At 39.1% G+C, this 72,089-nt stretch overlaps 2 protein-coding genes and 4 long non-coding RNA genes across 6 annotated transcripts in view; 4 read left to right on the plus strand and 2 right to left on the minus strand.

Annotated features, from left to right (window-relative positions):
• Positions 1-657: 657 nt before the first annotated feature.
• LOC135624326 (uncharacterized) lies at positions 658-1,742 on the plus strand. Its single transcript, XR_010491646.1, has 3 exons — positions 658-738; positions 863-1,054; positions 1,273-1,742. It is a non-coding gene; the product is annotated as an uncharacterized LOC135624326 (long non-coding RNA).
• A 30,873-nt stretch (positions 1,743-32,615) lies between these two features.
• LOC135624174 (uncharacterized) lies at positions 32,616-33,711 on the plus strand. The gene is made up of 3 exons (XR_010491603.1): positions 32,616-32,752; positions 32,971-33,159; positions 33,275-33,711. It is a non-coding gene; the product is annotated as an uncharacterized LOC135624174 (long non-coding RNA).
• Positions 33,712-42,171: 8,460 nt separating this feature from the next.
• LOC135624178 (uncharacterized) lies at positions 42,172-43,271 on the plus strand. Its single transcript, XR_010491604.1, has 3 exons — positions 42,172-42,308; positions 42,531-42,719; positions 42,835-43,271. It is a non-coding gene; the product is annotated as an uncharacterized LOC135624178 (long non-coding RNA).
• Positions 43,272-48,146: 4,875 nt separating this feature from the next.
• Positions 48,147-49,171, plus strand: LOC135624331 (uncharacterized). Its single transcript, XR_010491647.1, has 3 exons — positions 48,147-48,213; positions 48,414-48,605; positions 48,721-49,171. It is a non-coding gene; the product is annotated as an uncharacterized LOC135624331 (long non-coding RNA).
• Positions 49,172-50,445: 1,274 nt separating this feature from the next.
• On the minus strand, positions 50,446-51,087 carry LOC135625673 (jacalin-related lectin 19-like). The gene is made up of 2 exons (XM_065130761.1): positions 50,905-51,087; positions 50,446-50,697 (listed from the first exon to the last, which is right to left on the minus strand). Exons 1-2 carry the CDS (start codon positions 51,085-51,087, stop codon positions 50,446-50,448), a joined length of 435 nt encoding a protein of 144 aa, XP_064986833.1.
• A 13,174-nt stretch (positions 51,088-64,261) lies between these two features.
• The window catches only part of LOC135625674 (agglutinin-like), an 8,920-nt gene continuing 1,092 nt past the window's right edge, over positions 64,262-72,089 (minus strand). The window contains exons 3-4 of the mRNA XM_065130762.1: positions 64,721-64,909; positions 64,262-64,513 (exon numbers count right to left, since the gene is read on the minus strand). Coding sequence (XP_064986834.1) covers positions 64,262-64,513; positions 64,721-64,909 — 441 coding nt within the window. The remainder of the gene's footprint in view (positions 64,514-64,720; positions 64,910-72,089) is intronic.

Genomic DNA, 72,089 nt, shown 5'->3' on the forward strand with positions numbered 1-72,089 from the left:
TTGTGAGTGGATATTTTTTTAGGGACAAGATAATTAACATTTTATTATGATTAGAAAAAGACCTTAGGTCCTAGTATTTATGGAATGATAGAATGGAAGACGACAATACATTTTCTAACATTCAAATATTTAAGAAGCCCATGTTATGTTGTGGAGATTTGTGTGAGCGTAGGCAAATCAAAAGTTCTTTCTAAGAACATGTTAATTGACATTTTATTCAGATTAAAAAATGACCGTACGTCATACTTGTATAATGATAGTAGGATGACCGTACATTTCATTGCATTAATTAAAACAAGTGTATATATTTAAGAATGTTATTTTGTTGAGACTTGTGTGTGGGTGATCCAATCAAAGTCTTTTTTTAGGGACATGTTAATTAGAAAAAGATCTGAAGTCCTTAACTCGTTCTTGTGGAATGATAATATTACATTTTTTTGCATTAATTAAAATACATACGTATATTTAAGAATTCTACATTGTGGAGACTTAGTGGGTGCTCGCGTGACCCAAGGATTAATGGACATCTTTATTTTAGGGACATGCTAATTGCTATTTCATGCAGATTAAGAAAAGACCTGAAGTCAAGAAATTATAATACGGAGGAATCTCAGCTATAGGTATGTGTTGTACTGCAGCTATCGTTATAAATACTCCCATCGCTTTCCACCGAGGAGGGCGTGCAATCGTAACTCATCTTCTTGGAAAGGAGTGCTTCCATATCGGTGTCTGCAAATGGTGAGAAGCTCGATTCGCCTTCATGCTTGAGTTCTTTCGACTGCATATATTATACACAGCAGCAATATCATACGATAATGTCAATTATATTTGGTGGTGCTGACGCATTCATGCACGCAAGCAGGGTAAAGTTGTCAAGGAGGGGCCGTGGGGTGCGAACGCAGGGAATGCGTTCGATACAGGTCGTGTTGACCGCTTTACCAAGGTCAAGATTTACCAAGGAGATGTAATATACGGTTTGGAAATAACCTTCGTCGTGGATGGTAAAACCCAACCTCCCATGCTTATTGGAAGCAAAAAGCGTGCATCCCAAGAGGTATACATTTTTTATTAACATCTATGAACTCGCATGTACATGTACATATTTTCTTGTGTTTCAATGCATGTTAGAACAAAAGCACATCACTCTTATAGGAAAACCATCTTATATCTAAATGCTATTTTCTGAGAACAGATAAAGCATTAGAAGAGTTCCAAATTCTTATTCTTTTTCCTCCGGTTCTCATTTCTAACTGAGCCAATGATCGCTTGTAGATTACCCTCGACGAGGACGAACACTTCATTTCCATCTCGGGATACTTCAAACCAATGTTGGGAAACGACATTTTCATAACACAACTTACTCTTACCACCGATGAAAACAGAAACGTAAGTGCTGGCAAAGAGACGGGCAATCCTTTCTCCCTTGCTTTAGAGGAGGGAGGTCGCATTGTGGGCTTCTGTGGATTTGTTGGTCAACCGACTGTCGCCGTGGGAGCCATTGCAGTGTACTGCTCCTTGGCTGATTCCTAGATATGGATGCACTAGTCCGTAAAGGGCTGCTGCTGCTACACATATGCTATACTAAATAAGGAGCAGTAGTTGTCGTCATCATCGTTATCCTTATTGTTGTTGTCCCCATCGTCATCCTGATTGTTGTTGCTGTCATCATTATCGTCGTTGATGTTCTTGTCCTCAAAGTATTCTTAAATAAATTATAAACCACTTATGGGTCTGCTATGATATGTTTGGACTAAAATCATCAAGAGTATTGCTATCTGATTCATCAAGTGAAATGGGAACAAGAAAGAGCAATAAAAAGAAGAAAGAAAGTGCAGGTAACTAGAAGGAACATATAAAACTATGTACTCAAATTGTATATAAACCGTTAAGTAAGATCTTGTTTGTCCAAATTGGGTGCTGATTTGGCCTACCGAGGTCTCTTCTTCAAAGAAGAAAGAATCTACCAATATCTCTTCTTCAAGTTAGTCCCAAGTTAAACTTTACCGACACCGAGTGGTTCCAAAACTTTTTGATCGATTTGGCGGTGTTGTTGCTCTCTATGGGTTGATTAATCCTTGTGCGTTGTTGTAGCGCTCCTTCCGCGTTCGGTCTTGTGTGTTTTTTAGTGCTCTATACGTCAATTCGGCCTAGTGCCGTGTTGTAACGCCCTCCATCCTTTTTTGGTTTAGGCCTTCCACTACTGAAAGTTTTCACTCGCTCAGATGGTGTTGAACTCCTGATGATATCTTGCAATGTTCGTTGAAGAATGCGAAAGGCTTAGCATCATCATGATGTTAACCTTATTACACACGTGCTATAGCATGTGCTTTAGAGGTTTAGCCTACTTTCTCTCCACCCACCTTGGCTGTAAAGTCAGAGACACCGACCTCAAATAAGCGTTGGAAGAAAATGGTTTTCTTTATTTCTTCAAAGAACAGGTAATCGATCAACTTAGGTTGGTCTACAAGGAAGATTTCCAACATAGATTCGAGGTTGCATTGTTCAAAAAAGGAAAAATTCTATCGAATTGTTCTTGCTCTATTCAAGTCAACCACCATCCTTCACATTAGCAAGCAATGACTCATTAAGGTGGGTCTCAGCCCTGTGCCTTTGGGTAAGGTGTCAGAATCCTTCCTCTCTTGTTCTTAAGCTACCGAGGTTAACATGAATCTCCAAGACACGATGCCGCCAGCAGTGGATGAGGCTCCTCTCGTCTCAACTAGCAGGCCCCTTGGAACCCCTTGTCGTCCCACCACCACCCTCGGTGACAATCGCAATCCCCATACAAGGGGATGCTATTTTGTGGATACTTGTGAGTTGACTCGTGAGTCAAGGTTTTTTTTGTGGGGGGGGGGGAGGACACATTAATTGCCATTATGTTCGGATCAAAAAAACCTTAAGTCCCACTTGTGGAATGATAGTATGAAGGGTGGCCATACATTTTCTTGCATTAATTAAAATTCATAAGTATATTCAATGTCTTTTTTTAGGGACATGATAATTATTATTTTATTACTTAAAAAAAAGACCTTCGGTTCTACTAGTGGGATGAAAGTATGGAGGATGATCATACATTTTCTTAAATTAATTAAAATGCATACATATATTTAAGAATGCTAGTTTGTGGAGACCTGTGAGTGGGTACACGAACCAAAAAATTTATTTTCGGGACATATTAATCGATATTTTATTCAGAGCAAAAAGGACCTTAAGTCCTACTTGTGTAATAACAGTATGGAGGATGCCCATATTGTTTCTTGTATTAATTAAAATTAATACATATATTTATGAATGCTATTTTGTGAAGACTTGTCTGTGGTTATGCGAATCAGTCTTTTTATTTAGGGACAAGTAAGTTAACATTTTATTCGTATTAAAAAATGACCTTAAGTCCTACTTGTGGAATCATAGTATAGAGGATGGCCATACTAAAATACATGCATATATTTAATAATGTTACTTTGTGGAGAAGTTAGTGGGTGCGCGCGTGACCGATTGATATTGGGCATTTTTTTTTTTAGGGACATGCTAATTTATATTATATTCACATTAAGAAAAGACCTACGTTCTACTTATAAAGTTATAATACGGACGATGTTCATCATCAATCCCAGGAATAGATAGGTGTGTGTTGTATCGCAGCGATCGAGGTGTACTCGACAAGCCAACTTGTCTGTGAGTCTCCAAGCTATCATTATAAATACTCCCATTCCTTCCTCACGGGAGGTGGGCGTGCAATCCTAACATCTCTTCGTGCTTCCATGTCGGTGTCTGCAAATGGTGAGAAGACCCATTCGAAAGAACTAAACATGAAAGCGAATTGAGCTTCTCACCATTTGCAGACACCGATATGGAAGCAGCAAGATATATATTCTTCTTTACTAAGGTCAAGATTTACCCAGGAGATGCAATCTACGGGTTGGAAATAAGCTTCGTGGTAAAACCCAACCCGCCCCTGATTATTAGAGACAAAAAGCGCACATCCATAGAGGTATATATTTTATTGACATATTTGAACTCCGATATACATGTACAAATTTTCTTGAGTTTCTATGCCTGTTAGAATAAACACACATCAACTCTTCTAGGAAAACCATCTTATCACTAATTAATATTTTCTGATCAAGAACAGATAAAGCATTGGAAGAATTTCGAATTCTTATTCTTTTTCCTCTGGGTTTCATTTCTAACTGAGACAATGATCGTCTGTAGATTACCCTTATATTTTTTTTGAAGTAGCTGAACTTAATTAACTATATCAGAAGATTAACACTCCTAGCATTGGAATGTATCAAAAAGTGCAGACCAGAGGGTCAATCCCTTCTTCAAAAAAATAATGACAGACTCTCTAACATACCTGATCAATCAATTGACAATCTCATTTTCCCAAACAGTTCAACAAGACATTTCTAATGGACCTCAAAAGATTATATACGTCAAAACAGTTCAACAGTGCTAAAATATGAAGAACAACATTTCTAATGGACACGAGACAGAATAGTTGTGCAACAAGACATTGATGAGTATTTGTGAATCTGATTCCATATGTACTTGTTGGAATCCCCCCGAGAGAACACCAAAACTGTTATGGCTTCACAGTACAACACCTCCCCTTCTCCAAAATCTGTATTCGATAAAAATTGGATTAACCATCCTCATTTCATAAAATAAAACCAGCACCCCCACTATGGTCTCCTCCACTGAACTATCACGATTTGGTTGAACTCCTAAAGAGGATGGGACCATCAATTCTTCTACATATTGCTATCAGATAATTTAACCCTGACATAAGCCAAGACTGATCCCACAATAATGTGAAAAAATTGTTTGAAATAGACAGCTTAGAGTTATTATACAGTACCTAATTATGCGCCCTTCAGATCCACCATAACCCAGGAGCAATAACGACGACCACCCGTAAGCCCAGTTCACCCCCCCAATTGTAATCCCTCAACAATCCATTCACCTGTACACCATATAGGAGCAGAAAGATCAAGGTACAGTTTTCGATCCAACAGCTACCATAAGGATATAAAAGAATTGGCAAAAGAAAAAACAATGCTCAAGACCAAAAACGACGCCATCATTCCGCTTGGCCAACAAAGCCGCTCAGGTTAAAGAGGAGAAAAGCATAGGAAGATTTCATGGATACAATCCCATTTAAATCAGGTCTCCAAGACCAAAAATCATCGCATGACGTAGGAAAAAGATCTACTTAGCAAATTCTCGATACTAAATCCTCCCCAAAAACCAACCTAGCTTATCAACATACAAAGTTCCATCCCAAATAAAATTTGTAATCACAAGAGAAGATTTAAATACAGAAATATTAATCAAATAGGCAAACATTTTAACGGGGCACATAAAATCCAAGGATCATCCATAAGACGAATAGAAGAACAATTACCAACAAATTTCATAAAGACACCACGAAGATACACATGTAAAAATAATTTCCAACACCAATTAGTATTAGCACGGGAATTAATGTTCCACAGGTCCACCAAACCATGTTTAGCCCTAACCACCATAAACTTAAAGGCTGTCACAATCATTCAAGTATAGGAAAATACACTTACCCTACAAGGTCAAATTCATCAAAGAAAAGTCCTTAATTCCTTAAATCCCCATCTTGCTTAGGAAGAATCACCTTGTCCCAAGCAATCAAATGAAAACCCTTAGACCTATAAGAGTTAGATCGTAGAAAATTCCTCACAGTTTGAGTGACCCAATTCAAAACTGCACTAGGCATCCACGTAACACTCAAAGAATGAAGCAGGATAGAGTTGACTCCTATGGGCAAAATGATGTTGCTGACATGATGGAGCCACATGGTCGACTTGATGAAGTCACATGGCCAAAACACCGATTCCTCATGGCCAGCACCTTAGTTCCACATGGTCGACACGATGGAGCCACGTGGCTGACCCCCCAACGCGACCTCAATGCCACGTGGCTAGACCCTGGGCCTCACGAAAGCCAACATGTTGGCATTGAATGACCTCCACATGGCAAGCGTGTTGACACCCTGCAATTCCACATTTCCTGGATAACTGGTTGCCCCCACCATCCAATCTACACATGTTCGGAAACTACCCAATCCTAGACTTGCTGTGGGTCCGCGGCATTACACCCGAGATCGACGCCACATGTCTACATGAATAGTGTAACATCCAAGAGTAACAGTTTAGAGCAACCACTATAAAGAGGGCTCCACAGATATGTCACGACAAGGTAACAAATAATTTATTTGACTTGTTCGACTTATTCACTAACTTACGCATCAGAGGAGCACTGTCGTGCGAGCCCCAATATAGTTTTGTAGGATTTGGATGACCGATAAAGAACTACTTGGGACTAGCTCGAGAAAGAGACTAGGTTAGATTCGAATCGGCTTCCACGTTGGACAATGTGACCAAACAAGAACAGAGTTAATCAATGTGATGTGACCTGCCGATGACAATAAGGATCTATGCCAGTGTCCTAAGTGATCCATAACAGGTTCAACCAACAATTTATGCTCATATTTAACAATACGCCAAGGAGAAATCAGAGTGCCCAAATGCCTTTATAGGATCTCTTAAAGCAAAAAGGTGAGATATCACCCCTAAAACATTTATCATTTAGAAGAAAGGATAAGATCAACGAAATAAGAATATAAAAATGCAAAGAAATAGGGTCTCCCTACCAAATGCCTCAATTACCCCTAAATAATTGAGAGGGATGCCCATTCAACAAGCAAGCAAAGAACAAGGTAGATATACATGTTTTGATCTAAGAAATAAACTTGTCAGGATACTTGGCAAGCTTCATGGTAAGCCTTCTCTCTATCAATTTTAATCTTCATATATGGATTATGACCCTTTGAATTATAAAGTGACCATGCCACCTCCTAGGCCACTAGAATATTATCATTAATATATCAACCAACTTAAATGCAAATTTCTCTCAAAAAATAAGGTAATCAAGATGTGGTTTAATCCTATTGGTCAACACTTTGGCGAGAATCCGATAGTTAACATTAAAAAGAGAAATTGACCTAAAATCCTTAATTTCATGGGAGTTTTTAGATTTTAGGATAAAAACCAAAAAGGTCTTGACCCAATCATTGGGAAGAATAGTGGTTTAAATAGGTGCTCGGGTGAGGCGAGGTGAGGCTCGAGTGACTCAAGTTTCAACTAGACGATGCGCTCAGTGAAGCGTCGCCTGGGCGCTCGTCTGACCCCAAGTGTCGGACTCCTTGGGTGAGGCCCATTTTAAACGAAGCAACCGAACTAGACATTTAAGTCTGGTTCAATTGAACAATAACTAGTTAGTTTGATTGAACCAACTAACTACTTTCTATTACTGTACCCTCAAAACCCACCCCTTGCACTCTTGTGCGACCCCGAGCCATAAACCCTAGTGCAGCTTCTGCCTCCACCATCAACACTTCCTCTACTACTACCTCCATCGTCGACACAGGACCAAGGCTTTCTCTGTCGCCAACGGACGGGTTCGATGACCTAGCCTTTGTGCACAGTTACTTCCGCCGTCTCTGGTCCCATGTGCAACTCCTTCCACCATCGAGGGAGAGTACCATAATTTCCTCCACCACCGATGGACACCTTTGAAGCTTCCTCCGCCCACGACATCGCTATCCACAACGTCCTCTGTTGCCGCTAGTATGTCCACAACTTCCTCCGCAACCGCTGCTATCATTTGAAGCTTCCTCCGCCACTACTGCTATCATCTGCAACTTCCTCCATCACCATCATCGTCCGAAAGTTCCTCCATCACCATTGCCCTCTCCTTCCCCCACTTTTCACTATTGGTGACTCTTTTCTCTCTCTCTAACTACCGTTAACAGTTTTTTTTTTTCTCTCTAACTATTGTTAATACTAAATAATATATTGTTAACAGTAGATTGTTAACAAATGTATAAAGCAATCTTTATTTAGATTGATAATATACCATTTAGATTTTAACACTACTAATCTAAATATATTTAAAACTATTATTAGGGATTCAGGATTAATGGCAAATGTATAAAGCAATTTAGAAGATTCTTCAAATAATTCAAGAAAGGATCATGCTTAGAAATATAATTATCTAAAGGATCCTAAAGATTATAATGTAGTTACTTGCATCTTTTGTGATAAGACTACTAGAGGTGATGATTTTCATACAAAGTAGCATCAAGTAAAGAATTTCAAGAATGCATCAATCTGCAAGAAGTGTCTATCTCATGTAAAAAAAGAGTTATTGACATATATGACTGGAAAAAGATACAAAGGAATAAATCTTAAGAGATTTTACCCGAAGAAAATGTTGAACATATTAGAGATGATGATCAAGATTATTTTGAAAGTGCCAATACAAGTGGAAAAAGAGTATATAACAAAAAAGAAAAAAAATCATAGTTAAGAAGGGTAAAAAGGAACCGATAGACTTATATATGTATCAAGAATCACAGAAGCAACAAGGACAAGCAGGAGCAAAATTAAAAAAAATAAATATAAGTATATTTGTGAAAAGGAAATAAGGGGGGATGAATAATTCAACACATTGCTCACTTCTTCTATCAGGCTGGCCTTCCTCTTAGTACTTATCATTTATATAGTTTTAAGGAGATGATTAAAGCTATTGGAATATATAGTGAGGGATTAAAACCTCCAAGTTATCATGAGTTATGAGTTTCATTATTGAAAAGAGAGTTGAATTATATAAATCACTTGTTAAATAACCACAAAGAATCATAGGTAAAGCATGATTGCTCTATTATATCAGATGCTTAGACCGACAGGAGATATAGGAGTATAATTAATTTTATGATCTATTATTCTTTAGCAACCATGTTTATAAAGTCAAAAAATACATCATCTTTCATGAAATTTGGAGAAAAGATATATGAGTAGCTTGATAAGTTTGTGAAAAAAATTAATGAATGAAATATCGTTTAAGTAATAACCGATAATGGAAGCAACTGTATATAGCTGGTTAGATTTATCTTTTGAATTATTTAATTTTTTAATTACTCTATGTCTCCAATTTAAATGAAAGAACTATGTGACTCCTAAGTCTTATTAATTATATTATTCTTCGTCGTAGGTGATAGGGTATATTATAGATCATCCTATGGGGACCTAACCCTCGCCAGAATAGCCTGAGCACAAGAGCTTGAGAGGGAGACAATGCCACGACAGATGCGCCACCGATTATTCGAGCGACAACGATCATCCCCGCACCATATAGCACCTCGCCAACTAGTCCCACCGAAACAAGGACTGTTCCGAGAAACCAGGGGCGGCGCCATGCGGCGTCGTCCCACGTATCCCAAACAACGACCCCCAGGAATTACGATAAAAACCCCTCGCCAACATCTGACGGGGGGTATGAGAATATTAGCATACCACTGACTCGAGCTTTGGAGGGGCCCAAGTCTAGATCATACCCTATCCCGACCCAGGCCTGTGTGCAGGAATCCAGGTTCAGCAAAGGCGGACGAGTTCGAGAAGAGGCGCGTCCTCACCAAGTTCAACCTCGACCCGACCGACTGAGACCTTCGCCCTCAGGATGATCCTGGACATCGCCAGTCGGACCAAGCCGTGTCAACCACGCGGTCACGGCTCAAGGTTCGCGGAATAAACATTTTGGCGGTAGAAGGAGGGCCGATGTCATAGGAACGTTTTGCAAACGACGAAGAAGCTCGCCTCGCCGAAGAACCACCGGCGATCTACAACTCCCACGGGCCCGGAGGGCGGCCGTCAGCCACTCAGAGGGATGTGGGCGTCGTAACCTAGGTGTTATCTCTCTGAGGCGTTCCTCGGTCTCCCAAAGCAAGTGCAAACCTTGGTCGGAATGATGCAGACAATCCCTACCTGCTTTCACCTCGCAGCCACCCAATATCCCTCCAACCAACCCGATGGCACAAAATCCGACCCACAACGAAAGCGAGGAGCGGGTTGAGGTGAGAGGTATGAGAATGCTGCCGAACCGAAGCGCGCCTACATCCCACCAAGTACCCCCGCCATATCCCGAGCCTGATACCCTGTCATCAGACTCAATGGATGACTCGTTTAGAGTCCAACTATCTACAATAAACTATCGCCTAGACAAGTTCCAGCGAGAGTTCCTCAAGTCCCGAGGCGAAATCGGAGAAAGCAACGTGAGAAGATCCCCTTTCGCTCACGAAATCCGATAAGCCCGTGTCGCTCAACTTTCGACTCCCGACACTAGAGACCTACGATGATAGTTCCGACCCAATGGAACACGTCGCCACGTTCTGAGCCCAGATGGCTCTCTATGGCACCTCTGATGCCCTGATGTGCCGGGCATTTCCCACTCCCTTAAGTAGGCGACATGGTTTAGTCGACTACAGCCATCCTTAGTCTCGACCTTCGACCAGCTCGCAAGAGAATTCGAACAAAACTTCTTTGCTAGCATCCGACCCAAATCCTCCATGACCACGCTCGCGTTGTCCCAGGGCGATGGTGAATCACTCTCTCAGTTCATCGCCCAATTCACCAACGAGAACCGAAGAGTCCCAGACGCTCACCCCTCCTTGGTCATATAGGCATTTCTAATTGGTCTACAACCCTCAAGATTCTTTTGGTCTCCAATTGAGAGGCCCCACACGGTGGTCACCGAGATGCTCCAGCGCGCCAACCAGTACATTGCGGTCGAGATTTTGCTGGCCGGAAAGCGAGAAGACAACAAAAGCCCGCGAATGGAGCAAGACCGAGGAACGATCTCGGGCCCACCTATGGTGAAACTTCTAAGGAGAACTGATCGGCCCGAGATGCCACACTCGAGGCCCCCTCTTCCACCCTTAAACACTTCTCGCACTGAAATCTTTCTCTAGATAAGGGAGAAGGGACTCCTGCGAGAACCTAACCCAGTGAAAATTGATCACAAATATCGATCTAAATATTACAGGTTTCACCAAGACTACGGTCATGACACAGAAGAGTGTCGCAACCTCCGGAACCAAATTGAGGAGCTGATCATGAGAGGACATCTCGGGCGCTACCTCAGAAAGCCAAGAGAAGCGTCTCCACACCAGAGCGGCACGATCGAGAAGCAGATCGACGTCATTATTGGCAGGCGGGCCTCTGGAGGTAGTAGCACCACAGCGCGGAAGGCCTATTCACACAGCACGGTAGAAAAACAATTGAGATCGGAGCCCGGGCCCCAGATCACCTTCGGAGCAAAAGAAGCTGAGTTCCCGAACCACGATGATGCCTTGGTGGTCTCAATTCGTATCACCAATGCACGGGTAAAGAGAAGAGAGTAATGGTCGACATCGGATGCTCCGCCGATGTGCCATACTTCAAATTTTTCAAAAGGCTCGACCTCACGGAAGGAGATATATCCCCACTGGCATCATCGCTCATGAGATTCACAGGGGATTCCGTCTCCCCACTCAGGACTACCTTGCTCCCCGTTACCATCGGAGATGAACCAAGGACCAAGACGATAATGACCGCCTTCATAGTGGTCAATTTGCCTTCTGCCTACAATGTCATCCTTTGCCGACCAACTCTCACCAGGCTGAAGGCAATCATCTCCACCTACCGCCGTGCCCTGAAGTTCCCGACCTCCTCGTGGGTCGGGGTGGTCCGAAGTGACCAGAAAGAATCCTGACAATGTTATCGGACAGCGGGATTCTTTTGAGGCCGAAAAGGCTACGATATGCCCAACCTGCCTCGGGCCCCCGCAATAACTTCAATGTGCCACACACCCGGAGCCAATGGAGCAACTAATCGAGGTACCCTTAAGAGAAGGCTGACCCAACAAGGTCGTTCAAGTTGGGATGACATTGCCATAGGCGGACCAAATACAGCTTGTCAATTTCTTGAAGGAAAACATCGACGTATTCGCGTGGTGCCTAGAAGACATACCCAGGATCGACCCGAAAGTCATGCAGCACCACACCTTAACATTCGCCCTGAGGCCCGTCCTATGAAGCAAAGACCGAGAAATGGTGAAGGCATGGCAAATTGGAGTAGCAAAGGACAAAATGGTGAAGCAAATTTTCTCAGCCTTTGCTTCATAATGACCAAGGCCGATCGTTATCATAAAAGTTAGTTTAGATTTACTAACGAAATCTTTATTTAAGGTCATATCTAACCTACTACACTTTTAGTATGTTTTCAGAGAGATTTTCATTAAGTAAAAATTTTCTATACTTACCGGATTTCTTGACCTTCATGCATCACAGCTAATAGAAACTGAGACACAAGAATCATCACTTGTGCCAGCCTCTAAGAAGGCTAAAACGACAGAAATGGAGCCCTCTAAGGCGATTATATTGTCTGGCACCACAACGTTGGGAACACCCGCCCAAGCATCGACGAATGCCCGTGCACCTGCATACTTACCATGCAGAGAACATACTCATATCACTTTGGACATTAACCCTCTATATCTGAAAAGATTGCAGGAATGCCATGAAATTGGATTTCGACCTCATGTTGGAGCAAAACACTTGAAACTTCTCCTTTTGGAGATTGATATTGGCGACTTTCGTCGTTGTCTTACTGAAGTGCTAGCTTTAGCATTACAAGTCAGATAACACTCAAGCGACTTTGAAGAAGTCAGATATTGCAATTGAGACTGAAGAAATTGTTCCCTACACTGTTGATATGTGCATGTCAGCTTTATAATCAAAGTTGAGAAGTACGTATAAATCATACGTTAAATATGTGTCACGATACAGTGCAGCACCTTGTTATACCAAGGATATTGAGCTGCCACTAACGTTCGCTTTAGCTATTTAAGAGTTTGGATCTTTTGAAACCCACAGCATGATAACAAATTTCATCGTCGTACCTACGTATCCCAAAGGTATAAAGAACAAAGGTCGAAATGAATCTACCTTTCGTATGACCGAGTATCAATCGTATGTGCCCACTATTAAAAAACTTGCAATACAGTGTAAATCAACAGATCCTCGTCAAAAGAGCGGTAAAGCCTTGTGGACCTATAAACTAAAGAATGAGCATCTCACCTCAGACTTAGCCTGTGTTTTCCGTAGCTTCATTCTTCTTTGGGTCCGTGACATAGTGCCAAGAATGAACGGACATATGAGCCAGGTGACATCTCTCTGAGGCGGGTGCCGAAGTCGATCGTGTCTTTGGGTTGCAAGATGATATATTTGCATTCCAAAGTAGACCCATATTTAATCACGAGAAAAACGTTGTGAAGTACAGCACTGAAATCAGAATAGTGATTTCATACCTCAAACTAAAGAATGAGCATCACACCTCAACCTTAGCCCGTGTTTTCCCAACATCACATTATTCTGATTTCAGTGTTGTATTCCACAGCGTTTTTCTCGTGACTAAAGACGAGACTATTTCGAAATGCAAAGATATCATCTTACATCCTAAAGACGCGACCGACTTCAGCACCCGCCTTAGAGAGATGCCACCAGGCTCATATGTCCATTCATTACTGGCACTATGTCACGGACCCGAAGAAGAATAGAGATACGAAAAACACAGGCTATGTTTGAGGTGTGATTCTCATTCTTTAGTTTGTAGGTCCACCTAGCTGGACCGCTCTTTTGACGAGGAAATTTTGATTTACATGGTATTCCAAGTTCTTTAAAAGTGGGCACATACGACTGATACTCGATCATACAAAAGGTAGATTCCTTCCAACCTTCGTTCTCTATACCTTTGAGATACGTAGGTATGATGATAAATTTGTTATCATGCTATGGGTTTCAAAAGATCCAAACTCTTGAATAACCAAAGTGAACGGTAGTAACAGCTCAATATCTTTTGAATAACAAGGTAATGCATTGTATCGTGACGAATGTTTAACGTATGATTTATGCATATTTCTCAGCTTTGAATATAAAGCTGACATACACATATCAACGGTGTAGGGAATAATTTCTCTAGTCTTAATTACAATCTCTAAGTTTTTTAAAGTCGCTTAAGTGTTGTATCTGACTTGTAATGCTAAAGCTAGCACTTCGGTAAGACAGTGGTGAAATTCGCTAACATCAATATCCAAAAGAAGAAGTTTGAAGCGATTTCCTCTAACGTGACATCGAAATCAAATTTTATAGCGTTAATGTAATCTTTTCAGATATAGAGGGTTAACATCCAAAGCGATACAAGTCTGTTCTTTGCATAATAAGTCTGCAGGTACACGGGCATTCGTCGATACTTGTGCGGGCGTTCCCAACGCTGTGGTGCTGGACAATACGATCGCCTTGGAAGGCTTCGTTTCTATCATTTTAAACTTCTTAGAGGCTGGCACAAGCGGTGATTCGTGTCTCAGTTTCCCTCAGCTACGATGCATGAAGGTCAAGAAATCATGTAAGTATAGAAAATTCTTACTTAATGAAAATCTATTTGAAAATAGACAAAAAGTGTAGTAGGTTAGATATGACCTTAAACAAAGATTTAGTTGTCAAATCTAAACTTACTTTTATGATAACGATCGTCCTTAGATCAATATGAAGTAAAGGCCGAGAAAATTTACTTCACCATTTCTCGGCCTTTGCTTCAGAGGACGAGCCAACGTCGGATGGAGCGTCCTCGCGAGAACTCTTGGGCCGCCGACCCATCAAACTAAATCCTTCTCTCAGCCTTGAGAGTTGGCCATCTAGTGCTGTAGGGGGCCCCCGGCTCCTCCGCAAGGTCGACCATACTGAGGGCTTAAAAAGGCTCCACTTTGGAGCAAGCCCGGATGCGACACAGGTCCCGCATCGACTTCGGGCGAACTGTCGATCTTTCTGAAGGACCTTCGCCAGGAGAGCTGGCACGCACCCTCTCCTACGTGCACACCAAACCCTCGCCTTGGAGGCCGCCACCCGACTCACCCATACCCGGGGTCTCAACTCCGCGGTTCGCCATGCCTTCCGTTACCTTCCGAGTTCCGACCTTGGCCTTCTTCTTCAGCCGACCTGCCTTCGACTCCCTAGGCGACTTTGACCTTGCCTTGGAGGCCGCCACCCGACTCACCCATACCCGGGGTCGCAACTCCGCGGTTCGCCATGCTTTCCGTTACCTTCCGAGTGCCGACCTTGGCCTTCTTCTTTAGCCGACCTGCCTTCGGCTCCCTAGGCGACTTCGACACTTGCGTTGGTGTGCTCTTTTTCAAGGAACCCTGGGGCTGGATCCTTCATGCTCCCGAGTCGGCTGCGCCACGGCCGAAGGGCGAGGCATCCCCTTCAGAATCTGGAGGTTCACCATTTCTGCCAAACAAAGGTTCGATTAGTAAGACGTCAAAAGTAAAAAAAGCACTACGAGCACGAATCCGATCGTACCCCTAGGGGTTGGGCTTAGTCATGCTTCAACCAGCCACTCCTCGATCATTCCCCTGATGGCCCGAGAGGAGGACAAGATCTCTCTCGATCGCTCTACGCGTTCAGTATTTTCATGTGAAAGAAATGGGAGAACGTTGTTAATGGCTCAGAAGGTCCATCCGACGCAAAACCCCCATCCCCGACTACAACTCACAAAGAGATGATGGGTCTTCCACCCTTTGCACAGGGGTGCCCCGCTAATCTTAAACCAACTTCGGGCAGTCAATAATACCCGTCCCGCCCCTTGCACAGGTGAAAGAAGGCTAAGAAAAGGGTTCAGGTAGGTTCAATCCTTGCCCCCTGGCACTCCCCGAGAAAAACCACTAGATAACGTAAGGAGTTCGACGCCATCTGGGATGGTGAGATCCCCCACCAATGGAGGCATTCTTCGATAACCGAGTGCAACGGGAAGCGCAGCCCCGCCTCTAGAGCATCCGTGGTCAGCCCGAACCTATTGGGAAAGAGATCATAAGGAAGCTGACCAGGACGTAGAGCGCGAAGTCCATAATTCTTCGGGATACTATAACAATCCCGAATCAGACCTAAAAGGTTCTCAATCACCACCGAATTGACATAATGCCATGACCTCATCACTTAAAGGGCCGCAAAGGCCTTCGAATCCGCAAGGGGGTGAGCCGCCCGACGAGGATCTGATCACCTCTACCCTAGAACTACCGGAACTCGAGTTGCTGATCTCGAAAATCGACTGACGCAAAGAGGAGGAAGACAAAGACATCCTGACCACAAAGTACAAAGCAACGATCCGAGGCGTGAGCAGAAAACACGATGATTGAACAATGCCCCTGCATTCCACAGACATGGGTTTATAAAGAAGAACCACGCCGCCACAAGCCGACGCTTGGACTCCCCGAGGCAAGAAGTAATGTCAGCGTCTAATCTGGCATAACTTCCCATATCCCCAGATTCGCCGAATTCCCACCAAAAATCCATTAGCCGCCAAAAAATTCCCGCCATAAACATGTAATGAAGCGCGAACGAGTTAAGTAGCTCGACCAACAGGATCGATCTTTGCCTTAGTCACATAACTCGGCCAGCAATCGCACGAGTAGTGTCTCATCCAATCAATCCATCCAGTGCCCGAGTTAAGTAGCTCGACTAGCAATCGCACGAGCAGCTTCTTGTCCAATTAATCCATCCAGTGCCTGAGTTAAGTAGCTTGGCTAACAATCGCACGAGCAGCAACTCATCCAATCAGTCCATCAAGTGCTTGGGTCGAGTAGCTCGGCCAGCAGTCGCACGAGCAGTGTATTGTCCAATCAGCCCATCCAGTGCTTGGGTTAAGTAGCTCGGCTAGCAGGATCAATCTTTGCCCGAGTCACGTAACTCGACCAGCAGTCGCACGGGCAATGCCTCATCCAACCAATCCCCCCAATGCCCAAGTCGAGTAGCTCAGCCAACAGAATCAGCCTTCGCCCGAGTCACGCAACTCGGCTAGCAATCACACGAGCAGCGTCTCATCCAATCAGTCAATTCAATGCCCGAGTTAAGTAGCTCGGCCAGCAAGATCAGCCTTTGCCCCAGTCATGCAACTCGGCCTACAATCACATGAGCAACACCTCATCCAACCAATCCCTCCATTATCAACTTCATCATCCACTACATGCAGTAGGATATTATTTAAATCTAAAATTCTTTTACAAAAACACCTCAATTGAGTTTAATACAGAAGTTGTAAATAAGTCATATCAGTACATAACAAGATTGGTTCTAAGCCTTGAGGTGCAAGATAAGATCATACATAAATTATCTTTATACAAAAATATCGATAGTCTTGTTGGAATTCCATTGGCAATTCGATTTTGGACAACTACATCCTTAGGTATTAATAAATTTATATAATTAATTTTATACATAATATATTATTGTTAATAATAAAATAAATTTTATAACTGAATGGTGAAGTTTATTTGAAATATTTCACCTCAAACTTACAGCAATTGATAATCAAAATTCTTAGTTTAACATATAGTGTTGCAGGTTGTAAACGAAACTAGAGTGCGTTTGAGCATATAAGGATCACAGAATATTTTTATTTCAATTAATATACTTTTATATAGATGTATTAATATAATTTTTAATTACATGACATGATAGATTCCTACAAAGAGAAGAAATCAATTAGAGAATAAACGATTACATGATCTTTTAAATATAAAGTATAATAAAAAATTGAAAGCTCATCATGATTTGCGAAATAACATTGATGCAATCTTATTACAAGACATTGAAGATTCAAATGAGTGGTTTATGACGAAATGGGTGCGAACTTACATAACACCGAAGATAAGCTTATATTTGAATATCACAGCTAGACATGGGGAGATATGTTAAGAGCCTCAGGTGTTAGAGAATTATAGACATATACAAGATAAATGACGAAGAAAAAAATGAGTACAAAAGACTCAAGCTCATCTTTTACTATTGTCGAATAAGAGGAAATATATTTTAATGAAAATGGACGAGAGGAAAAGAAGGATGATGATATGTTTAAGAATGAGAATGTTAATTTTGATGATGATTGAATTTGATGCAAACTTTATTGTTTTAAGTCTTTTGATATTTTTGTTATTAAAAGATAAATAAGTTAATATCATATTTTTATTTATATAATCATATTTATCAATTAAATTATATATTTTTTATATTTTAAATTTCAGAGCATCTCGCTTCACTCAAACAAGCGCTTAGTGCCTCGGGCATTTTAGGATCTTGGCGTCTTTTGACGCTTAACGCTTTTTAAATCACTAGGGAAGAAAAGCATGATCATGAAAATACTAAAAGGCATGAATTATAGAAGTAGAAATGATCTACTAGTAAAAATGATATAACTCAACAATCAAGTTATCAGGCTCGAACACTTATTTAACCCAAGAGAGACAAGGGCATCCCAAATCTCACTCAGACCGACCAAGTGATTAACATACATAGAAGATAAGCCCCCATTGTGGGTAAATAAGTTAATAAACAGGGAGAAATCAATACACCCATTAGCCTTCCAAATATCAGAATAAATTGATAAATTTATTTCTAATGGTCATCAGATCAGTAATTATAGAGGAAGCAGACTGAATATGATGGATAAAGTTATTTCTTCTTCTAACGGACACATTTAGTTTTAGCCTGAGACCATCATTTCAAATTGAACTGTCTTAGGAGGGCAACATGATTATAAGGAAGACAGGTCAAGTGGATGCCATTAGGGTCACTCAAATTGCAGGTAACCTCCCTATTCTCTAGAATGGAAATCTCCTGTTGGGTACGCACAAGGGCATCCTCAACGCAAGACAATTCCTATTTCAGAAGGATAAAGGCCCTCTATGTCTACTGAAATTAGAGGAACACTCAATCATAGGGGATCTAGAGCAAGTCTTGGTGGGGATCCAAACATTTTGGATGATATCCCTAATCTCTCTACACTCAACCCACAAATGGTGGAATTTGAACATTATCGACGAAAAATTATGTCGCATAGACACACACAAGAATCGAGCAATGGTCAGAGCAAGCTCTGGGAAGGTGGCAAGCAATTGAGTTACCAAATAGATCCGACCACTTACGGTTAGCAAACGCACGATCAACATGGACTAAAACACAGCACTGCCTTTACGATCGTTGCACCGTGTGAATTTGGGACCAATGAAACCCAAATCACATAATGCAGCGTACAATAAAAACTGGTTAAACTGCCTCACCGACGCAGAAAACGTAAAAGGGGTACCCCCAGTATGTCTTGTGCACAAGAAATACAATTATAGTCTCCACAAATTATCCATGGAAAATCATTTAGACCAATTGCACCAAGAGAATTCCACAGTAAGTTTCGATTTGTAATAGAAAATCAAGCATAAACACCAGTTAAAATCCACGGATGCGAATTCATAAATCTGACCGCAGCATTGAAGTAATGAGAATGGATCGAAAGCACCTGGGTCTTGACGCATGATGCGTTCCATTGCAGCGCGATGCCACCAGAGGCTCCCGCCGACGGAAACGCGGTAAAGCACCAAGAACGACCCAGTCTCCTTGCAACCCTCCTAATCACTGTCTCGTCCGAATGGGTTTCCTGCAAGAGCACCATGCAAACGCGATTAATCCGAATGGAGTATTGAAGAAAATCTAACACAAGTTTTCTCTTATTTCCTCTACAATTCCAGCTGATAATGTTCGTATCGGAAATAGGGAGAGAAGAAACGCTAATGAACAGAAACACTAATGAGAACCCACCCCATGAGAGGCCTTGGAGCCGCAACCCTGTCCTCTCTTGGGCTTTAGCAGTGAGATCATTGTGCTGACATTGGCCTTGGCCACCTCCTTACTCCCCTCTTCCCCTGCACAGGAGCAGAAGGGATAGAATATACACCCTCCACCTCAACCGTCGGCGGGGGAGGAGTGAGATCATCAAATCCAATGACGATGCCGAGGCACCACGATGCTAGACGAGCCAACACAGGCGGTCACAACAGCCCGCCTCGGGCTCCCCATCAGCACCTGACGCTTCGCACCAGGCTGGGCTTGACTCAGCAACGGCATCTCCACGGGTTTGGGTACCACAGGAGCACGTAAGCTGAAGCAGACTCCAGTTGACAGCCTCGTGGCCTCCAGTTGACTCAGCATCCGTTCCAACGAGCCAGCTGGATCCGGGTGAAACCCCATCTGACTCGGCATCTGTTCCAACGAGCCAGCTGGATCCGGGTGAAACCCCATCTGCCTTGGGGTCCCCCAATCGCTCCACCTGAGTAAAAAAGCATCATTTGTCCTCGAGCCCCCTGCACAGTAATAACATCCAGCTTCCCCAGAAGACCGCTACACCACGTGCGCCTCACGTGTGGAAGAAGGAACAGCCTCCGCCGCCACTGCCAATCCCCTTCCCAGCGCCGGCACAAATCTCTTCCTGGAACCACGCCGCTGGACCCTAATCCAAGGTCCATAAACTTCACCCTCCACCGTCGGCCGAACACTCCCACTAGAGGATGATGCCAAAGTGGGCACCAGAAGGGTTCCCTCGTTTCCAAGGGCATCCAACCTCTGGACACCAGCACTCTGCCTCTCAACCAGCCTAGTAGAGCAATCTGACAGCTTGTGGCCAACACAACCACAACGAAAGTAGAGAAAGGCAAGTTATTATACGAGCAACCTAGAAATACCCGGTCTGGGCAGCACCGATCCACACTCGTTGATGGAGGGGAGAAGAAAGATCGATCTCCACACAGATTCTAACAGAGTGACCACGTTCCAATTTCAAAGACCGATCATCGATTTTAATTGGGCGACCCAAAGCCTTCGTAATGCCGGACAAACATTCGCGATTCCAATATTCAAGGGGTAAGTCGGGAAGTTGAATCCATAGTGGGGAAGATCTCGGCATTTCTGTCATGGGATTGAAATCCGGACGCCAAGGGAAAACATGGAAAAACTATCCCCGGAAGGACAAGGTCCGCCTTAAGAACATCCACCTCGGAATGAAACGAAATAGGAAAAAAATCATTAGGCATGTCTAAGATCAACGAAGGAGCAGAAACAGTCCACGATCGATCTCCGAAAAAATCCTTCAAAACAGGAAGAGGACGCGATCGAGCAAGAAATTTACCAACTAGGCTGTAAACCCATGGCTTACGCCATTCAGTAATACTCTCTAAATCAAAAGCAGCAGCAACATCAGAGGATTGTTTAATCCGATATAAAACAGGAACAAGGAAACTTTGCCCTTTCTCGGCCGGCAAACAGATCCACCCAAGACATGATCCGTGGGCCAGAAGAAGGGGCACGGGAATCTTGAGGCCCTCCTTTAGAGCCATCATGCTCTTTCATTGGAGACGACGGACCCGGAACCAACGACCACGCATGATCGCCTACCTCGTTACCATTCGGCAAAGCGGCAGCATCATCCACCTGAGGAGCCGAAGGCTTCGAAGAGGTGCTCTCGCCTCAGAAACCGGGGCCTTCTCCAGTGATGCATTCCGAGCTTGCGGGGCTTTCAACGCAGAGTTAGTTCACAGAAGAGGGCAGTTTCAAACTGGGAGTGGGTTTCAAGGGAAAAGTTGGTCTTGTGGAAGGAGAAGGCCTCGAAGAGGAGGGCGGCAGCATTGAAGACGAAGACGAAGGAAACGACGTGGAAGACAGGGGGCATGTGAACTATAGGTAGGAGGGTTTAGGGGAGGAAGACGAAGGGTTTCCCCCTTCGCCAGAGGGAGAGGAATGCAGAGCGTCTCTCCAGAAAGAGGAGAGGGATACGTTTCATTATTACACAAGTGACTCTTCCGACCGATAAGAACCAAAGTGTACGTGCTGGCAAAGAGAGGGGTTCTCCCTTGCTGTAGAGGGACGTTAGATTGTGGGTTTATGGCTAATTACATATATTTCTGTAATTAATTATTTTTAATATCTTAATTATTATTTAAGTTTATTATTTTAATTATTTTTTTATTTTTTTTAAATTTTAATACTATAAAATTATTTTTTTAATCCCATATATAGGAATCTTGATCCCAATATAATTTTTTAAAATGTAAGAACTAAATAATAAAATAACTAATTATAAGAGATAATCTATAATCGATAATCTGATTGTTATCGTTGAAGCCAATACTCTCATTTCTAAATACCGATGTATTAGTAGTTCGTAAAGATTCACTGCTATACATTAAGGAGCATAAGTTGTCATCCTAACCCTTATTATTGATATTATTGTCATCATCCTTATTATTATTGTTATGGTAAATAACTTTTTTAGTCGTGGCCTCGGGGCCAACGCGGCTCGGTTCTGGGGTCCGGATGTCGGGGATCTCGGGAGACGTCCCTCGGGGTCTCCTGGCGGCCGAGCACTGTGTTTCGGGATCGGTCGTTCGGTTCGGCAGGTCGGCGGTTCGGGTCGGGAGGAAGCTCCACCGCAGCGCCGGGAAGAGGTGACACCGTCTTCGTTCCTGCACAAAGGTCGGGTCGGAAGCTCGGCCCGACCCCTCCGACGATCAAGTTAGCGATGATGTGGAGAGGGCTTTGGAGGAAGAGAAGTAGAAGTTCCTCCAAGCGTGTTGTGTTTGTTTTTTCCCCTGTCCGTTTAGAACTTCGGGGTATTTATAGATGAGTTTGATGTTACCTGATGTGGCTGCTCGCAGGGACAGGACAGTACCTTGCATGGCGTCTGACATGGCCATTGGGGCTGCGTGGAAGATCGGGCTACCGCAGGGTATGGGCACGCCTCGGTCGTCGTGCTCCTTTGCCTCAGCCACGCGCACGGGTCAAATGCTGAAGTTGTTGGCTAAGGGCTGGTGACGTTAGCGCACGTCGAGTCGGCATTAATGCTTGCTTCCCCGGGGAGCGCGTCCACCTGACATGGCTGAGGGCTGGTGACGTTGGCGCGCGTCGAGTCGGCATTAATGCGTGCGTCCTCGAGGAGCGTGTCCACCCGGCGTGGCTGACGTGGCACGTTGCCATTTTTGCCCTTATCATATTCTCCCCCCGAAAGGAGCTATGCGTCGGTTGTCGTGCAAGGGGAGTCCGATGCATGGCTTCCGTCTCCGGGTGGGCTGGCCGTGAGAGAGAGGTTTCGGCCGCTATGCGGCAGAGGAAGTGGCCTCGGGCATCACGCGGCCGAGGAGGTGGCCTCGGGCGTTACGCGGCCGAGGAGGTGGCCTCGGGCATTACGCGATCGAGGAGGTGAGCTCGGGCATTACGCGGCCGAGGAGGTGGCCTCGGGCGTTACGCGGTCGAGGAGGTGGCCTCGGGCATTATGCGACCGAGGAGGTGGACTCGGGCGTTACGCGGCCGAGGAGGTGGACTCGGGCATTACGCGGCCGAGGAGGTGAGCTCGGGCATTACACGGCCGAGGAGATGGCCTCGGGCATTACACGACCGAGGAGGTGGACTCGGGCATTACGTGGCTGAGGAGGTGGCCTCGGGCGTTACGCGGCCGAGGAGGTGAGCTCGGCTTGTCGACCCGAGAGGTTACTTGTCCGTGTTTCTTTCTTTTTTGGCTATTTATCGGTGGCGGGGGCTGGAAAGCTGTCGCTTTCGACCTCCTTTCAGAAGGGGTTGGTCGCTTTCGTCGCACGCTTCCGGGCATGGAGATCGAGGCGCCAGGCTGTCGCCGCTCCAATGGGGTTGCCACGTCAGGCTTTCTTCAAGGCGGGGTGCCTTTTGGTCGTTCCCGATGCGATGTGACGGTTACGCACATGCGCAGGTGGGCTGCCGCCCGCTCATGGGAGGTGAAGGGGCGCCAGTCTTGGTGATGCATCTTCTTCAAATAGCGGACGCCCGGCTCTGCTTCCATTTTTTGCTACTGAGTCCCCTTCTTTTGGCCTTGCCGTCCCCTTTCCATCCTTCTGCTTCCTGCATCGTCTTCCCCTTCTCCGTAGCACCTCCCTGATAAGGTCAGTTAAGATGTCGTCTTTTCATCCTTCCCCTTCTTCACCTTCCCGTGTGGCTGGGAGGGAACGTCTTTCGACGCCCCCAGTGGAATCCTCTGAAGGGGAAGCGGCACGTGACCTGGAGGCCTTGATGTGGCCGCACGATGTCAACTCTTCTGTGAGCGAGTCTCTGTTGGGGGGACTCCGGGAGCACTACTGTATCCCGGAGGACCACGTCCTAAGTGCGCCTGAGCTGGGATAGCGAGCGTATGATCCTATCCCAAAGGGTTTCGCGCTGACTTTGGACGCCCTAGAGGTGGGTCTACGCTTTCCCCTCCACCCCCTCATTGCGTCTTGTCTGTCTTTCTGGCGGATTTTGCCATCCCAAGTGGCGCCGAACTTGTGGAGCTACCTAGTGGTTTTCTTGGGTGAATGTCATTACGCCAATATCACCCCCACCCTCAGCCTCTTTCTTTCCTGTTACCGTCTTTCCAAGGGGTCGGGTGGTTACTTTCTGTCCGCCCGGATGGGCTTTCGAGTCGGAGGGGCCCCTTCTAGTAATAAAGGGTGGAAGGGGAGGTTTTTTTATGTTAGTCGGATGAAGGATTGAGGTTTTGGAGTTCGGTGGTCCGCGAGGGTGATCGACAATACCACCCCGTTTTTGAACGGAGCATAGCGTCGAGACCTGGGGAGGCTGAAAGAAGTAATAACCACAATTCTTTTCATGAATAGGATCTCTCTGTTTCAAGTACTTGTCGGTAAAGGATGATATAAAATATTGAGTCACATAGTTGAGGTCAAACCTTGGTTTGGTTCAGTGAAGATGAGTCATGCCACCTAACAGAACGATGAGGATCTACGATGTACAAACTACATCGTAACAAAGAAGTAATAGATGAAAAATAATCCTCAAGAGAGAAAAAAGAAGGGGGTGAAACTCACAAGGCAAGATTGTCCAAAAAATAGTTTCAAATTACTAGAAAATTGAAGAGTATTTGGTGACTCGAGGGGGAACTGGATTAGAGTTTACGTGTATAAACATGGGATTAAGTCATGAGCTTTTTGGGGTTGGTAAGTAGTTTTAGCCATGAAACAATGAGTCCTAATACCGATGAACTTTCTATAAAGAAAATCTTAAAAATTAGAGGTTAATTATTCTATAAATATCTCACGTATCTTTTTGATAAAGAGCGAGATGTAAAAAATTACTTTGGATGTATGGATTTTTCAATCGAAGGTCTAGAGATGATGAGAAAAAAGGTGTAAGAAATTATCCGGGATATATATATGAGAGAATATATAAAAAAGTTGTGCTTGATTTGGGTTGATTCAAAGTTGTTTGTAATTGATTTCATATAGTAAAAGATTTGATTTTCATCCTCTATATATAGATAGAAAGTGCCAAATTATTTTAATCTTCTCTTGCATTGACTTGTTTGATTTTTATTTTTTGATTTTTTTTATTGAAGTCTTCTCTTAGCCTCAATAGGATCATTAACCCCATATTTTGATTGTTAAGCTTGAGATTTCTCCATTGATTTCAAAATCTTCTCTTCCAAATAGAACTCACCCTATTATTTACCATTAGATAATTTTAGTTATTAATAATAAAAATTATTCATATTTATTTCACATAAATGGATATTATCAATATACATGTGTATCCTCCATGGTCATTAATTTAATAAATTTTATTTTTAGTGGTCAATCACCTAATTTATATCTCAGCACATAAGCACTCGTATTGCTACACGGATCTGTACATGTCCGTCCAAACTATATTTCAGTCTTGAAGCACAAACGATCTCTTTGGTGGAGAGAAATCACGTAAGCAAATGAAGGATATATATCATCTACCTAATCTTTTTTTTTTCTCTTCTTTTTCGTAGGGTGCATTTTCCCTTCTATATCAATCCCTTCCTTGTATGAACTCATTGTCACTTTTTTTGTTCTCTCCTGAGTTTTTATCAAAGGATTCATGGGTAACTAAAAGTTATTTGTCATAGTTAATATCAAACCGAATGGGACATCGAATAGTGGGTCTTTAGCTAAGCATCGGCTATAATATCATAATATGTTCTAAATCTTTCAAGCCACTATTATATATATTTTTAAATAAAAAGTCACATGCCGATAATTGTCATCTTGTGTCCTATAAACTCTTTTTAACATTTAAGAAAAGCATTAATGTTATCTTTTAGAGATATACATTAATTACTGCCTTGGTTTGAATTAAAGAAAGGAAGATCTTGAGTTTTTCTTAAAAAAGACAAACTTGTTATGAAAATATGAATTGTTACACTAAGTGATATAGATTTTATTTATGTTTAAAGAATACCATGGGATGTATGACTAACTAAAAGTTATTTATCGTAATAAATACCAAACTAAATAGGACGTCGAATACACCAAATGGTGGGTCTTGAGCTAACTAAGCATTGGCTAAACTTTAGAAATCATAATGTCATAATATGTTTTAAATCTTAAGCTAAGCCACTATTCTATTTTTTAAGAAAAAAAATTACGTGTAGATAATTGTTATCTTGTGCCCTATAAACTATTTTCAACATTCAAGAAAAACATCAGTGTTATCTTGTAAAGATATGCGGACGGGTATATGTCTATATCACATTAATTGAGTTTTTATTAAAGAAAGACCAACTTATTATGAAAACATAGATTGTTATACAAATCGGCATGGTGTTTATTTAGATTAAATGATGGGATTCATGAATAACTAAATGTTATTTGTTTTAGTAAATACCAAATCAAATACGACGTGGAATACAATGACTAGTGGGTCTTAGGTTAAACATTGGCTAAACCTTAAAAATTATAATGTCATAATATGTTCTAAATCTTTCTAGCCACTATTCTAGTTTTTAAAATAATAAAATCACATGTTATCTTGTGCCATATGACCTGTTTCAGCATTCAAGAAAAACATCAAAGTGTCTATATCACATAAATTGACGTCTCAGTTGGATTAAATAAAGAAAGACCTTGAGTTTTTCTTAAAGAAAGATTAATTTATTTTGAAAAATATCAATGTTATCTTATGAAAACATGTGGATGGGTATGTGTCTATATCACATTAATTGACATCTTGGGAAGAGCTTAAGTTTTTCTTAAAAATACCAACTTGTTATGAAAATATGATTGGTTACACTAATTGACATGGTCTTTATTTAGATTAGAAAATTACCATGAGTATCTAAAAGTTATTTGTCATAATAAATACCAAACCAAATGGAACGTCGAATACGACTAGTAGTGGGTCTTAGGCTAAAAATCATAATGTCATACTATGTTCAAAATCTTTCAAGCAACTATTCTATTTTTTTTAGAAAAAGAAGTCACATGTAGATAATTGTCATCTTGTGCCCTATGAACTCTTTTCAATATTCAAGAAAAATATCAATATTATCTTGTGGAGATATGTGGTTAGGTATGCATCTATATTACATTAATTGAAGTCTTGGTTTGAATTAAATGTAATTTATTTAGATATTACATCTATATTACAAAAAAAAGGTAGATTGTTACACTAATTGACATGGAATTTATTTAGATTAAAAAAGTATTATGGGATTAATAGGTAACTAAAAGTTATTTGTTTTAGTAAATACCAAACCAAATGCTATGTCGTATTCGACGAGTAGTAGGTCTTATGCTAGGCATTGGCTAAATTGCAGAAATTATAATATCATAATGTGTTCTAAATCTTCCTAGGCACTATTCTAATTTTTTAAATACTTTTCAGTATTCAAGAAAAACATTAATGTTATCTTATGGAGACGTGTATATGTCTATATCACGTTAATTGATGTCTTGGTTTGGATTAAATAAAGAAATACATTTGAGTTTTTCTTAAAGAAATATTAACTTGTTATCAACATTGTTACACTAATTGACATGATATTTATTTAGATTAAAAAAATATCATGGGATGCATGGATAACTTAAAGTTATTTATCTTAGTGAATATCAAACCAAATGCTACGTCTAATATGGCAAGCAGTGGGTCTTAGATTAAGCATTGGCTAAACCTTAGAAACCATAATGTCATGATGTGTTCTAAATCTTCCAAGCCACTATTCTACTTTTTTAGAGAAAAAAAGTCACATGCAATAACTATCATCTTGTGCCCTATAAACTATTTTCAACATTCATCTTTTGGAGACATGTGGATGGGTATACATCTATATCACATTAATTCACATCTTAGTTTGGATTGAAGAAAGGAAGACTATGAGTTTTTCTTAAAAAAGACTAACTTGTTATGAATATATGAATTGTTATACTAATTGACATGATTTTTATTTAAATTAAAAAAATACCATAGGATTCATGAGTAACTAAAAGTTATTTGTCACAATAAATACTAAACCAAATGCAAGTAGAATATGTCGAATATTCGATCTTAAGCTAAGCATTGACTAAACTTTAGAAATCATAATGTCAAAATATGTTTTAATCTTCCAAGCCACTATTCTATTTTTTTTAAAAAAAGTAACATGCAGATAACTATCATCTCGTGCCCTATAAATTCTTTTCAACATTCAAAGAAAAACATGAATGTTATCTTATAGAGACATGTGGATGGGTATGTCTCTGTATCACAGTGATTGATGTGTTGGTTTGGATTATATAAAGAAAGACCTCGAGTTTTTCTTAAAGAAAGACCTACTTGTTATGAAAACATAGATCGTTACACAAATTGACATGATATTTATTTAGATTAAAAAAATATCATCAGATTCATGAATAACTAAAAGTTATTTATCTTAGTAAATACCAAACCAAATGTGACGTCTAATACAACAAACAGTGGGTCTTAGGCTAAGCATTGGCTAAACCTTAGAAACTATAATGGGATAATGCGTTCTAAATCTTTCAAACTATTATTATATTTTTTTAAAAAAAATAAAATAACCTATTATCTCTATAAACCCTTTTTAGTATTCAAGAAAAACATGAATGTTATCTTATGGAGACATATGGACGGGTATACATCTATATCACATTAATTGATGTCCTAGTTTGAATTAAATAAAGAAAGACTTTGAGTTTTTCTAAAAAAATGATTAACTTGTTATGAAAACTAATCGACATGATATTTATTTAGATTAAAAAATACCTCAAGTTATGCACATTGAGTGATGTTATATATGCAGGTCCATTATCTAATACCGAGGGCGTCATGTTATGCAGGTACACAAATCGATATGATATTTATTTAGATTAAAAAATATCATGAGATTCATGAATAACTAAAAGTTATTTATCTTAGTAAATACCAAACCAAATGCAACGTCTAACACATCCAGCAGTGGGTCTTAGGCTAAGCATTGGCTAAACCTTAAAAACCATAATGCCATAATGTATTCTAAATCTTCCAAACTACTATTCTATTTTTTTAAAATAAAGTCACCTATTATCCCTATAAACTCTTTCTAGTATTCAAGAAAAATATCAATGTAATCTTATGGAGACATGTGAACAGGTATATATCTATATCACATTATTTGATGTCCTAGTTTGGATTAAATAAAGAAAGACTTTGAGTTTTTCTTTAAGAAAGATTAAGTTATTATGAAAACATAGATTGTGACACTAATTGACATGATATTTATTTAGATTAAAAAATACCTCAAGTCATATGCTCACTGACTGTTATGGTAGTTTCTAAAGAAGGGAGCGCAAACATACATATGCATATATATAATTGTGAGATTAAAATGTTTGCCAAGAAAACTATAAAATTCACCACATAATGTAGGTGCTTTTATTTTGATAACCCATTCATCTTTAACCAAAAACATATGATAAATAAGTCGCTATAATATGCTTACAAGTTCATCCACATAAGTCAAGCTACCTCTTAGCACTTTTTTTTTTTTTTTCAGATGATAAGTGGCAAAGGCAGGATTTGATCCCAAGACCTTATGATAAATTGTTAAAATTTTTATCAACTAGGATAGTTAACACTATCAAAATGTTAGATAAGGTTTTGAACCCTCAATCTTTAGTAAGAGGATATGATACATCGCCAACAGATTAATATTTTAGGTGTTAGTACATGTTACTCTATTCTTAATCTTTCCAAGATGATTTAGTTAGATACTTCAATTTACCCCCTCATGTGGATGGTGTGCAACCAACATGGATCAGAGGAAGGTTGATAGTTCATGTCCAACCAACATGTAATAGGTTTTCCTTGTCTATAATGATGTTATTGGAAAACCTTAACCACTTTCTTCCATTGTAAAGACTCCACTTGTTCCTTAATAACACTGGCCCATAGTTGGACCACCAACTGTTTGGTACAATATATAGTTGATTTCCTACTAAAAACAAAAGGTTTTCTAAGAGCCATACATGAAAAATAAATGTTTTCTTTGACCTCCACCCGCACTTGTTGGTTCAACCATAATAATTCAAATATAATATTTTTGGAACAGTTCAAAACGTTCTTGGTTTTGTTGAGGCAGTTGATTGATAAGAGAAAATGTTTTGTAAGCAAGAGTATAGTTCATGCGTAATCCAATTCTTTGTTCCCTACTAAATATGACAACATGAAGATAAACATTGAATCTTACATCTACTTGATCATTCTTTTGAGAAAGTGCTATTTACAAGGGGAAATAAACTTAGATTTCCAAAATTATCAAAAAAGCCCATGTTGTCAACAACAACAACAAAAAAAATCCATAGTGCTCCACTATGATTGACTTTTCAATTATACTCTTGCTTTCTTAAATGATAACCCAAATTTCCTATTTTTTTTGTTTTATCTGGCCACGGCCAAACACTAAATCGTATATCAACACTTTCTCACACAGGTCATTCGTCGTAGCGAGTGGGGCTACTCCGATCGGTATTAGTCGGTTATCATTATTGATTTGGGTACAGCCAAGACCTATCATTTTCGAGCTTCGGAGCGGCCATCAAATCGAGGGGTATCTAACGTGACCAACAGGACGGACTGTGGATGTTGTGTTGTGCTTGACGGCACATGTCATCATCATCGTTTTAAGATTTATGAAAGAACCCAACTCTTTTTAAGATTAAAGAAAGACCTGAAATCAATTGTCGTGGAGACACGTCAAAGGGAATGTTTGCTATTGAGTTTTCTTTAGTAAAGATATCTAATGATTACAGATCAAGCTGTCTCGGCTGGTCGAAGACAAAAGAAGACACTAACCATATCAACCTTAATCGCAGCTAATAATGCATGGTGCCAAGTCACTGGGTGGGTAATTAGTGACCACGAGTCTTTTGCCCCAACTCAGTATGTTTTTTTCGCTATTTTTATTTAATTTAAGAAAGACGTATGTGATGTTATCTTGTGGAGATTGCTAATGCAACCGGTTGTTCTGACTGATGCCTTTTACATACTGACAGGTTGGCCTTCCTCTTAGTACATATCATTTAGAGAGTTTTAAGGAGATAATTGAAGTTATTAGAAGATATGATGGAGGATTAAAACCTCTAAGTTATTATGAGTTACGAGTTTTATTATTAAAAAATAGAGTTAAATTGTATAAAAAACTTATTAAACGGTCACAAAATATCATGGGTAAAACATGATTGTTTTATTATGCCATATGCTTAGACTGAGAGACATAGGAATATAATTAATTTGATGATCAATTGTTCTTTACAAACCATATTTATGAAGTCAAAGATGTCATCATCTTTTATAAAATTTATAGAAAACATATATGAGTTACTTAATAAGTTTGTGAAATTGGTAAACTCTTTTCAACATTCAAGAAAAATGTGTGTTATCTTGCAAAGATATGTGGATGGGTATGCGTCTATATCACATTAATTGAGTTTAGATTAAATAAAAAAAACCTTGAGTTTTTCTTAAATAAATATCAACTTATTATGAAAACATAGATTGTTATACAAATCGGGATAGTGTTTAGTAGTGGGTCAATAATATTATGATAACATAGATCAACTTATTATGATAACATTCATGGATAACTAAATGTTATTTATTTTAGTAAATACCAAATCGAATACGATGTGGAATACAGTGAGTAGTGGGTCTTAGGTTTAGCATCGGCTAAATCTTAAAAATTATAATATCATAATGTGTTATAAATCTTTCTAGCCACTATTCTAGTTTTTTTTAAAAATAAAATCACATATTATCTTGTAACATATAACCTCTTTTCAGCATTTAAGAAAAACATCAAAGTGTCTATATCACATAAATTGACATCTTAGTTTGGATTAAATAAAGAAAGACCTTGAGTTTTTCCTGAAAAAAGATTAACTTGTTTTGAAAAACATCAATGTTATATAATGGAGACATGTGGATGGGTATGTTTCTATACACATTAATTGACATCTTGGTTTGGATTAAAGAAAGGAAGACCTTGAGTTTTTCTTTGAAGTAGTAACATCTGCAAATGGAATGCACGCGTATTAAATAGCGCATCTGCTAATGGCGATCAAGAGGGTTTCCCTCCCAAGTTTTTCTTTGAAGTAGTTTACCTGAGCTTTTCTGCTGTCCGTGTGCATCGACCAAGCGCACGTTCAAACATAAGACGCTGCACTTGCATTGGTCGACAGACAAGTGAAATGTACAGGATGCGCTTGTTTTAGTGACCGTGGGTGGTAATTAGAATTCGGATACTAATAGGAGGCCACAGTACTTCTGTGGGGTCAGTCACTGGGTGGGTAATTAGCGACCACGAGTCCTTTGCCCCAACTCAGTATGTGTTTTTCTCTATTTTTATTTATTTTAAGAAAGACGTATGTGATGTTATCTTGTGGAGATTGCTAATGCAACCGGTTGTGCTGATTGATGCCTTTTACATACTGAAGAAAGAAAGAGCTCAATATAACAGCAAGGATCTCATGCCATTATAGCGGCGACGGGTCAATGAATACGTGTCCGATGCTTCCGGCACATTAAAGAATGACCTTAGCACAGACTTGGTTGGTATCATCATCAATCTCATGGAGGTGCGAGCGCTTGCGGCTATATATATCCCCCTCCCTTCCGAGGAGAGCGTGCGATCATATCTTCTCCGAACGAGTGCCTACTTATCTGCAAATGGTGATCAGTAGCTCAATTTGCATGATTTCCCTCCTCTCTCTCTCTCTCTCTCTCTCTCTCTATATATATATATATATATATATATATATATATACACACACACACTCTCTCTCTCTCTCTCTCTCTCTATGTGTGTGTGTGTGTGTGTGTGTGTTTCTTTATAATTTTGATTATATTTGGTGTTCCTGATGAATGAATGGATGCACGCATGCATGCAGAGCGAAGATATCAAGTTCGGGCCGTGGGGTGGGAATGGAGGGACGACGTGTGATACTTCCGAAACTCAAGGCATCAACGAAATCAAGATTTACCATGGAAATGCCATATACGGGTTGATTATAACCTACTTCATCAATGGCGAACCCCAAACCCTGAGTGTTGGAGACACAAGAGGTGAATTGAAACAGGTACGTTCATATGTACGAGGAAACCAGCTTATCACTATCTAAAAAGTTTTATGAGCTTCAAATTACTGTTTCCCTCTTAGGATTCTAACTATTTCATTGTTTTTAATTTTTTAAGATCATTCTCGGGGAGAACGAGTACTTCAACTCAATCTCAGGATTTTATGGTCGTTTGGGAGGAGCTACTGTCATAAAACAGCTTACTCTTCACACCAACAGTGGCAAAAATGTAACTGTTGGTACGAAGCAAGAGGGAGACTTGCCCTTGCCTTGTAACCCACCACCACTTCCTCCTCCTCCTCCTTACAAGATCGTGGGATTTTTTGGACGTGCAAGCACAGCTATCGACGCAATTGGAATTTACTGCAAGAAGATAACCTTAGGGTAAAAACTAGTCCATGAATGCCGAAGGGAAATCGCTGCTACATTGATGCTCTAGTAAATAAGTAGCGGCAGCTGATGTTCGTCTCCTTGTGATCATCGTCGTCGTCGTTGTACTCGTCGCTTAATGTATCTTTGAATACATTATGATGTGTTTGTGGGTCCTCTTTGATATGTTTCGACTAAAATCAATCTTGTGTGTTGGGCAACTACGTATTCCGATTCACATCCAAAACTCACGGGGTAGAGGAACGCTAGCTATGATCAGATGGATCCTTGTAGAGTTGCACCGTTGTCAATGGCCTTTGGTTTCTCTAAGCACCTATCTTGAAGTTGCTAGGTTTCGTGATATTTGACAGGGGGACTCGTCCTATGTGGTGGTTGTTTTTCTCTCCAAAAACCTTATAGCACTGAATGGTAATAAACACCTTCTTCACTGCATACTCAATTTTGTACGATGATTCAGTCTACCTTATTGCCTTGTTTAACTATAGTATGTAAAATTTGACACAGCCACCTGCAAGACAAGCGTCCCATGGGCTTGTACTCATAAATGACATTTAGCTTCTCACATTACTGCACTACTTGTTTCTAGGGCAGACGAAAATTAACTTGTTATCTCTTAACTTGTGTGATGACAAGTACAGCGAGCACACAGATGAGTGTCTCTAAACGAAGTTCATATAACACAAAACCGAAGGAGAGTTGAAATTTTTAATAAATACTCAAAAAAATTTCTTTCTATCTTTCTTTTCTTGTTTCTTCTTTGTGTTTTTTTTTCTTCCCTGTGTTCTTCCTCTTGATTTTTAAATTTTTTTTTTCTATCAAATTTCTCTTAGGAAGATATATTCTTTGAGAAAAAAAAAACACCTTAAAAAAAGGAGTCCTACTAATTTAGTATCACAGCCATGTCATGAAATGTTGTATTGAAGCCTTTTAACATATCAGTTTGACGTTATAAGTCAAAATCATCAGTGGAAAAACATCGGGAGAGGGCATCAGAGAAAGCCTCTATTAATCAACAAGGATGCACGATGAAGGATATATATTATCTCCCTGATCTATGAGGTCTATTTAATTCTTTTTTCTAAGCTCACATTGTCCCTGCTTCTATATCCATCTCTTTGTTGTATCGACTCATTGCCTCTTTTTCTTCCTCCCTATTATGTATCATAGCATTCATGGGTGACTTCTACGTGCAACATTGGACCAAATACAAAGAATAGTGCCATGATGGTTTTCAAATCCACCGAGCCATCATCCTTCTACAATAATATTTTTTTATAAGAAGCTTGCCCATGATATGGCAATTCCACCCAAAAGATAATAGATTATGCTCTACATTGAATAAGTACGAGTAACTTTTAATTTATTTTGAGCCTAAATGATGGATCCAATGATTTTTTTCTTTTATAATCATGGTCAACGAATATAAACATTAAATTAAAAGCCCAGACAAAATCAACAACGAAGGAAAGAAAATCATATGCAGATAATTGTCCTCTTGTGCCCTATAAATTCTTTTTAAGATTAAAAATTTGAATGTTATCTTGTGGAGATATGCCAATGGGTGTGCGTCTGTCCTATCACATCACACATGAATTGACATCCTATTTTCTATTAAAGAAGTAAGACTTTTGACTTTTCTTAAGCATAAAGAAAGACCGACATGTTGGTGTTTCACTAATGACGTGATATTTAGACTAAAATAGGGCCTCCAATCATACATATTGAGTGATAGTATGCAGGTTCTTTATCTTAGCTGTAGTATTGAAGACGACATTAAAGGCCGCGAGGGCTATCTTTATACCCCCGATCCCTCCCCCGTAGAAGGGCATGCAATCATAACTTCGGCAAATGCATGCATACATATCGCTATCTGCAAATGGTGTGAGGCTCATTTAATTTGCCTTTATGCATGAATTCTCTCAATCTCTAAGGATCTGTTTCATTATAACGTTGATCATATTTCATGTTTTTCATGGATGAAGACAAGCATTCAGGGCGATGTGATGAAGGCAGGGCCTTGGGGTAACATTAATAAAGGGGTTTGCTTCTTTATCGTATTTTAATCAGATCTTTGGCTTCTTCAACTCCGTTTTAGGATATTATGGTGTTACTATCTTAACACAACTTACTCTTGGCACCAACAACGAGACATATGTAACCGTGGGCAAGAAAGGTGACACTCCTTTCTTATTTGAGAATATTAAGATTTTCAGCTTCTATAGACCCGTGAGTACAATCATCAATGTAATTATAAATCTTAACACGACTTCTGCCTCCACCGTTAATGCTTCCTCTGTTGCTGTCTCCGCCACCGACGTATAGGATTGAGGCTTCCTCTATCACCGATGGATGGGTCCGATAGCCTAGCCATCATTCGTAGTTCCTTCCACCACCATTGCTTTTGTGTGCAACTCTTTCCACCATCGAGGGAGAGGACCATAGCTTCCTCTGCCACCAACGAAAACCTTTGAAGCTTTCTCCGCCCATGACATCATTGTCCGCAACTTCCACCGCTATCGCTGCTGTCTTCCACAACTTCCTCCGTCGTCACTACTGTCATCCGAAGCTTCCTCCACCGTTGTTACTATCATCCACAACATCCTTTGTCATTGCCGTCATCAACCAAAAGTTCCTCTATCATCGCCGCCCTCTCCTTCCCTCTACTTTTCATTATCGACGACTCTTTTCTCCCCCTCTAACTATTGTTAATAGTTGTTTGTTCCCCCTCTGACTATTGTTATCATTAAATAATATACTATTAATAGTAGATTTTTAATTACTATACAAACCAATCTCTATTTAGATTTATAATATACTATTTAGATTTTAACACTACTAATCTCTATTTATTTAGAACTATTATTAGGGATTCTGGATTAATGACAAGTTTATAAAGAAATTCAAAAGATTCTTAAAAAAAATTAAGGACCTTGCTTGAAAATACAATTATCGAAAAGATCATAAAGTTTCTAATATAATTAATTGCATCTTTTATAATAATACTACTAGAGGTGGTATTTTTCTTGCAAAGCAGCATCAAATAAGGAATTTCAAAAACACATCGGCCTGCAATAAGTGTTCACCTTATGTAAAAAAAGAGCTGCTGGCTTATATGATTGAAAAAATAATATAAAGGAATGAATAAATTTTATTTGAGGATAATATTAAATATATTAGAGATAATGAAGAAAATTATTCTAAAAGTATCAATCCAAGAGGGAAAAGAGTATATGACATAAAGGAAAAGAAATCATGGTTGTTAAGAAGGGTAAAAAGGGATCGTTGGACTTATACATGTATCACGGACCATAGAAGTAAAAAGGGCAAGTAGAAGTAAAATTAAGATAAGAAAATATAAGTTATGCTTGTGATAAGGAAATAAAGGGAAGTATAATTAAGCACATTACTCGTTTCTTCTATCAGGTTGGCCTTCCCCTTAGTACATATCATTTAGATAGTTTTAAGGAGATAATTGAAGTTATTGGAAGATATGATGAAGGATTAAAACCTCTAAGTTATTATGAGTTACGAGTTTTATTATTAAAGAATAGAGTTAGATTGTATAAATAACTTATTAAACGGTCACAAAATATCATGGGTAAAACATGATTGCTTTATTATGTCATATGCTTAGACTGAGAGATATAGGAGTATAATTAATTTGATGATCAACTATTCTTTACAAACCATATTTATGAAGTCAAAGATGTCATCATCTTTTATAAAATTTATAGAAAAGATATATGAGTTACTTAATAAGTTTGTGAAATTGGTAAACTCTTTTCAACATTCAAGAAAAATATGTGTTATCTTGCAAAGATATGTGGATGGGTATGCGTCTATATCACATTAATTGAGTTTAGATTAAATAAAAAAAACCTTGAGTTTTTCTTAAAAAATTATCAACTTATTATGAAAACATAGATTGTTATACAAATCGGGATAGTGTTTAGTAGTGGGTCAACTTATTATGATAACATTATGATAACATAGATCAACTTATTATGATAACATTCATGGATAACTAAATGTTATTTATTTTAGTAAATACCAAATCGAATACGATGTGGAATACAGTGAGTAGTGGGTCTTAGGTTTAGCATCGGCTAAATCTTAAAAATTATAATATCATAATGTGTTCTAAATCTTTCTAGCCACTATTCTAGTTTTTTTTAAAAATAAAATCACATATTATCTTGTGACATATAACCTCTTTTCAGCATTTAAGAAAAACATCAAAGTGTCTATATCACATAAATTGACATCTTAGTTTGGATTAAATAAAGAAAGACCTTGAGTTTTTCCTGAAAAAAGATTAACTTGTTTTGAAAAACATCAATGTTATATAATGGAGACATGTGGATGGGTATGTTTCTATACACATTAATTGACATCTTGGATTGGATTAAAGAAAGGAAGACCTTGAGTTTGGTTTGGATTAAAGAAAGACCTTGAGTTTTTCTTAAAAATACCAACTTGTTATGAAAATATGAATTGTTACACTAATTGACATGGTCTTTATTTAGATTAGAAAATTACCATGGGATTTATGAGTAACTAAAAGTGATTTGTCATAATAAATACCAAACCAAATGCGACATCGTATTCGATGAGTAGTGGGTCTTAGGCTAAGTATTGGTTAAACCTTAGAAATCATAATGTCATAGTATGTTCGAAATCTTCCAAGCAATTATTCTTTTTTTTTTTAGAAAAAGAAGTCACATGTAGATAATTGTCATCTTGTGCCCTATAAGCTTTTTTCAAGAAAAATATCAATTTTATCTTGTGGAGATATGTGGACGGGTATGCATCTATATTATATTAATTGACATCTTAGTTTGAATTAAATAAAGAAAAACATTGAGTTTTCTTAGAGAAAGACCAATTTGTTATGAATACGTAGAATGTTACACTAATTGATATGGGATTTATTTAGATTAAAAAAGTAATATGGGATTAATAGGTAGCTAAAAGTTATTTATTTTAGTAAATACCAAACTAAATGCGATGTGGAATACGACGAGTAGTGGGTCTTAGGCTAGGCATTGGCTAAACCATAGAAATTATAATATTATAATGTGTTCTAAATCTTCCTAGCTACTATTCTATTTAAAAAAAATAAAATCACATGTTATCTTGTGCCCTATAAACACTTTTCAATGCGTCTATATCACATTAATTGATGTCTTGGTTTCGATTAAATAAAGAAAGATCTTAAGTTTTTCTTAAAGAAAGATTAACTTATTATCAAAAGGTACATTGCTACACTAATTGACATGATATTTATTTAGATTAAAAAATATCATGGGATTCATGGATAACTTAAAGTTATTTATCTTAGTAAATACCAAACCAAATGCGATGTCTAATATGGCAAGCAGTGGGTCTTAGGCTAAGTATTGGCTAAACCTTAGAAATCATAATGTCATAATGTTTTCTAAATCTTCCGAGCCACTATTCTACTTTTTTTTGAAAAAAAAAGTCACATGCAATAACTATCATCTTGTGCCCTATAAACCATTTTCAACATTCAAGAAAAATAACAATGTTATCTTTGGGAGACAGACTTGAGTTTTTCTTAAAAATGGGATTCATGAGTATTTAAAAGTTATTTGTTATAATAAATACTAAACCAAATGCCATGTCGAATACGCTGAATAGTCGGTCTTAAGCTAAGAATTGGCTAAACTTTAGAAATCATAATGTCAAAATATGTTTTAATCTTCCAAGCCACTATTATTTTTTTGTTTTTTAAGTTACATGCAGATAACTATCATCTTGTGTCCTATAAATTCTGTTCGACATTCAAGAAAAACATCAATGTTATCTTATGGAGACTTGTGGATGGGTATGCTTCTATATCACATTGACGTGTTGGTTTCGATTAAATAAAGAAAGAACTTGAGTTTTTTTTTAAAGAAAGACCAACTTATTATGAAAACATAGATTGTTACACAAATTGATATGATATTTATTTAGATTAAAAAAATATCATGAGATTCGTGAATAACTAAAAGTGATTTATCTTAGTAAATACCAAACCAAATGCGACGTCTAATACAGCGAGGAGTGGGTCTTAGGCTAAGCATTAGCTAAACTTTAGAAACCATAATGCCATAATGTGTTCTAAATCTTCCAAACTACTATTCTATTTTTTTTTTAAATAAAGTCACTTATTATCCCTATAAACTCTTTTTAGCATTCAAGAAAAACATTAATGTTATCTTATGGAGACATGTGGACGGGTATACATCTATATCACATGACTTGAGTTTTTCTTAAAGAAAGATTAACTTATTATGAAAACATAGATTGTTACACTAATTGACATGATATTTATTTAGATTAAAAAAGACCTCAAGTCATGCTCACTGAGTGATGTTATCTTATCAGTAGTCTCTAAGACAAGAAGAAAGACAACAAGGACATCATGTTATGGTAGTCTTTAAAGAAGAGATTGAAACGTTTGTCAAGGAAACTATAGAATTTACCACATAATGTAGAGATGTCTTGCATGGCGCCCCAACCATTTTGATAACCCATTCATCTTTAACCAGATACATATGAAAAATAAGTCACTATAATACGCTTCCAAGTTCATCCACATAGGTCAAGCTATCCTTTGGCACTAGTTTTTTTTTTTTTTTTTTTTTTTTTCAGAGAATATGTGGCAAAGGCGGGATTCGATCCCATGACCCTATGATAAATTATTAATATTTTTATCAACTAGACTAGCTAACACTTTCAAGATGTTAGATAAGATTTTGAACTCTCAATCTTTAGCAAGAGGATATGATACATCGTCATCAGATTAATATTTTAGGTGTAAGTACTTGTCACCAGGTTAATATTTTAGGTGTTAGATACTTCAATTTAGCCCATCGTGTGGATGGTGTGCAACCAACATGGATCAGAGGAAGGTTGATAGTTCATGTCCAACCAACATGTAATAGGTTTTCGTTGTCTATAATGATGTCATTGGAAAACCTTAACCACGTTCTTCCATTGTAAAGACTCCACTTGTTCCTTAATAATACTGGCCCATAGTTGGACCACCAAACTGTTTGGTACAATATATAGTTGATTTCCTACTATAAAAAAAGGTTTTCTAAGAGCCATATATGAAAAAAAAATGTTTTCTTTGACCTCCACCCCACACTTGTTGGCTCAACCATAATAATTCAAATCTAATCTTTTTGGAACAGTTTAAAACTTTCTTGGTTTTGTTGAGGCAGTTAATTGATTAGAGAAATTTTTTTCTAAGCAAGAGTATATATAGTTCATGCGCAATCCAATTCTTTGTTCCCTACTAAATAAGACAACATGAAGATAAAAACATTGAATCTTACATCTATTTGATCATTCTTTGAGAAAGTGCTATTTACAAGGGAAAATAAACTTAGATTTTCAAAATTATCAAAAAAGCCCATGTTGTCAACAATAAAAAAAAAGAATCCATCTTGCTCCACTATGATTGACTTTTCAATTATGCTCTTGCTTTCTTAAATGATAACCCAAATTTTCTTTTTTTTTTTTTTTGGCCACCTAAATACGGCTAAATACTATATCAACACTTTCTCACACTAGTTGGGCCCCACAGGTCATTCGACGTAGCGAGCGGGGCCTACTCCGATCGGTATGAGTCGGTTATCATTATTGATTTTGGTACAGCCAAGACCTATCATTTTCGAGCTTTGGAGCGCCGTCAATTAAGGGGTGCCTACGTGACCAACAGGACTGTGGATGTTGTGTTGTGCTTGACGGCACATGTCATCATCATCAATTTAAGATTCAAGAAAGAACCCAACTCATTTTAAGATTAAAGAAAGACCTTAAATCAATTGTAGTGGAGACACGCCAAAGGGAATGTGTGCTATTGAGTTTTCTTTAGTAAAGATATCTAATGATTACAGATCAAACTGTCTCGGCTGGTCTGGCTCAGGTAGGAGACAAAAAGAAGACACTTACCATATCAACCTTAATCGCAGCTAATAATGCATGGTGCCAAGTCGCCTAACGGTGTACGAAGCCGACTTCTTCTACGCCATGATTTTGCTCCGGGAAAGACTTATCAAGGAGGAGGGTCGTGTGAAGTAGTAACATCTGCAAATGGAATGCACGCGTATTAAATAGCGCATCTGCTAATGGCGATCAAGAGGGTTTCCCTCCCAAGTTTTTCTTTGAAGTAGTTTACCTGAGCTTTTCTGCTGTCCGTGTGCATCGACCAAGCGCACGTTCAAACATAAGACGCTGCACTTGCATTGGTCGACAGACAAGTGAAATGTACAGGATGCGCTTGTTTTAGTGACCGTGGGTGGTAATTAGAATTCGGATACTAATAGGAGGCCACAGTACTTCTGTGGGGTCAGTCACTGGGTGGGTAATTAGCGACCACGAGTCCTTTGCCCCAACTCAGTATGTGTTTTTCTCTATTTTTATTTATTTTAAGAAAGACGTATGTGATGTTATCTTGTGGAGATTGCTAATGCAACCGGTTGTGCTGATTGATGCCTTTTACATACTGAAGAAAGAAAGAGCTCAATATAACAGCAAGGATCTCATGCCATTATAGCGGCGACGGGTCAATGAATACGTGTCCGATGCTTCCGGCACATTAAAGAATGACCTTAGCACAGACTTGGTTGGTATCATCATCAATCTCATGGAGGTGCGAGCGCTTGCGGCTATATATATCCCCCTCCCTTCCGAGGAGAGCGTGCGATCATATCTTCTCCGAACGAGTGCCTACTTATCTGCAAATGGTGATCAGTAGCTCAATTTGCATGATTTCCCTCCTCTCTCTCTCTCTCTCTCTCTCTCTCTATATATATATATATATATATATATATATATATATATACACACACACACTCTCTCTCTCTCTCTCTCTCTCTATGTGTGTGTGTGTGTGTGTGTGTGTTTCTTTATAATTTTGATTATATTTGGTGTTCCTGATGAATGAATGGATGCACGCATGCATGCAGAGCGAAGATATCAAGTTCGGGCCGTGGGGTGGGAATGGAGGGACGACGTGTGATACTTCCGAAACTCAAGGCATCAACGAAATCAAGATTTACCATGGAAATGCCATATACGGGTTGATTATAACCTACTTCATCAATGGCGAACCCCAAACCCTGAGTGTTGGAGACACAAGAGGTGAATTGAAACAGGTACGTTCATATGTACGAGGAAACCAGCTTATCACTATCTAAAAAGTTTTATGAGCTTCAAATTACTGTTTCCCTCTTAGGATTCTAACTATTTCATTGTTTTTAATTTTTTAAGATCATTCTCGGGGAGAACGAGTACTTCAACTCAATCTCAGGATTTTATGGTCGTTTGGGAGGAGCTACTGTCATAAAACAGCTTACTCTTCACACCAACAGTGGCAAAAATGTAACTGTTGGTACGAAGCAAGAGGGAGACTTGCCCTTGCCTTGTAACCCACCACCACTTCCTCCTCCTCCTCCTTACAAGATCGTGGGATTTTTTGGACGTGCAAGCACAGCTATCGACGCAATTGGAATTTACTGCAAGAAGATAACCTTAGGGTAAAAACTAGTCCATGAATGCCGAAGGGAAATCGCTGCTACATTGATGCTCTAGTAAATAAGTAGCGGCAGCTGATGTTCGTCTCCTTGTGATCATCGTCGTCGTCGTTGTACTCGTCGCTTAATGTATCTTTGAATACATTATGATGTGTTTGTGGGTCCTCTTTGATATGTTTCGACTAAAATCAATCTTGTGTGTTGGGCAACTACGTATTCCGATTCACATCCAAAACTCACGGGGTAGAGGAACGCTAGCTATGATCAGATGGATCCTTGTAGAGTTGCACCGTTGTCAATGGCCTTTGGTTTCTCTAAGCACCTATCTTGAAGTTGCTAGGTTTCGTGATATTTGACAGGGGGACTCGTCCTATGTGGTGGTTGTTTTTCTCTCCAAAAACCTTATAGCACTGAATGGTAATAAACACCTTCTTCACTGCATACTCAATTTTGTACGATGATTCAGTCTACCTTATTGCCTTGTTTAACTATAGTATGTAAAATTTGACACAGCCACCTGCAAGACAAGCGTCCCATGGGCTTGTACTCATAAATGACATTTAGCTTCTCACATTACTGCACTACTTGTTTCTAGGGCAGACGAAAATTAACTTGTTATCTCTTAACTTGTGTGATGACAAGTACAGCGAGCACACAGATGAGTGTCTCTAAACGAAGTTCATATAACACAAAACCGAAGGAGAGTTGAAATTTTTAATAAATACTCAAAAAAATTTCTTTCTATCTTTCTTTTCTTGTTTCTTCTTTGTGTTTTTTTTTCTTCCCTGTGTTCTTCCTCTTGATTTTTAAATTTTTTTTTTCTATCAAATTTCTCTTAGGAAGATATATTCTTTGAGAAAAAAAAAACACCTTAAAAAAAGGAGTCCTACTAATTTAGTATCACAGCCATGTCATGAAATGTTGTATTGAAGCCTTTTAACATATCAGTTTGACGTTATAAGTCAAAATCATCAGTGGAAAAACATCGGGAGAGGGCATCAGAGAAAGCCTCTATTAATCAACAAGGATGCACGATGAAGGATATATATTATCTCCCTGATCTATGAGGTCTATTTAATTCTTTTTTCTAAGCTCACATTGTCCCTGCTTCTATATCCATCTCTTTGTTGTATCGACTCATTGCCTCTTTTTCTTCCTCCCTATTATGTATCATAGCATTCATGGGTGACTTCTACGTGCAACATTGGACCAAATACAAAGAATAGTGCCATGATGGTTTTCAAATCCACCGAGCCATCATCCTTCTACAATAATATTTTTTTATAAGAAGCTTGCCCATGATATGGCAATTCCACCCAAAAGATAATAGATTATGCTCTACATTGAATAAGTACGAGTAACTTTTAATTTATTTTGAGCCTAAATGATGGATCCAATGATTTTTTTCTTTTATAATCATGGTCAACGAATATAAACATTAAATTAAAAGCCCAGACAAAATCAACAACGAAGGAAAGAAAATCATATGCAGATAATTGTCCTCTTGTGCCCTATAAATTCTTTTTAAGATTAAAAATTTGAATGTTATCTTGTGGAGATATGCCAATGGGTGTGCGTCTGTCCTATCACATCACACATGAATTGACATCCTATTTTCTATTAAAGAAGTAAGACTTTTGACTTTTCTTAAGCATAAAGAAAGACCGACATGTTGGTGTTTCACTAATGACGTGATATTTAGACTAAAATAGGGCCTCCAATCATACATATTGAGTGATAGTATGCAGGTTCTTTATCTTAGCTGTAGTATTGAAGACGACATTAAAGGCCGCGAGGGCTATCTTTATACCCCCGATCCCTCCCCCGTAGAAGGGCATGCAATCATAACTTCGGCAAATGCATGCATACATATCGCTATCTGCAAATGGTGTGAGGCTCATTTAATTTGCCTTTATGCATGAATTCTCTCAATCTCTAAGGATCTGTTTCATTATAACGTTGATCATATTTCATGTTTTTCATGGATGAAGACAAGCATTCAGGGCGATGTGATGAAGGCAGGGCCTTGGGGTAACATTAATAAAGGGGTTTGCTTCTTTATCGTATTTTAATCAGATCTTTGGCTTCTTCAACTCCGTTTTAGGATATTATGGTGTTACTATCTTAACACAACTTACTCTTGGCACCAACAACGAGACATATGTAACCGTGGGCAAGAAAGGTGACACTCCTTTCTTATTTGAGAATATTAAGATTTTCAGCTTCTATAGACCCGTGAGTACAATCATCAATGTAATTATAAATCTTAACACGACTTCTGCCTCCACCGTTAATGCTTCCTCTGTTGCTGTCTCCGCCACCGACGTATAGGATTGAGGCTTCCTCTATCACCGATGGATGGGTCCGATAGCCTAGCCATCATTCGTAGTTCCTTCCACCACCATTGCTTTTGTGTGCAACTCTTTCCACCATCGAGGGAGAGGACCATAGCTTCCTCTGCCACCAACGAAAACCTTTGAAGCTTTCTCCGCCCATGACATCATTGTCCGCAACTTCCACCGCTATCGCTGCTGTCTTCCACAACTTCCTCCGTCGTCACTACTGTCATCCGAAGCTTCCTCCACCGTTGTTACTATCATCCACAACATCCTTTGTCATTGCCGTCATCAACCAAAAGTTCCTCTATCATCGCCGCCCTCTCCTTCCCTCTACTTTTCATTATCGACGACTCTTTTCTCCCCCTCTAACTATTGTTAATAGTTGTTTGTTCCCCCTCTGACTATTGTTATCATTAAATAATATACTATTAATAGTAGATTTTTAATTACTATACAAACCAATCTCTATTTAGATTTATAATATACTATTTAGATTTTAACACTACTAATCTCTATTTATTTAGAACTATTATTAGGGATTCTGGATTAATGACAAGTTTATAAAGAAATTCAAAAGATTCTTAAAAAAAATTAAGGACCTTGCTTGAAAATACAATTATCGAAAAGATCATAAAGTTTCTAATATAATTAATTGCATCTTTTATAATAATACTACTAGAGGTGGTATTTTTCTTGCAAAGCAGCATCAAATAAGGAATTTTAAAAACACATCGGCCTGCAATAAGTGTTCACCTTATGTAAAAAAAGAGCTGCTGGCTTATATGATTGAAAAAATAATATAAAGGAATGAATAAATTTTATTTGAGGATAATATTAAATATATTAGAGATAATGAAGAAAATTATTCTAAAAGTATCAATCCAAGAGGGAAAAGAGTATATGACATAAAGGAAAAGAAATCATGGTTGTTAAGAAGGGTAAAAAGGGATCGTTGGACTTATACATGTATCACGGACCATAGAAGTAAAAAGGGCAAGTAGAAGTAAAATTAAGATAAGAAAATATAAGTTATGCTTGTGATAAGGAAATAAAGGGAAGTATAATTAAGCACATTACTCGTTTCTTCTATCAGGTTGGCCTTCCCCTTAGTACATATCATTTAGATAGTTTTAAGGAGATAAGTGAAGTTATTGGAAGATATGATGAAGGATTAAAACCTCTAAGTTATTATGAGTTACGAGTTTTATTATTAAAGAATAGAGTTAGATTGTATAAATAACTTATTAAACGGTCACAAAATATCATGGGTAAAACATGATTGCTTTATTATGTCATATGCTTAGACTGAGAGATATAGGAGTATAATTAATTTGATGATCAACTATTCTTTACAAACCATATTTATGAAGTCAAAGATGTCATCATCTTTTATAAAATTTATAGAAAAGATATATGAGTTACTTAATAAGTTTGTGAAATTGGTAAACTCTTTTCAACATTCAAGAAAAATATGTGTTATCTTGCAAAGATATGTGGATGGGTATGCGTCTATATCACATTAATTGAGTTTAGATTAAATAAAAAAAACCTTGAGTTTTTCTTAAAAAAATATCAACTTATTATGAAAACATAGATTGTTATACAAATCGGGATAGTGTTTAGTAGTGGGTCAACTTATTATGATAACATTATGATAACATAGATCAACTTATTATGATAACATTCATGGATAACTAAATGTTATTTATTTTAGTAAATACCAAATCGAATACGATGTGGAATACAGTGAGTAGTGGGTCTTAGGTTTAGCATCGGCTAAATCTTAAAAATTATAATATCATAATGTGTTCTAAATCTTTCTAGCCACTATTCTAGTTTTTTTTAAAAATAAAATCACATATTATCTTGTGACATATAACCTCTTTTCAGCATTTAAGAAAAACATCAAAGTGTCTATATCACATAAATTGACATCTTAGTTTGGATTAAATAAAGAAAGACCTTGAGTTTTTCCTGAAAAAAGATTAACTTGTTTTGAAAAACATCAATGTTATATAATGGAGACATGTGGATGGGTATGTTTCTATACACATTAATTGACATCTTGGTTTGGATTAAAGAAAGGAAGACCTTGAGTTTTTCTTTGAAGTAGTAACATCTGCAAATGGAATGCACGCGTATTAAATAGCGCATCTGCTAATGGCGATCAAGAGGGTTTCCCTCCCAAGTTTTTCTTTGAAGTAGTTTACCTGAGCTTTTCTGCTGTCCGTGTGCATCGACCAAGCGCACGTTCAAACATAAGACGCTGCACTTGCATTGGTCGACAGACAAGTGTCATGTACAGGATGCGCTTGTTTTAGTGACCGTGGGTGGTAATTAGAATTCGGATACTAATAGGAGGCCACAGTACTTCTGTGGGGTCAGTCACTGGGTGGGTAATTAGCGACCACAAGTCCTTTGCCCCAACTCAGTATGTGTTTTTCTCTATTTTTATTTATTTTAAGAATAACGTATACGATGTTATCTTGTGGAGATTGCTAATGCAACCGGTTGTGATGGCTGTGCCTTTTACATGGTGAAGAAAGAAAGAGCTCAATATAACAGCAAGGATCTCATGCCATTCTAGCGGCGACGGGTCAATGAATACGTGTCCGATGCTTCCGGCACATTAAAGAATGACCTTAGCACAGACTTGGTTGATATCATCATCAATCTCATGGAGGTGCGAGCGCTTGCGGCTATATATATCCCCCTCCCTTCCGAGGGGAGCGTGCGATCATATCTTCTCCGAACGAGTGCCTACTTATCTGCAAATGGTGATCAGTAGCTCAATTTGCATGATTTCCCTCCTCTCTCTCTCTCTCTCTCTCTCTCTCTCTCTCTCTCTCTATATATATATATATATATATATATATATATATATATATGTATGTATGTATGTATGCATGTATATTTTTTATAATTTCGATTCTATTTGGTTTTCCTAATGAACGAATGGATGCACGTATTTATGCAGACCAACGCGATCAAGGCCGGGCCATGGGGTGAGAATGGAGGGAGTACATGGGATACTTCGGAAACTCAAGGCATCACCCGCATCAAGATTTACTATGGAGATGGCATATACGGGTTGGACATTACCTTCGTCATAGATGGCAAACGCCAAACCCTAAGTGTTGGAAGCACAGGAGGAAATGTATGGAACGAGGTACGTTCATATGTATGAGGAAATCACTTTATCACTATATAAAAAGTTCTATGAGCTTCAAATTGCCGTTCCCCTCTTAGGATTCTAATTATTTCATTGTGTAAAATTTTTTAAGATCATTCTCAAGGAAAAAGAGTACTTCAACGACATCTCAGTCTCTTACGGTGCACTGTGTGTGTGTCCGGGAAGTGGTCATGCCATAAAACAACTTACTATTGGCACCAACAAGGGCACACGTGTTACTGTTGGCACGACGAAAGAGGCAGACTTTAGCTTCCCGCCTCCACCACTACATCCTTCACCTCCTCACAAGATCGTGGGATTTTTTGGACGTGCAAGCACAGCTATCGACGCAATTGGAACTTACTACAAGGAGATAAACTTAGGGTAAAATCTAGTCCATGAATGTTCCCATGCAGAAGGGATATTGCTGCTACATGAATGCTCTAGTAAATAAGTAGCGGCAGCTGATGTTCGTCTCCTTGTGATCATCGTCATCGTCGTTGTACTCGTCGCTTAATGTATCTTTGAATAAATTATGATGTGTTTGTGGGTCCTCTTTGATATGTTTCGACTAAAATCAATCTTTTGTGTTGGGCAACGCATTCCGATTCACATCCAAATCTCACGGCGTTGCCAGTGGCCTTTGGTTTCTCTAAGCACCTATCTTGAAGTTGCTAGGTTTCGTGATATTTGACAGGGGAGGACTCGTCCTATGTTAGTGGTTGTTTTTCTCTCCAAAAACCTTATAGCAATGAATGGTAATAAACACCTTCTTCACTGCATACTCAATTTTGTACGATGATTCAGTCTACCTTATTGCCTTGTTTAACTATAGTATGTAAAATTTGACACAGCCACCTGCAAGACAAGCGTCCCATGGGCTTGTACTCATAATTGACATATAGCTTCTCACATTACTGCACTATTTGTTTCTAGGGCAGACGAAAATTAACTTGTTAACTTGTGTGATGACAAGTACAGCGAGCACACAGATGAGTGTCTCTAAACGAAGTTCATATAACTCAAAAGCGAAGGAGAGTTGAAATTTTTAATAAATACTCAAAAAAATTTCTTTCTATCTTTCTTTTCTTGTTTCTTCTTTGTTTTTTTTTTATTCCCTATGTTCTTCCTCTTCCTTTTTAAAATTTTTTTTCTATCAAATTTCTCTCAGAAGATATATTATTCAAGAAAAAGATAACACCTTAATAAAAGGAGTCCTACCAATTTAGTATCACAGCCATGTCATGAAATATTGTATTGAAGCCTTTTAACATATCAGTTAGACATTATAAGTCAAAATCATCAGTGGAACAACAGCGGGAGAGGGCATCAGAGAAAGCCTCTATCAATCAACAAGGATGCACGATAAAGGATAAATATATATTATCTCCCTGATCTATGAGGTCTATTTAATTCTTTTTTCTAAGCTCAAATTGTCCCTGCTTCTATATCCATCTCTTTGTTGTATCGACTCATTGTCTTTTTTTCTTCCTCCCTATTATGTATCATAGCATTCATGGGTGACTTCTACGTGCAACATTGGACCAAATACAAAGAGTATTTGGTGCCCTATAAATTCTTTTTAAGATTAAAAATGTGAATGTTGTCTTGTGGAGATATGCCAATGGGCGTGCTTCTGTCCTATCACATGAATTGACATCCTATTTTGTATTAAAAAAGAAAGACTTTGACTTTTCTTAGGCTTAAAGAAAGGTCGACATGTTGGTGTTTCATAATGACGTGATATTTAGATTAAAATTGAGCAAGAACCATAATAGTAATCGTTGCTTATTTATTACATCATTCCATAGATAGGAACACGAGCCAGTGCATACACTTAGTTAGGCAATGAGCAGTGAATCCCAATAGCGTCAATGGCTGTACCAGCTCGCCCAAAGAAGCCCAGAATCCTACTCCCCTCCTCTAAAGTAAGGGCGAAGGAAGAGCCAGTCTTGTTACCGACACTTATGGATGCACCCTTGTTGGTATCAAGAGTAAGCAACATCACAATTGCATGTCGCTGATAATTGGATAATGCATGAAAGTATCCGGAGATAGAAGTGAAGTACTCGTCCTCCTCAAGGATGATCTGCAAAAAAGGATCAAGGATTTAACGAGAAACAAACAATGGGAAAAAGAAAACTAATATTGCAATGTATTTTCAAGAGAAATTGGTTTGACTACCAAACGTGTTGCTAGAAAACATTCATCTGGTTGAACCAGTTTATATGGTTGGACAAAGACACGAAGTTGATAAGTGTGTATTTATATACACATAGATGTATAGATGATATACCTCCTTGGAAGCGCCGGTGGTGGTTCCACGTTTGTAGGTGTGGGAATTACCGTTAAGAATGTAGGTAATCTCCAACCCCACAATGTTATCTCCGTAATAGATTCGAAGTTTGGTAATGTGGTCGGCTTGTCCCATATCCCACACATTCCCTCCGTTGCCACCCCATGGCCCCACCTTCACCATTCTCCCCTGCTTGCATCAGAATAAACACCACATGTCATCCATCGATCCTTGTTGTAGTATACGAGCAAGTGTAGTTGAAGAAGTCAGAAAAGGGATGGAATTTTGAAGACTAACAACGCCACTCACCATATTAGCAGCAACTGAGAATAATGAATGGACGCGCACACTCCCTTGGCGGCAGAAGATGCTATTGCAGGACTTGGTGCTGGGAAGGGCATCGGATGAGGGTATTTATAGCCCACCATTCTAGTTTGGATAAGTATGAGCTGATGTATACATCAAGGAAGAACTGCACCCCCCACCACCACCGTCCTAAAATCTCACGGAAACGTGAAACATGCATATTCCGTGCACTTCCTTTTTTTTATTGCTTGCATGCAGTGTAATTAATTGTTTGCTAGGAACGAGATGCGAGGACTTCCGACGGAGTCGGTGAGTAAATATGATAATCTTGAACACGGTGGCCGGATGGTTGAGCCCAAAAGCACCACTATCTCCTTCCATTGCCTCAGACGACGAGCTCCATCTGCATCTTGTCCTTGTGGATAACCTCCAATTATAAGGAAACATGGATTTGGTGGTCGGCCGCCTCGTCTCCTTCCTTCAGATGAGAAAGGACGGGCTCCATTTGTCCACGGCCTGCCTGCTTAGTGCTTAGAGCCTCTAACTTCTTCGTCTCGTACTTGTCATGACAGAAGCATGCCCATTATTGTCAGCAAGGTGAGGTGTGGTTAGGAAAATTATCTATCAAGAATAATCAAATAAATTTGATTATTTCTTATTGACACCTCTAATATTGTTTTGAACATACAAATGCTAATCGATAAAGAATTGTTTTTAAATATAATTTTCAGTTATCTAAGGAATATGAATCCTATTATTAAATGGCGAGGAGCCTGATCTCCTGACTTAATAATATTTTGGTTCACTCTAATATGAACTATATCATTTATTTCTATCATCATCACTAAAGTTTAAGATTTTTTAGAAGAAAAATAATTATAGACTCTAAAATAAAAATCAATCCTAGCAGAAGCAAGTATTGAAATAAAGTATTAGATGTCATATCCAGGTAAAGAGAGTTACGCGCTCATGCGTATAAAATCTAGTATATTTTGAAGATGTTAGATGACGAACCGAGTAAATATTTTGACTCTTTATAGCAAATATACCAAATCAAATCTCATCCTCGCCACTTACATTCGCAAAGAAAAAGAAAAAACATTGTGACAATGGCTGTATGAATGAGAAAGTATTGTTACAAGAGTTATGGGTTTTGTATTTGAATACAAGTTACATTAGCTTGTAGTGGCCCTAGAGAACTCAAAATGAGATCCTTTATGCTCACACCACTCGTTCCCCAACTTTTCTTTTCCATAAAATCATGACATGCATTTTGGCTAATGACCGGGTTCGTAAACTTGAGAGATCTATTCAACATATAAGTTATATATAAATTGAATGGACAAAATCTTGTCGAGGATGGTTCAAACTAAATTGTGATGGTTCGTTTAATGAAAAAGATGGCGGTTCAGGATATGTTTTGCATGATTTGCTTGCCATATTATCTTTATTGGTGGTAGGTAAATATAATAAAAAGGCATTACGTCATATGAAGCGTGGTGGTGATCCAGGAAGGTTTGAAAGCGGCTTCACGAAATGATGATATTTGACGTATCGTCATAAAATCGAATTTTGAATTCATCGTACAAATTCAATGCAACTTCATCATATCATGGACACTTCACGGTCACTGACATTAAATATTTGTTACATAATTTCGTAGACTACAAGTTTATACATGTACATAAGAAGCAATCCAGATGGCTATTCGGTTGGCCAATCACTCTGGAGTAATAAAATCTTCCTCATTTTAAAAGAAGGGAGTGACCCATGGAATATTTTGTGTTGGTTGATTGAATATCCGAGAATAAATAAGTATTAGACATTCTGAAAAATTATTATTATTTTTTATTTGGACAAAAAAAAGACTTACATTACCCAAATCAAATCATCAGGCATATCACAAGAACGGCTTCCACGATGATATATTTTTCATATTTACTCGAAGAAATGACATAGGAATGCAACCACCGATTGGATTCAACTATCATCATGTCGTCAATTAGCGTACAATAACCTGTGGACCCGTAACATATTTCTTGTTTTATTCAAAGAAACACAACGACGACGACGACGACGACAATTTCTGCCACTTATTTATCGCCCCAACCAAGCAGATACATTGCAGCAGCCTAAGACACAGACACCATGGCGTGACGTTTGTTTAATTTGGTATAGTGCAGTAAACTCCGATTGCCTCGATGGCATCGAAGGTAGAACCTGTTAGTTTGGCAAGTCCCATAGTCCCACATCGGGAAAATTAGACTTGTTGTCTCGTCTTGGAACTATAAATAAGGGCCTGGGCTTTGAAGTCAGATGTACGACATGAAGCACAAGAGGTATCACTAGAAAACCGGCTTACGGTTTGGGTTTTTTCTTATTTAGTAAGCTGAAGGTGTTTTATGGCCTAGGAACATCTTCCTAAGGCATTTGTAAGTGTCCCTCTTTTGTAGTAGTAATTTGCTCCTCTTTCGTTTGTGGATGTAGGTCAATTGACCGAACCACGTATATCTGGTGTTCTTGTCGCTTTTATTCTTTCCGCTTTATTGTCTTTGTTGTGTTGCCAAAATTATCCTTTGGTAAATTTCCTGGGGCTAGCTCTAACAAACTGGTATCAGAGCCTAGTTCTGGGATCTTTTGGCAACAATGACAATACCAAAGATCGTTGTCGAGAAATTCGACAGAAATGTCAACTTCGGCATGTGGCAACTTAAGATGGAGGCCATTCTGGTTCAAGACGGAGTTGATTTGGCACTACAGGGTGCTGAGAACATTCCAGATGGTATATCAAAGGAAGATCTTGCGGGTATGGATAAGAAGGCCCGATCCAGCATCATTCTAAATCTCTCTGACGAGGTTTTACGGGAGGTAGCTACGGAGACTACGGCTAAGAGCATGTGGGACAAGCTTAAAGCCTTGTACATGAAGAGGACAGTGGAGAATCGTCTCTACTTGAAGCAGAGTCTGTATATGCTTCGGATGATTGAAGGTACATCTATACTCTCGCATCTTGATAAGTTTGATTCTTTGGTTATGGATTTGGAGAATATAGATGTAAAAATTGATGATGAGGATAAGGCTTTGTTATTATTGTGTTCTCTTCCCCAATCTTTTAAGCATTTCCGTGATACTTTGATTTATGGAAAAGAAATAGTTTTGTATCAAGAAATTAAATCTGCACTGAAATCTAAGGAGCAGATAGACAAGAATATCACTGGGGAAAGTAGAGAGAATCAGGCTGAGGGTCTGGTTGTTAGGGGGAGAATGGATAAAAGAGAATTTGACAGTAGTAGATCTAAATCTAGATCTAAATCCAAACATAGAAATTTGGAATGCAGATATTATCATAAAATGGGGCACATTAAATCTGATTGCTTTAAGTTGAAAAATAAATTAAAGCAAAAGGAAAAATTTGTTGAGAAAACTATTGAATCCGCTGAAGTTAGTGTAGCAATTGATGAGAATGTTGGAAATATTTTTTCTGCTATTGATGACAGGACGAGGTCTAAAAATGAATGGATTTTAGATTCGGGTTGTTCTTATCACATGAGTCCCAATAGGGATTTGTTTTCCACATATGAATCTTGTAATGGTAGAATTGTTTTGATGGGTAATAATGCCGCATGTGATGTTGTTGGTAGAGGTACAATCCGAATTAAAATGCATGATGGTATTGTGAGGACGCTCACTAATGTTAGACATGTTCCTGATTTGAAAAAGAATCTCATCTCTTTAGGCACCCTAGAGGCCCTTGGGTGTAAATACACAGCTGAAGGTGGAGTTAAGAAAGTTTCTAGAAGTGCCCTTATTGTTATGAAAGCTTGTAGGTCTGGTAGCTTGTATAATCTACAAGGAACTACTATCACAGGTTCGGTTGCAGTTTCGTCATCATCATTGTCTGATTCTGACATCACCAAATTATGGCATATGCGTTTGGGTCATATGAGCGAGAAATGTTTGAGCATATTGAGCAAAAAGGGTCTACTTTGCGGATAGAGTACTGGGCCACTTGATTTTTGTGAACACTGCATTTTTGAAAAGCAGAAAAGAGTCAGCTTCACTTCTCCGGTAGTTCACAAAATGAAAGGTACTCTTGACTATATTCATTCAGACCTTTGGGGTCCAGCTCAAGTTCAGTCTAAGGGTGGTGCCAAGTATATGTTGACTTTCATTGATGATTATTCCAGGAAAGTTTGGGTTTATTTTCTGAAGCATAAAAATGATGTTTTTCTAACTTTTAAACAATGGAAGGCTTTGATTGAGAAACAAACAGGTAAACAGATTAAGCGGCTTCGAACAGATAACGGCATGGAATTTTGTGAAGGTGACTTTGAAGAATTCTGCAAAAATGAAGGAATCGTTCGGCATCGCACTGTTAGGAAGACGCCTCAGCAAAATGGTGTGGCCGAACGTATGAACAGAATACTCTTGGAGAGAACGAGGTGTATGATCTCAAATGTAGGGTTGACAAAAGACTTTTGGGCAGAGGCGATTAATATGACCTGTTACGTTGTCAACCGCGCTCCTTCTACAGCACTTAACTTTAAAACTCCGGAGGAATTTTGGTCAGGTACTCCTGCTGATTATTCTGATTTAAAATTTTTTGGGTGTCCAGCATACATGCATGTAAATGAAGGAAAATTAGAGCCTCGAGCGAAAAAGTGTATTTTCCTTGGGTATGCTTCTGGGGTGAAAGGATACAGATTATGGTGTTCTGATCCCAAATCCCCAAAATTTATAATCAGTAGAGATGTTACTTTTGATGAATTATCTATGTTATCTTCTAAAGAGGAATCTACTAGTTGTACAAATGATAGTGCGCAGAAGCAGGTGGAGCTTGAGATTGGTAGTTCTGATTCTTTTCAGTCGAACTCTTCTACTCAAAGAATGCCAGTAGATGGTCCCGAGTCTACTGACGTAGATGATCCAGAAGAAGAGCAATACTCTATAGCCAAGGATAGACCACGGAGAGAAATTCGACCACCACAAAGATATGCAAATTTTGTTGCATATGCTTTGTCTGTTGCAGAAGAGACAAGTGAAGTTGGTGAGCCTACTTCCTACTCAGATATAGTTTCTTGTGATAATTCCGCTAAGTGGTTGATTGCAATGAATGAAGAAATTGAGTCTCTCCATCGGAATAGAACTTGGGATCTTGTGAAGCCGCCTTCGGATAAGAAAATTGTTGGATGCAAATGGGATACCATTGCTGAGGGGAAAAGTCCTTGTTCAGAAAATTCATATGAAGGACAATCCAGCTGATATGTTTACGAAGCCTCTTCCGGTTTACAAGTTCAAGCAGTGCTTGGACTTGGTTGGTATTCATTGTTGGTGATTGCTCGTTGGGGCTTTTGTGAAGAAGGTGGAGCAAGTTTTGTTGGGACATGCCAAGGTGGAGATTTGTTAGTTTGGCAAGTCCCATAGTCCCACATCGGGAAAATTAGACTTGTTGTCTCGTCTTAGAACTATAAATAAGGGCCTGGGCTTTGAAGTCAGATGTACCACAGGCAACACAAGAGGCATCACAAGAAAACCGGCTTACGGTTTGGGTTTTGTCTTGTTTAGTAAGCTGAAGGTGTTTTATGGCCTAGGAACATCTTCCTAAGGCATTTGTAAGTGTCCCTCTTTTGTAGTAGTAATTTGCTCCTCTTTCGTTTGTGGATGTAGGTCAATTGATCGAACCACGTATATCTAGTGTTCTGGTTTTCTTGTCGCTTTTATTCTTTCCGCTTTATTGTCTTTGTTGTGTTGCCAAAATTATCCTTTGGTAAATTTCCTAGGGCTAGCTCTAACAGAACCTTCACGTTCGAAGAAGCCTAGAATCTTACCCTCATCCTCTAGATTTAGGGAGAAATGACTGCCAATCGAATTGCCGGCGCTCATAGAATTGCCCTTGTTGGTCTCAAGGGTAAGTTGTGTTATGAAAACGTCTGTCGTCCACATCGTCTTGAAATGTCCAGAGATGAAAGTGAAGTATTCGTCCTCCTCTAGAGTAATCTATACAAGCAATCAAAGATGTAGTTAGACATAAACCACCAAAAAATAGTTAGGGAATTCGCTAGTATCCGAGGAATAATTAATTGTAACCTTTGATCAATAAATACTAAACGCATGTTTTCAGCTTTGACAGTACCTCATTGTACTGGGGTGCATCACCTCCGACGTGGATGGTCTTCTTCTTGCCGTCGACGGTGAAGGTGAAGTCAAACGCGAATACGGCATCGTTGTAATGAATTTTGACGTTGCTAATGTGATCCGCCTGTCTCACATTCCAGGTTTTGCCGCCGTTGCCACCCCATGGTCCTTGCTGGAGCACGCCCGCCTGCAACCGCACCGGCCGCCAGCAACGAAACCACCACCAAATTAATACCATATATAGCAACAAAAGATATATATACAGGCAGGCATGCAAGCATGGCCTGCCCCAAATTAACACACAAGAAAATCTATGAAGATTGTAAGAAATGGAATCAAGCATCGCACCATTATCCGACTTGTATGAACTACTTCTGCGTAAGATATTAGCACGTATTGCAGGTACGGATGCGCTTGAAGAAGAAGAGCAACGAGTGGGGGTACTTATAGCCCTGCAGCCCTGAGTTTGGATAAGTATGAGAAGGCAGTGGCCCGTTTGCTTCGATGCCTGCCAACAGATCTCGCGCGTAGGTAAGCAAACAAACGTGAGTTTGGTGCGCGAGAACTGATGGATACACACATTAATGCGCCTTCCCTCCCGCAGTACATCAAGACATATAATCTAAAATGAGATCCTTCCTTCTCCCATGCATGAAACGTGAAACATGTTGTGTAGCAAAGATTACGTCTTCCCCTATATGAAACGTGAAACATGCGGAAACAAGTTACGAGGACTGCGAAGAGAGCCGGTGCATCGTACAGACAACCTTATCTCTTTCCATTGCCTGAGAGGGCGACCTCGAACCTCCACATGCTGCGCATCTCGAGCCTCAAACCTCGACTTCTCCTTGCCGTTTTGCATATGGACATGGCACTTCCGAAAACAATGGAGACTCCGCGTCCCACAGATCGAGATGAGCAGATTATGTCACGCGAGGTAGGATTCGGTAACATGGTTGGATATACTAATTTTACATTACATGAGATATGCATGCATATCCGACCAACTTACTTTCTCACAGTACAGTTTGGATGGGAATTCAACTTCGAAACTTAATCTTCCAAGCTGACCATGTGGCGTCCTTACAATGCGGCGATTAAATATAGACCGAGAAATTTTCTATTTTCTATTTTTTATGAGACTTGTGATATAATAATCTAATGGTTCATATTGACGGTGTATCCTATAAAAGCATAGATGAACCCCTCAAGATATATATAATTTCTTAAAGAATAGATATTAATGTGTTATGTAACCAATAGCGAGCTGGGAAAAGCCTGTGTACGTACACGGGAGGAGCACAAATTCTTCATCTCATTACCGACTCTTTTTCAACACATTCATTTGAAACATCATCATTTGTGGACACATTATGATCATCCTATTCCTATCCCGAAAAATTATCATATAAGATGGGGAACAAGTAAACTGCTTCCTTATATCCTTAATCAATCTATGATTTGAGGATAAATCATGAATTTGCGTAACTGATCTGATTACGTGATTTGAGCATTTGATCGACGGAAATCTCTTCCTCACTCACCTCAATGAATAAAATTCATCCCTTTCACAATATATTACTCAATTCTACATGGTATCAGAGGACCTGTTGTCTCGAGCAAAACATTGACCTTCCTCATTGTCTGGCGACTGTAATCCCTCCTCTACATATTTGCCACTACCGATTTTTTCTTCTGCTCGGCGATCCATCTCCTAAGCCAGGTCTCTCACAATCTGTCGATTTCACTATTCTGTTTGACAATTATTCTCAAACTGCAAAATCTTGCTCGGTGACTTATTATATTTACTGTCATTGCTGCGACTTCAGTCGCCGAAGGCCACGCTCCCCTTGAACGATCCAACGTCTCCCCTCTATCACTTCCATTCGACCCGTCGCCAGCGACCCTATACTCTTCCTCAGATCTATTGCTGCTCCTCATCATAACTCCTCACTACCGCTGCTCCTCCTCCTTCGGCGGCTACAATCCTCTGGTCATGACTAGACCTCCATTGAGTTCTTCAATAACGTCGAGAAGAAGCAGGTTGCACGGTAGGTGGCTGAGCGCTCCAAATTCCTTATTGCTCGTGCCAGTAGGAGAGACACGTCGCCATCATCCAACTCTCCTAGGACGTCATGTTCGCCAACGCTGTCGAGAAGAAGCAGGTTGCACAGTAGGAGGTCGAGCGCTCCAAATCCCCCCTCGCCTCGATTCATCCTTAGGGCAGATTTGAGTGTTTCCATCATCGTCATATGCTTGGCTTGTCACATCAGTGGCGACGAATCCGCAACCATATGCTCCTGTGCCCGCGACCTCCTCGCTCGATATTCGCTAAATTAGTTCATATTCTAAGCATGTCTTTTTCATCTACATATGACGCTCCAATTATTCTTTCCTCGAGAAACAATAGTTCTCCTCAACATACAATACTTATATTCATCAATGCTGCAACTCTAATCCACTTCAAATTATTCAAAAGCGGCAATTATACATCTCGGCAAGCACAATTCTCTAATCTTCTTTTTTGATATGAACTATTAGGTTACATTGACGGCTCTCTCAAATATTCACCAGAAAAAATCTAAATACCTAGAGAACGCATCCCAATAACAGATCCTGATTAGTGGCTACGAAAAGAACGTCTTATTCTATAAGCAATTCAAGCCTCAATCACTAGCTTCAAAGTGCCATTAATATCTTTGTATAATACTACGTTAGAAGCATTGTCAAAGTTACATATTCTCAATGGCATAGGAGACGAATATAAGAAACCGACATCAATAATTCATGTATGAGACTCACCGTTGTCATTTAAAGAATTGTATGATAAGTTGATTGATCATTAATAATATTTGAAAAGAGAAAAAAGGATAACATGACCAACTATCATAGCTCAATTCAATCAAAAATCTAAAAGAAAGAGCAATCAAAGCAATAATGACATCAACAAAGGATCGAACAAGATGTCTTCTGGATACATGGTAATACGTAGAGCCATCATCTTCTATTACACTATCAATCCTTCAATCATGGTGATAACTTTAATCCCAATAGCTTTGTAAATAACTTGTACTAAAACTCTTAGCAGCTTTGGCACCTTAACGATCACAATCAATAGAAGGTCACCTGCTAGCTCTTTGACAAAATTGGGCATACATAGGAAGTGATTATCGTCAAATAAGAGCCGTGGATTCCATCACGAAAGGCACACCAAGTAATGATAAGATATCAAAGTGGATTCGAGAACATTTCATTATTTATTGAAAGCAACACCGAATGACAAGGATAACAACGATGGCAAGAAACATAATAGTAATCGTTGCTTATTTATTACATCATTCCATAGATAGGAACACGAGCCAGTGCATACACTTAGTTAGGCAATGAGCAGTGAATCCCAATAGCGTCAATGGCTGTACCAGCTCGCCCAAAGAAGCCCAGAATCCTACTCCCCTCCTCTAAAGTAAGGGCGAAAGAAGAGCCAGTCTTGTTACCGACACTTATGGATGCACCCTCTATGAAATCTGCTTTCATACTCTTCATCATCTAGTCTTCAAACTGAAATTAAATTCAGCCTCAAGTCAACCACATGCCTCACATCCTTAAGTACCAACTTGCAGCCAAGGTTGGTCTTTAAATGGATATCACCCATGCCAATGATGTCCGCTGTGCCACAGTTGCTCATCTTGACAACACCAAAGTTTCCAGACCTATATTTAGCAAAAAACTCCCTCCGAGGTGTAGCATGATAAGAAACACCTGTGTTAATCACCCACTCAAGATCTTGACACACATAAGAAAAAATATCATCAGAAGGAGACAAAATCAAATAATCACCACCCTGCACTGTAGCTGTAGTATTATCCTTTGACTCTGTAGACTCCACTTCTTTTCCCTTTTTCTTGTTCTTCTTAGGTTGCTTACATCGGTTCTTGTAATGTCCTTTCTCACCACAGTTATAGCAAACAATATCTTTTCTTGATCTTGACTTGCTCCTACCCATACGTGAACTGCTTCTAGACTTTGACCTTCCTCTGTTCTCTGAGATAAGTGCCTGTGAATCATTCTGAGATGTTGCCGAACTCTTTCTTCTCAACTCATTCAACAAACTGCTTGTTACTTGACTCATAGTGACAATACCATCTGGCGTAGAATTACTAAGGGAAACCACCAGTGTCTCCCAACTTTCTGGTAATGAACTGAGAAGTAACAATGTCTGCAACTCATCATCAAGAGACATTTTCATAGAGGATAACTGGTTAGTAATACTCTGTATTTCATTCAAATGCTCAGCAATAGAAGCACCCTCTCTATATTTTAGGTTCACAAGTTTTCTGATCAAAAAAGCTTTGTTGCCAGCTGTTTTTCTTTCATAGAGGCTTTCTAATTTTTTCCAAAGAGAATATGCAGAAATTTCAGTAGAAACATGGTGAAAGACACTATCATCAAGCCACTGTCTAATAAACCCAATTGTTTTTCGATCTAACCTCTTCCACTCATCATCTGTCATAGTTGTAGGTTTTGCACTATCCCCCTGCAAAGGTCCATACAAATCTTTGCAATACAAGAGATCTTCCATTCTTGGTTTCCATTTCATCCAATTATTTCCATTCAAACTAATCATGCGAAAAACATTACTGGCCTCCATGTTCAAATACAAAAATTAAATCACTAAAACCCGGCTCTGATACCAGTTGATGGGGATATAAACAGGAATAACCTTTGTATAGGAACAAATACTAGAAGACCAAAATACGCAGCGGAATAAAATGCAAACACAATCAAACAGAACACCAAGATATACGTGGAAAACCCCTTCAATGTGAAGGGTAAAAACCACGGGGCAAACTATAGATAATCCACTATGAGAATAATGAATATACAAATCTCAATCTCTTGCCCAAAACCCTAGCAACAACCACAAGAGAATAACTGGGATACAAGGATCACGTCACTGCCAACAATATCTAAAACCTCCCCAAGTAATCACAGCAAGAGTCTACTGTAGATTTGATCTAACCTGAGATGAGAACACTACTAGATGATTGTGAATAGTCTCTCTGCGTTGTCCTTGTCTTCTTCCCTTTCATTCTCTTCCTTTTCTGCCTTGTTCTCCTTCTTCTCTTTGGAATCTCGTGGCTATAAAGATCTGCCTCGTTGCTACCTTTTTATAGCTTTAATCTGCCTCTAAACGCAGCCATCACACCCCCCTAATCTTAATTAGGGTTAGGTTAAGAGGGGGTGTGGGCTGATAAAGCCCACATGGGCTGAATATGGGCCATCAGCCCAACATGTTTGACAATTATTCTCAAACCGCAAAATCTTGCTCGGTGACTTATTATATTTACTGTCATTGCTGCGACTTCAGTCGCCGAAGGCCACGCTCCCCTTGAACGATCCAATGTCTCCCCTCTATCACTTCCATTCGACCCGTCGCTAGCGACCCTATACTCTTCCTCAGATCTATTGCTGCTCCTCATCATAACTCCTCAATACCATTGCTCCTCCTCCTTCGGCGGCTACAATCCTCTGGTCATGACTAGACCTCCATTGAGTTCTTCAATAACGTCGAGAAGAAGCAGGTTGCACGGTAGGAGGCTGAGCGCTCCAAATTCCTTATTGCTCGTGCCAGTAGGAGAGACACGTCGCCATCATCCAACTCTCCTAGGACGTCATGTTCACCAACGCTGTCGAGAAGAAGCAGGTTGCACAGTAGGAGGTCGAGCGCTCCAAATCCCCCCTCGCCTCGATTCATCCTTAGGGCAGATTTGAGTGTTTCCATCATCGTCATATGCTTGGCTTGTCACATCAGCGGCGACGAATCCGCAACCATATGCTCCTGTGCCCGCGAACTCCTCGCTCGATATTCGCTAAATTAGTTCATATTCTAAGCATGTCTTTTTCATCTACATATGACGCTCCAATTATTCTTTCCTCGAGAAACAATAGTTCTCCCCTCAACATACAATACTTATATTCATCAATGCTGCAACTCTAATCCACTTCAAACTATTCAAAAGCGGCAATTATACATCTCGGCAAGCACAATTCTCTGATCTTCTTTTTTGATATGAACTATTAGGTTACATCGACGGCTCTCTCAAATATTCATCAGAAAAAATCTAAATACCTAGAGAACCCATCCCAATAACAGATCCTGATTAGTGGCTACGAAAAGAACGTCTTATTCTATAAGCAATTCAAGCCTCAATCACTAGCTTCAAAGTACCATTAATATCTTTGTATAATACTACATTAGAAGCATTGTCAAAGTTACATATTCTCAATGGCATAGGAGACAAATATAAGAAACCGACATCAATAATTCATGTATGAGACTCACCGATGTCATTTAAAGAACTGTATGATTAGTCGATTGATCATTAATAATATTTGAAAAGAGAAAAGAGGATGACATGACCAACTATCATAGCTCAATTCAATCAAAAATCTAAAAGAAAAAGCAATCAAAGCAATAATGACATCAACAAAGGATCGAACAAGATGTCTTCTGGATACATGGTAATACGTAGAGCCATCATCTTCTATTACACTATCAATCCTTCAATCATGGTGATAACTTTAATCCCAATAGCTTTGTAAATAACTTGTACTAAAACTCTTAGCAGCTTTGGCACCTTAACTATCACAATCAATAGAAGGTCACCTGCTAGCTCTTTGACAAAATTGGGCATACATAGGAAGTGATTATCGTCAAATAAGAGCCGTGGATTCCATCACGAAAGGCACACCAAGTAATGATAAGATATCAAAGTGGATTCGAGAACATTTCATTATTTATTGAAAGCAACACCGAATGACAAGGATAACAACGATGATGGCAAGAACCATAATAGTAATCGTTGCTTATTTATTACATCATTCCATAGATAGGAACACGAGCCAGTGCATACACTTAGTTAGGCAATGAGCAGTGAATCCCAATAGCGTCAATGGCTGTACCAGCTCGCCCAAAGAAGCCCAGAATCCTACTCCCCTCCTCTAAAGTAAGGGCGAAGGAAGAGCCAGTCTTGTTACCGACACTTATGGATGCACCCTTGTTGGTATCAAGAGTAAGCAACATCACAATTGCATGTCGCTGATAATTGGATAATGCATGAAAGTATCCGGAGATAGAAGTGAAGTACTCGTCCTCCTCAAGGATGATCTGCAAAAAAGGATCAAGGATTTAACGAGAAACAAACAATGGGAAAAAGAAAACTAATATTGCAATGTATTTTCAAGAGAAATTGGTTTGACTACCAAACGTGTTGCTAGAAAACATTCATCTGGTCGAACCAGTTTATATGGTTGGACAAAGACACGAAGTTGATAAGTGTGTATTTATATACACATAGATGTATAGATGATATACCTCCTTGGAAGCGCCGGTGGTGGTTCCACGTTTGTTGGTGTGGGAATTACCGTTAAGAATGTAGGTAATCTCCAACCCCACAATGTTATCTCCGTAATAGATTCGAAGTTTGGTAATGTGGTCGGCTTGTCCCATATCCCACACATTCCCTCCGTTGCCACCCCATGGCCCCACCTTCACCATTCTCCCCTGCGTGCATCAGAATAAACACCACATGTCATCCATCCATCTATGTTGTAGTATACGAGCAAGTGTAGTTGAAGAAGTCAGAAAAGGGATGGAATTTTGAAGACTAACAACGCCACTCACCATATTAGCAGCAACCGAGAATAATGAATGGACGCGCACACTCCCTTGGCGGCAGAAGATGCTATTGCAGGACTTGGTGCTGGGAAGGGCATCGGATGAGGGTATTTATAGCCCACCATTCTAGTTTGGATAAGTATGAGCTGATGTATACAACAAGGAAGAACTGCACCCCCCACCACCACCGTCCTAAAATCTCACGGAAACGTGAAACATGCATATTCCGTGCACTTCCTTTTTTTTATTGCTTGCATGCAGTGTAATTAATTGTTTGCTAGGAACGAGATGCGAGGACTTCCGACGGAGTCGGTGAGTAAATATGATAATCTTGAACACGGTGGCCGGATGGTTGAGCCCAACAGCACCACTATCTCCTTCCATTGCCTCAGACGACGAGCTCCATCTGCATCTTGTCCTTGTGGATAACCTCCAATTATAAGGAAACATGGATTTGGTGGTCGGCCGCCTCGTCTCCTTCCTTCAGATGAGAAAGGACGGGCTCCATTTGTCCACGGCCTGCCTGCTTAGTGCTTAGAGCCTCTAACTTCTTCGTCTCGTACTTGTCATGACAGAAGCATGCCCATTATTGTCAGCAAGGTGAGGTGTGGTTAGGAAAATTATCTATCAAGAATAATCAAATAAATTTGATTATTTCTTATTGACACCTCTAATATTGTTTTGAACATACAAATGCTAATCGATAAAGAATTGTTTTTAAATATAATTTTCAGTTATCTAAGGAATATGAATCCTATTATTAAATGGCGAGGAGCCTGATCTCCTGACTTAATAATATTTTGGTTCACTCTAATATGAACTATATCATTTATTTCTATCATCATTACTAAAGTTTAAGTTTTTTTCGAAGAAAAATAATATATAGACTCTAAAATAAAAATCAATCCTAGCAGAAGCAAGTATTGAAATAAAGTATTAGATGTCATGTCTGGGTAAAGAGAGTTACGTGCTCATGCGTATAAAATCTAGCATATTTTGAAGATGTTAGATGACGAACCTGTTGGGTTCAGCCCAAATCAATAATTGAAGGTAGAAATTAAAGAGAGAGAGATAGGGTTTAGTGAACGTGTGCGTGCAGCGGGCGTGTGTGCAGTTGAGCGTGCAGCGTGCAAGCGGCGACGCACATAGTGAAAAGAAGAGAGAGAAATAGAGAGAGAAAGTAAGGTTTAAGAGATTTCTCCTTGACGATCGGTGGCAAAACGTTGTCAGTTTTGGCCCAAATTTTATGTAGAAATTCCTTGCAGCAAACTCTACAATACTAACGGTGTTGATCTACTGTTTATCCTCTCTAAGGTGCTTTTCTATTATATCCATTTTGTGAGACTTAAATTTATCTTACGAGAAGATTCATCTATGTGATGAAGATATCTATTCCTGGGCTAAGATCTATGATCTTGATGTTATTGTGATCCTCTGATTATTCTAGAGAAGGCCGATTATAAACCTGTTATCATTACTATTGATAGTGGAAGTTTGAGGTGGACTACGGTCCCGTAGTTTTTTCCACATTGGGTTTTCCACGTTAAAAATATTTGGTTTCATTGTGTGATTGATTTTTGCTCTATTGTTTATGCTATGCTGGTTGATATTTTCATTTGGATATCAAGTTGGTATTTTGGTGAGGAACCCATTTTGATACACAAAGAGGGAAAAGAATATTCCGCTTTAACAGGTTTTTCCCAACAAGTGGTATCAGAGCATCAGGTTATTTGGTGCTAGTTTTTCTTATGTGATTGAAATAGAGCAGTCAGATGGTATGATTAAATTTAACTCATTAAATTATTCCACTTGGAGGCGTCTGATGGAAGATTTGCTTTATTGCAAAGATTTGTATAAGCCCATTAAGGTTAAAGATAAACCTTCTACTATGGACGATGAAGAATGGAAAGTTTAACATAGAAAAGCTATTGCCTATATTAGAAGATGGATGGATATAAACTTGCATGAGCATATTTCAGATGAAACCAAAGCTGATGTTGTTTGGCAAAAGTTAGAAAATCTCTTTGCGAAAAAAACCGTGGGAAATAGAATTTCTCTCCTCAGAAGGCTTGTAAATTTTAAGTATAAAGATGTGGTGGAAACATTGTTGAGCACATAAGCCTATTTCAGAGTCTTGCAAACAAGTTGGTTGCTATGAAAATGAATATAGATGATGAGATGCAAGGATTATTACTTCTCAACCATTTATCAAAAAGTTGGGAAACGTATGTGGTGACTATTTGCAACTCCACGCCAGAGGGAACTCTAACTATAGATATGGTTAAAGACAGTTTCCTAAATAAAGATGCCAGAAGGAAAGAACATGGTGAATCTTCTTCTAGGGCATTTGTTACTGAAAAACAAGAAAGACGTGGAAGAAGTCATAGCAGAAATTCACATGGTTATAGAGGAAGATCCAAGTAGAAGAGATATCAAATGTTTTCACTGTAACAGGCTAGGTCACATGAAGAAAGAGTGTAGGTTTTGGAAGCGAGAACATAATGAAATGAAGAAAAATGAGAAAGAGACAAATACAGTTGCTGCTGAAGGTAATATCACTATTGTCTGTGATGAAGGTTGTGTTAGTCTTGTAGCTCAGGACAGTAATTGGGTAATTGACTCTGGTGCTTCATTTCATGTTACTTCTCATGGTGATTTCTTTAGATCTTACATTGCTGGTGATTTTGGTAATGTCAGAATAGGAAACAGTGGTACATCTAAGATTTTGGGTATTGGAGATATTTGCTTAGAGACCAGTATTGAGAGCAAATTGATACTCAAAGATGTAAGACATGTTCCAGATATTCGTCTTAACTTGATATCTACAGGTAGACTTGATGATGAGGGCTTTGCACACTATTTTGGTGAAAGCAAATGGAAACTCACTAAAGGTTCTCTGATTGTGGCAAGAGGAAAGAAACTTAACTCATTTTATGTCATAGAAGATAAGCTACATAAAGGAGAGATTAATGTAATTTAAAAAGGTGAAAGTATAGATCTTTGGCATAAGAGGCTTGGACATATCAGCGAGAAGGGACTTCAAACTCTTGCTAGAAAGCAGTTCTTACCAGAGTTGCAAGGCACATCTCTTAAATCTTGTGATCATTGCTTAGCTGGAAAAACACATAGAGTTACATTTCAGACATATCCATCATCTAGAAGATCATATGTTATTGATTTAGTTCATACTGATGTTTGTACTATGCAAACTAGAACTCTTGGAGATGCTCTTTATTTTGTTACTTTTATTGATGACCATTCTAGAAAAGTATGGGCTTTTGCTTTGAAATCTAAAGACCAGGTACTCGATGTTTTCAAAGAGTTTCATGTCAGTGTTGAAAGAGAAACTAGCAGAAAGCTAAAGTGTATCCGATCAGATAATGGTGGCGAGTACAGGGGTCTTTTTGAGAATTATTGCAGGTTCTATGGTATCAGGCTTGAGAAAACAGTTCCTAAAACTCCTCAATAGAACGGTGTGGCAGAAAGGATGAACAGTACCATTGAAGAAAGGATTAGGTGTATGATTTCCCATGCCAAGTTACCAATGTCATTTTGGGGGGAGGCTATGAGAACTACAGTTAATCTGATAAATCTTTCTCCATCAGTTCATCTGAAAGGTGATGTTCTAAAGAGAGTATGGAGAGGAAAAGATATATCTTATAATCACTTAAGAGTCTTTGGGTGTAAAGCATTTGTTCATATTCCTAAAGATAAGAGGTCCAAGCTTCATAGTAAAGCAAAAGCATGTATCTTCTTGGGATATGGTCATGAAGAGTTTGGGTACAGATTATGGGATCTAGTGAACAAGAAGATTATTAGAAGCAGAGATGTTGTGTTTCTTGAAGACCAATTGTTTGATGATGGTGATAATATTGAGAAGCCAGAAACTTCTGTTTATATTCCTTGGAGTCTAGTCCAGTTCCTTCACCTGTAGTTCATGATGATCATGGGGGAGATGAACAAGAAGATTGTGGTGAGAATACCAGTGATGATACACCTACAGTTGATGATGCTGAACCAACTGAACAAGCACCTCCACCACTAGTTGAGATTCCATTGAGAAGATCCCCTAGAGAGCGACAACCATCTACCAGATATCCTCCACATGAGTATGTTATGCTTACTGACGGGCGAGAGCCAAAAACTTACCAAGAAGCTATTCTACATGAGAATAAGAATGAGTGGGTTAAAGCCATGCAAGAAGAGATGAGATCTTTGCTTGAGAACAACACCTATGACTTGGTAAAGTTGCCTAAAGAGAAGAAAGCTCTCAAGAATAAGTGGGTTTACAAATTGAAGACCGAAGACAATAGCTCACAACAAAGATACAAGGCACGACTAGTTGTGAAAGAAATCAGTCAGAAGAAAGATGTTGACTTTGAAGAAATATTTTCTCAAGTTGTGAAAATGTTCTCTATCCGAGTTGTTCTTGGTTTAGCTACCCGCTTGAATTTAGAAGTTGAGCAACTTGATGTAAAAACAACATTTCTTCATGGTGATTTGGAAGAAGAAATTTACATGGAACAACCAGAAGGTTTCGAAGTCAAGGAAAAAGAAATTTTAGTTTGTAAGCTTAAGAAAAGCTTATATGGACTTAAACAGGCACCTAGACAGTGGTACAAGAAGTTTGATTTCTTTATGATGAGCCAAGGGTATGATAGAACCACATCTAATCATTGTGTGTTTATGAAAAAATTTTCAGATGATGATTTTATTATTTTACTGCTATATGTGGATGATATGTTGATTGTTGGTCATGATGTTGGAAAAATTGGAAAGCTTAAAAGAGAGCTAAGTAAGGATTTTGTCATGAAAGACTTAGGATCGGTGAAACAAATACTTGGCATGAAGATTCTTCGTGATAGGAAGAAAAGGAAGATTTGGCTATCTCAGGAGACTTACATTGAAAATGTTCTTGAAAGATTCAACATGAGTAAAGCTAAAGCAGTTTGTTCTCCACTTGCAGGTCATTTCAAGCTTAATTCGAAACAATGTCCTGCAAGCGAGAAAGAAAAAGAAGAAATGTCCAAAGTGCCTTACTCATCTGAAGTAGGCAGTTCGATGTATGCTATGGTTTGTACTAGGCCAGATATAGCTCATGCAGTTGGAGTAGTCAGTCGATTTCTCTCTAATCTTGGAAAGGAACATTGGGCTGCAGTGAAATGGATATTAAGATATCTAAGAGGTACTTCCAGGTTGTGTTTATGTTTTGGCAGTGATGAATCTGTGTTAGAAGGTTACACAGATGCAGACATGGCAGGTGATACTGATTCCAGGAAATCCACTTCGGGATTCTTGATAACATTTGCAAGAGGAGCAATCTTTTGGCAGTCTAAGTTACATAAGTTTGTTGCTCTATCAACCATAGAAGCAGAATACATAGCAATTACTGAAGCCTGCAAGGAAGCTTTATAGATGAAAAAGTTTCTACAGGAATTGGGCTTAAAACAGGAAGGATATACTGTTTACTGTGACAGTCAGAGCGCCATTCACCTCTCCAAAAATTCAACATACCATTCTAGATCCAAGCATATTGATATAAGATATCACTGGATTCTTGATGTGCTTGAGTTGAAAGAATTACAGTTGAAAAAAGTGCATACCAGTGAGAATGGTTCAGATATGTTGACAAAGTCTTTGCCTAAGGAGAAGCTTGAAGCATGTATGCGAAGAGCGGGCTTGGTACAGCCCACCATATGAGCTGGAGAGGAAGAATTGTTGGGTCCAGCCCATATGTAGGCTTGGACAATTGGGCTTATTGAGCCCAAATCAATAATTGAAGGTAGAAATTAAAAAGAGAGAGATAGGGTTTAGTGAACGTGTGCGTGCAGCGGTTGTGTGTGCAGTTGAGCGTGCAGCGTGCAAGCGACGGCGCACATACAGAAAAGAAGAGAGAGAGAGAAATAGAGAGAGAAAGTAAGGTTTTAGAGATTTCTGCTTGACGATCGGTGGTAAAACGTTGTCAGTTTTGGCCCAAATTTTATGTGAAAAATCCTTATAGCAAACTCTACAATCCTAATGGTGTTGATCTACAGTTTACCCTCTCTAAGGTACCTTACTGCTATATCCACTTTGTGAGACCTAAATTTCCCTTACGAGGAGATCCATCTATGTGATGAAGATATCTATTCCTAGGCTAAGATGTATGATCTTGATGTTATTATGATCCTCTGATTATTCTAGGGAAGACCGATTTTAAATCTGTTATCATTACTATTGATAGTGGAAGTTTGAGGTGGACTACGGTCCGTGATTGATTTTTGCTCTATTGTTTATGCTGTGCTGATTGATATTTTTATTTAGATATCAAGTTGATATTTGGATGAGGAACCGATTTTGATACACAAAGAGGGAAAAGAATATTCCGTTTTAACATGTTTTTCCCAACAGAACCGAGTAAATATTTGGACTCTTTATAGCAAATATACCAAATCAAATCTCATCGTCGCCACTTACATTTGCAAAGAAAAAGAAAAAACACTGTGACAATGGCTGTATGAATGAGAAAGTATTGGTACAAGAGTTATGGGTTTGTATTTGAATACAAGGTACATTAGCTTGTAGTGGCCCTAGAGAACTCAATCCTTTATGCTCACACGATTCGTTCCCCAACTTTTCTTTTCCATAAAATCATGACATGCATTTTGGCTAAGGACAGGGTTCGTAAACTTGAGAGATCTATTCAACATATAAGTTATATATAAATTGAATGGACAAAATCTTGTCGAGGATGGTTCAAACTAAATTGTGATGGTTCGTTTAATGGAATAGATGGCGGTTTAGGATATGTTTTGCATGATTTGCTCGCCATATTATCTTTATTGGTGGTAGGTAAATATAATAAAAAGGCATTACGTCATATGAAGCGTAGTGGTGATCCAGGAGGGTAGGGTTTGAAAGCGGCTTCACGAAATGATGATATTTGGCGTATCGTCATAAAATCGAATTTTGAATTCATCGTACAAATTCAATGCAACTTCATCGTACCATGGATACTTCACAGTCCGGTCACTGACATTAAATATTTGTTACATAATTTCGAGGACTACAAGTTTATACATGTAAT

Source organism: Musa acuminata, chromosome BXJ2-10 (genome assembly GCF_036884655.1).
Source record: "Musa acuminata AAA Group cultivar baxijiao chromosome BXJ2-10, Cavendish_Baxijiao_AAA, whole genome shotgun sequence".
In the NCBI taxonomy this organism is placed as follows: Eukaryota; Viridiplantae; Streptophyta; class Magnoliopsida; order Zingiberales; family Musaceae; genus Musa; species Musa acuminata.

Coding starts and splice junctions, on each gene's coding strand:
- LOC135625673 (XM_065130761.1), bottom strand. CDS start 51,087: ATGGTGAAGGTGGGGCCATGGGGTGGCAACGGAGGGAATGTGTGGGAT. Junction 50,698..50,904: donor CCACCGGCGCTTCCAAGGAG/GTATATCATCTA, acceptor CCTTTTTTGCAG/ATCATCCTTGAGGAGGACGA.